The 71,618-nt window shown below is 39.3% G+C and overlaps 4 protein-coding genes across 4 annotated transcripts in view; 2 read left to right on the top strand and 2 right to left on the bottom strand.

Moving 5' to 3' along the window:
• LOC139711100 (ubiquitin-like modifier-activating enzyme 1) overlaps positions 1–27,334 on the top strand; it is a 29,438-nt gene extending 2,104 nt beyond the window's left edge. The window contains exons 2-24 of the mRNA XM_071623015.1: positions 4,236–4,340; positions 4,785–4,846; positions 5,270–5,438; positions 7,458–7,592; positions 8,313–8,510; positions 8,878–8,961; positions 9,402–9,548; positions 9,790–9,936; positions 11,116–11,292; positions 12,431–12,538; positions 13,375–13,455; positions 14,186–14,341; positions 15,186–15,351; positions 16,951–17,212; positions 17,763–17,811; positions 18,413–18,559; positions 19,319–19,393; positions 20,616–20,751; positions 23,182–23,330; positions 23,801–23,893; positions 24,632–24,823; positions 25,702–25,904; positions 27,199–27,334. Of these exons, the coding sequence (XP_071479116.1) occupies positions 4,236–4,340; positions 4,785–4,846; positions 5,270–5,438; positions 7,458–7,592; positions 8,313–8,510; positions 8,878–8,961; positions 9,402–9,548; positions 9,790–9,936; positions 11,116–11,292; positions 12,431–12,538; positions 13,375–13,455; positions 14,186–14,341; positions 15,186–15,351; positions 16,951–17,212; positions 17,763–17,811; positions 18,413–18,559; positions 19,319–19,393; positions 20,616–20,751; positions 23,182–23,330; positions 23,801–23,893; positions 24,632–24,823; positions 25,702–25,904; positions 27,199–27,334 (3,177 nt within the window). The remainder of the gene's footprint in view (positions 1–4,235; positions 4,341–4,784; positions 4,847–5,269; positions 5,439–7,457; positions 7,593–8,312; positions 8,511–8,877; positions 8,962–9,401; positions 9,549–9,789; positions 9,937–11,115; positions 11,293–12,430; positions 12,539–13,374; positions 13,456–14,185; positions 14,342–15,185; positions 15,352–16,950; positions 17,213–17,762; positions 17,812–18,412; positions 18,560–19,318; positions 19,394–20,615; positions 20,752–23,181; positions 23,331–23,800; positions 23,894–24,631; positions 24,824–25,701; positions 25,905–27,198) is intronic.
• Positions 27,335–40,998: 13,664 nt separating this feature from the next.
• LOC139711099 (HAUS augmin-like complex subunit 7) lies at positions 40,999–50,449 on the bottom strand. Its single transcript, XM_071623014.1, has 10 exons — positions 50,352–50,449; positions 49,328–49,434; positions 47,975–48,051; positions 46,145–46,206; positions 45,481–45,602; positions 44,665–44,838; positions 43,860–43,956; positions 42,897–43,106; positions 42,058–42,163; positions 40,999–41,552 (listed from the first exon to the last, which is right to left on the bottom strand). Exons 1-10 carry the CDS (start codon positions 50,418–50,420, stop codon positions 41,431–41,433), a joined length of 1,146 nt encoding a protein of 381 aa, XP_071479115.1. The 5' UTR covers positions 50,421–50,449; the 3' UTR covers positions 40,999–41,430.
• Positions 50,450–50,675: 226 nt separating this feature from the next.
• On the top strand, positions 50,676–54,433 carry LOC139711096 (NADH dehydrogenase [ubiquinone] 1 alpha subcomplex subunit 12-like). Its single transcript, XM_071623012.1, has 4 exons — positions 50,676–50,758; positions 52,488–52,570; positions 53,565–53,637; positions 54,184–54,433. The coding sequence occupies exons 1-4, from the start codon at positions 50,676–50,678 to the stop codon at positions 54,353–54,355; spliced, it is 411 nt and encodes a 136-aa protein (XP_071479113.1). The 3' UTR covers positions 54,356–54,433.
• A 5,927-nt stretch (positions 54,434–60,360) lies between these two features.
• On the bottom strand, positions 60,361–70,799 carry LOC139711101 (succinate--CoA ligase [GDP-forming] subunit beta, mitochondrial-like). Its single transcript, XM_071623017.1, has 11 exons — positions 70,673–70,799; positions 68,711–68,858; positions 68,021–68,120; positions 67,348–67,438; positions 66,723–66,875; positions 66,011–66,100; positions 64,726–64,822; positions 63,547–63,708; positions 62,995–63,137; positions 62,459–62,579; positions 60,361–61,710 (listed from the first exon to the last, which is right to left on the bottom strand). Exons 1-11 carry the CDS (start codon positions 70,736–70,738, stop codon positions 61,601–61,603), a joined length of 1,281 nt encoding a protein of 426 aa, XP_071479118.1. The 5' UTR covers positions 70,739–70,799; the 3' UTR covers positions 60,361–61,600.
• Positions 70,800–71,618: the final 819 nt, after the last annotated feature.

Genomic DNA, 71,618 nt, shown 5'->3' with positions numbered 1-71,618 from the left:
AGAAAACATTCTGTCTGTTTTTTGTTTTTTTCTTCAAAAATCCAGTTGGAAAAAAAAAACAATTTTTTCTTCTTTTCATCATGGATAGTGGACATGTTTGTGTACAAAAAATCAGCGTGTAAAGTTGCGACAATTCATACGTCAGATGTGAGATAAATAAAAAGTGAATGGGGGGCTTCTTGAGGCCCTCCCCGGGAGGCCTCATGAGGCGTACCAGGGGGCCTCATGAGGCGGGGCAGTGCTCGTACGGGGAGCAGTCCTTGTGAGCAGGTTTCCCGGACTGACCCCACCCCGGCCCCTGGACCCTGGTGCATTGTTGTACTGTAGTGTTGTGAACTTGTCTAACTTGCATTAGGCATCTACGATGTTGCAATTTTTGTGGACATGTGGCAAGAACTTGACCACAAGTGGCAACCTTGTTTACTCTAATACTGTACAATAGCAATGCCCTAAAGTATGAATGATGTTGCTACATCCATGATATCCATACCTTCATTAATAGATTTCAACAAGAATTCCATATGTCTAATTTTTGCCATACCACTCTACAGTCTACACTTCCCTACCCCAGAGACTCCAACTCTCCCGTTTTCGACGGGAGATCTCCCACCGAAAACGCATTTTTGCAAAATCTCCCGTTCTCCCACTTATGATTTAATTTCTCCCGCCCTGGCTCTGTGTCTCCCGCTGGAAAGGATTTCTTACCTATTGCTACAGTATATTGAAAAAATAAGCCTTAGACAGCACCAGAGAGCATCTAGAACCCTGGGAATTTGGCGCTTTGCACACATCAACTTGGAATCTCCCGTTTGCTAGGGGTTTCAGGCGGGAGAATCTCCAGATCAGAAGGTGCTTTGGGTTGGAGTCTCTGCTACCCTGGTCAGCTCAGCTTATTTGGGGGGGGGGGGGGGCATTCAATGTACAATTTATGGAAGTCTTATTACATTTCTACATACTGTGAAACCAGAAACATTCATGGCATGAAACTTTCATGAATTGGAGCTGATTGCCTTTTTGTTTGCATGAAACTTTCACAAATTGTCAAAGCTACAGGCATTTGCTGCATTGTGTAGACAAGCTCTGTCGTGGGCCTTTTCCTTTCACAATTCTTCGCCTGTCACAAAATTTGTGAAAGTTTTATGTACTTACAAAAATATTGTGTTTTATAGTATTCACCCAGTACCTCCTAGCTGGCACATGTACAGATATGATGTTAAGTCAAATGAAAACAGAGAAATTCCATACCTCATTAGCATTGTGCTTATTCTTGAAAAGAGGTGAACAGTGAAAATTACAAGTGTACAAATGTGTGTAAATCGCTCTGCTACTGAGTGAGATGGAATCACATCTCGTGTGAGAATTACTCGCAATCTTGTAGATTCTTTATTCATTCATTTCATTTTCATTTCAGTCTATATATTGTCCATATCATGGATATTTGGTTTGTTCACATGCCGTTTATAAAACAGAAAAATAAACAATACACAATTTCATGAACAACATTCACAAGACATATTAAACATAAGAGAGGCACCTTTTTGCCAACATTATAAAACAGAAAAACATATATCAACATCAATTTTCAAACATTCAACCTATTAATATCTCTTTATCTTTAACTATAACAAAAACTAATATGAATAATTTATTTCCGTATCTTTCTGGCACAATATACAAAATCCTGCAAATTATTCATCCATAATCACCGGATGGAATAGAATACACAAACAAAAAATTCCTACTCTAAATCAATCTCCTCTTCCTTCTCAATATATTTCATTAGTCATAAAATAATATTAAACATCAGCTACACTAATCCAAAACCTTCCATACAACCTCCAGCTCAATCTATACATCCCCCAAAACTTTCCTAAACCTTACCGCATTATCAATCAATCCAATCGAATCAATTCAAAAAATCCAATCAGTATCATTTTAAAAAAAAAATCATCTTCTATAACAAAGAATTCCATACATTCTCACCAACCTCATCATTACATCATTCCTTTTTAAACCCTATCAATCAAATTAATCAATTCAATAAATCACTATCATTATTTATTTTACCTACGTACTATACAAAATCCAAACCTTTCCACCAACATCATTTTTTACATCAATCCTATTTAAAACCCTATCAATCAAATTAATCAATTCAATAAATATTATCATATACCTACATACTTTGTATATCATATGTATACATATATCTATACAATACATTACATGCACATAAATAATATTCCAATGACATTAAAAAAATAAAATTCAACACATCTTTCATCATCATCAATAATCCATTAGCTTTATATCCTGCAGAGACCCGAATGTAGACTGTGAGTACAGCGTGTGATGATATTGGAACTGAACATGCAACACTGAATTGATGAGGGTTACTTATTTCCATGTCTTGGGGATACCATAATACAATACATATGAAATATTCTACAAATCATTTAATAACCGGAAGGAATAAGGCACAAAAGAGTTCAGGTAACGGGATGTTCTTACTCTGATTGATTTTAGTCTCCTTCCACTCCTCAACGTGCTGTATTGGTCATTGAGTGGATGGGTATAATCGGCTACAATGGATCGGGCTTATTTATTTACAGCCCTATCTTTTCAAACATTGTTTAAGTCAACTCTGGCTTCGGTTATTTTTCCTGCCTGTTTTACAACTCTGTGCACTTTCACCAAATCCTTTTGTTTCGCATTGTTAAACCACACAACACTGTCATGGGTAATTGTGCTCTGGATTACTGATGTGTAAAAAAGCCAGAGGATTTTTTTGATTCACATTCTCATGCCATGTTTTTCTTACAAACTATCAATTTACAGACAACTAAGATAAAAAGAAAGACAGGTACTGGTATACATGTATATTTAGAGGCATTTGAGTGTTTGTTCCACTTCAATAATTTGTCACTGTCGGGAAGTTGGTAATGGCCGCTGCTTGGTAAGCAGACGATGCCAGGGTCAAGTAACTGGCTGGTGGTTCATTCTTTTCTCACTTGATCTATCATAACACCATCTTACTCACTTAGTTCTACAGTGTAGAGATGTCGTGTCACAATGCACTTTGTCAATTGTAGTCCTGACCCCTGGGTACCGGGGATGGCCGGGAGCTGCATCTTACCCGGCCAAGTCCTGGTCAAGTCCCTGACAGGCTGGGCAATATTTGTGTGGAAATCTCCAGCCACGTCTCAGACGGGTCGGGCATTACAATGTAGTTGAGAACAAATCCTTGACCAACTCCCCAACAGGCAGGGCATCATTTGAGGCCCTCAAAAATATTCCTCAATAAAATTATTGTCCTCAAATCCTGGTATATTCCCAACCCAACCAGGCAAAATAAATTAACTTTCCCTGATAAAGACTGGTATATTCCCAGCCCGCCCTGGCAAAATAAGTGAATCTCCCCTGACAAACCTGTATTCTTGACTAACCTGGGGGGGGGGGGGGGGGGGGGGGAATCCCTGGCAAAGTTGGATGCAAGTCCCGACCATCCCTGGGTGCCCAGGGGTCGAGACTACAATGGACAAGTGCATAACTGGTGACAAAATTGTTTGGAAGGGTTGTCATTCAGTTGCATTAAACGTCACAGTCATATTCCACAGATTGTGTGTCAGCTTAGGGAAAGATACACGAGTGTATTTCACATGAAATTTTTATTTTTCAGTTTTGGGGATCAGTGGAGGTTAGAGGTCAAGGTGAAATATACAACATCTGTAGTACCGTACATGGAGAGAAGAAAAAATTCAGTTCAAAACATATTTGAGAGCAATAAATAAATTTTCAATTTGAGATGATTTGAAATAGGAATTGAATGCTGTAAAAGTGGACATTTTTGCAGTGTTGAAATTTTCACGGATTTCGCGCAACCAGAAGCTAGCTCGAAAATTAAAAGCACAAGAATATTTTTGCATGTTATATGTTCCAGTAGTTGATGTTTTGATTCCGCAGAATTAAAAATGCTCCAAGCTCTTCTCACCCCACCAAGCGCGAAAATATCCACTTTTACAGTATTACAGTACTTGCGGTGATTCCATGAGCCGACTGCATGCAAAATTTGTTTTTTTCCCTTGTCTTTTGTCTCTAATTACCACAGCCTGTTAAAGTGAAATGGTACATTTAGCATTTCATGTGCACTGTAGAATTAGTGTCTGCACACTGGAAAGGGATTATGAACTCAGTTTGCAAGTCTCTAACTTTTGCATCATCTCATTTTCTGTCAGATGTCTGCGAGTAATTCTGAAGACCGGACATCACCAGCTGCCAAGAAGCGGAGGCTCGAACAAGAGTCTAACAGTATCGACCAGAACTCAGTCAATTCTAACACAGTGAGTAACGTAAAAAAAAAAAAATGTTTTTACCTGTCTACTGATGAAGGTCAGCATCCATTGTGCAAAGTTATGATGAGTGATGCTGTGGAATGGATTTTTGTATGTTTGTGTTTATGTTTGTGTTTGTGTTTGTGTTTGTATGCTTCAAGCTAACGAAAATTTATCCAAGTGATGAAGTTAAATGCATATGTTAGGTTTTCATGAGACTTGTTGCATAAATGGTCCAGTTACAGAGCAGAATTTACCTGCTGAAGAGATATGCAATTTACTTTGTCATGAACTTGGGTACAACTTCTGTCAAGTGTGTTGATAATTATCATATTAGGAATTTCTGTGTGATAATTCAAAACTTGTGACATCCATTTTCTTGCAAAAATGTGCTGCATGATTCCCTTTAGAATGGAAAGTAAGATTTTATCTTTGATTTCTTGTCTGTTGTAGGGTGTCATGGCAAAGAATGGCGGGCAGAGTGAAATTGACGAGGGGCTGTACTCCAGACAGCTGTAAGTATCAAAGTCATTCCATTCCATTCCAGCAGGTCTAGACCTCACCGCGCATTGACTATTGCATTTGTATTCGGCAATAATTGAGATATGATTTTTTTCGTTGTATAGCACATTGTGGGGGAGGTAGAATTTCAGTTGCCCTATAGATGTACATGTACATTGTACTACTCGAAAGTTGATGCAAGTGGCAAAGGAATTTAAACTTCAGTAAAAGTTTTATATTTAATTCTTTTTTTACGTTATATGCATTATTTATGTCACAGTGTTTCAAATGAGAGAGAAGGAAAAAGGATCGAGAAAAGTTGAAAAGCTTAAAAGCACTTTCCTGTGGATTTATAGAGCGCCAGATTTCTGAATCTTGAATGTTAGTCATGATGCCTGCAAAGGCTGGATATAAGTCATGTACTGTTTCTTTGTTAGGTACGTGCTGGGCCATGAGGCCATGAAACGCATGGGCCAGTCCAACGTCCTGATCTCTGGTATGCGTGGTCTCGGAGTGGAGATCGCAAAGAACGTGGTCCTCAGCGGCGTGAAGTCGGTCACCATCCATGATGAGGACGATGTGGTCATTCAAGATCTCGCCTCTCAGGTCAGTCATGAACAGCATTCCGTGATGCACTTCATTTTGTTTTAGGTGTGGAGATACTCACAGGGACAGATTGTTTACAAAATCATGTATGCGTGTCATCCAAAGGCCACACACTCGTCTAAATTGTGACATTGTGAATGTGTACCCCACCTCCATTGCCGTAATAGCCTATTTATTCTCAAATGTTTATCCAAGCTATTGAACACTGTTAGTTACACAGTAAAAGGTTGAATATGCATTTTGTAACTTTTGACCCTTTTTTTTCTATCTGCGTGCCATTTGCACAACTTGTCTCCATTGTATAAGAGAATAGTAGGGCACAGAGACCATGTGACTTTCATTTGATTAGTGGATATCTGTCGTGTGTTACCACCTTTATTGGCTTATCACATGTTGTCTATTGCAGTGGGAATTTACGCATGGAGAGCTCAAGGAACAGATTTTCAATTACAAGTAGATCAAACTTAGATGTACAAGTGTATATGTATGCTTGTGCAATGAGGGGCATGATTTGCTAGAATATACTTGTGTGTTTTTATGCACTTTTTGCGTGAATCATTGATCATGAATGTCTCACTCGTGATCAAGCCTTGCTGCATCAAAGTGTGGACTGTGTTTTGACTTCCGTAGAATATGGTTAACACCATTGATGCAAAAACAAACTTCAATGTTCCTCGCATGCAGGCTGCTCTGTTAACGTGACCAGTCTGCCGTACAGGTTTCAAACATCTCTTGTGTGTGTCTGTCTGCCTTGTTGACATTTGTATGGAATACATGTCGCGATGCTACATTTATGAAGGTATAGGGTATAGATGTACAAATTACACATACCCTTTCATGCCGTGGAGAGTTGCACGCTTGGTCATGAGAGCCTAGCATGAATGTGCATCTCTAATGTCAGAAGGTTGTGATTATTACTTAAAGAAGAAAAAGTAAATATTAGTGAAGATTTGCTGCACCATCTTAATATTTTTCTTTATTTATGGGACTTGTTCCGTAAAAGAGACCTACACTGTAACTCTTATTGAAATTCAAGATGGGTCTTTAACTAAATGGTGTGCCACAAGTCAGTAGAAGTCGAGCCACTTTCTCACACCATTGAAACTTTCAGAGAATGGATAGAAATTTATGTTTGTGTCCTCGGAGGTGACACGACATTTGCTCCTGCGACAGTTGGTCCCGTCTTATTTGGATTAGGGTTAGGATTATGTTTGGCTTAGCGTGCAGAGATATCACGGGAGCAATTTTCGCAGGAGCAAATAGTGGACCATCCTCAGATGCATTGTATGCTAATGCATGATATCATCAGACCCACACCCCAAATGGGAGAAAAACATTTTATTTGACATTAAATTAAGGAGTTATCAGTCCTATACATGCCATTTATGTTGTAAAATAATGATGCTTTTTCAAGGCACTACAAGAGATATTTTTCCTATTTTACCAGAGTGGGCAAAGGAGCAAGGGTCCCATAATTTCAATGGGCAAGTGCCCATGGAGATTACTTGCCCAGTTTTGAGTTCTAGTTGCCACAATCAACAGACAGGGTGGCTTGTTTTCCATATTTAAAGCTCTTTGCTTTCATTCCCTCACAATGAATATAGGAATGAGGAATTTTAAGGAATAAATTTTTTGTACATTAATAGGATTACATGTGTCATAAAATTATCATATTTAATTTATGATAAGTGTAAGTTTTGAATGGCTGATTGCCATTTTCTCTCTCAAGAAGTTGTGTGAAAGCTGATGTATGCACTTGTTGGAAATGAGCAGACATAAATATTTCCAAAGAAGCTACAAGCGATACTGTGTCTCTGGTGGCAAAAGTGAATGGTCACTGAGTGTGCATGTGATGCAAAACATGTTAGGTTTTACATCAACTCAAGCAGAACGTCATTGTTCAACTCTGGATCGGATGTACCAGAAAAGTTGGGCTCCCCTTTCAACAAATCTTGTGAAAATTGAGAATATGCCCTTGATAACCAAGGTGGATTGTGATTGGTCTGTCTTCGTCTGCAGTTCTTCTTCAGAAAGGAGGATGTTGGCAAAAAGCGGGCAGAGGTAACAGAACCGAGGCTGGCCGAACTCAACAGCTATGTTCCCATCACGTCCAGCACAAGACCCCTGAATGAAGAATTCATCAGCAAATTTCAGGTAAGTCAAAGTCTACATTCTTTGTGTGATTGTTGAGTGCATCGATAAGATCTTGCTGTATTTGCACATTTATCATACTACAATGTTGTGACTAAGCTTCTAATCTGAGAGCCGGAGGGATTGTGTTTTATAGAGGGTCTCATCTTGCCTTTTTGTTCTCTCTCTCTGGCTTTGAGTAGATTGTCTTTGATCTGCGTCATGATATTACTTCAAACTTCATTCAAGATTGATCACTCTGGGGAAAAATTCTTCCAAAGTGATTATGCTAAATGCATAGGCATGAATATGTAAGGAAAGCTTAGTATGTGGGGTGTGTAGATTTTCATTGTAATGTCAATTTTTTCTTGTTTCCTTTCTAGGTATTCATTCTTTTGACCGATTTCCATAGTTTGTTTATGACACTCTCTCGCCATGCATGAACCAACCTTCAAACAACATCAACCAATTGTTAAAACTGTGTGACTTTGATATTGTGGAGTGAAACGTATGATAGGTCTGTTCACTTGGTTCTTGCCTTAGAATGCTCTTGTACATTTAATGTCACTGAGATTGAATTGTTGTGGATGCAGTCATTGATAGAAGACGTGTTAATTTGCTGAGAGGAGGGATGGCATGTGTACTAAGGTTAACAAGATGAGGTGCCTTGTTTGCAGCTTTTGAGGATGATCATGAAGATCATAGATGATGCAAACTGTCCCAACTCACCTGTTCCTTCTCCAGGTTGTGGTCCTCACAAGCAGCAGCCTCAAAGCTCAGCTGAATATCGGAGACTTCTGTCACTCCAAGGGCATCCATCTCATTGTCGCCGACACGAGGGGGCTCTTCGGGCAGATCTTCTGCGACTTTGGCGACGCCTTCACGGTGTACGACACAAATGGGGAGGAACCGCTGACCGTCATGGTTTCAGCCATCTCCAAGGTGAGCCCTGGTTTGAAGACAGTGAAAAATCATGTGTGCCAGAACACTCAGAGAGTATGTCACGATGTATCACACCATTGTATTGTTGAACTTTAGGACTGTATAGATTATCACCATTTACACCACTCAAAGGGGATGACTGTCAATCTGTAGTCATTTATTGTGGTAGTGACATATTTTCATCTATATTAGATTATCAAGCTTTTGTGTGGTTGTTTCTTTTTCATGTATGATTCTTTACTTGGGAGAAGGAAAAGAAATTTTGAAAATTATGAATTAGAAAGGAAACATGGGAAGTCCATTTGGCCTTCTGTAATGAGCATTCAATGAGATTATTTTGTGTGATTTACCGGATATCCTGTTACAGGAAGAGGATGCAGTGGTTACGTGTCTTGATGAAAGCCGCCATGGATTCGAGAGTGGGGATTACATCACCTTCTCGGAGGTTCAGGTGAGCGCTACGTTTGTTCCAATTCTGTTGGTAACTTGTGTGTTTTCTATGAAACTTATGCCTGCTTTAGGCACTCGAGTCATCAGTTATATACGCATACAGTTTGAAGAATAGTTAAAGGATGTGTCGCATGATAATGCATTCTTATCTCTCTCACACGAGATAGATGAGTGAAATTTTCTTTATGTCAGCACTGTATAAGGATTGCAACTGATTGAGAAATGCCCTTCATCAACTTAATAAGCACCAATTATTCAGTGTTTGGAATGATGGCCGTAATAAAAATCATAGGTATACATAGGTACTCCTGGAATTCAAAACCCAAACCTCCTAATTGCTGCACAGTCGTCACAAACAAAACAAAACTTGACGGAGGAATTATGAATTTGGGCGATGAAAATTATTGTCACAGTGCATGTCTCGATTCTCTCATGTTCCAGGGGATGACCGAACTGAACAACTGTGCGCCGAGGAAGATCAAGGTCTTGGGACCATACACCTTCAGCATTGGGGACACCAGCACTCTCTCCGACTACGTCAGGGGTGGCATTGTGACCCAAGTTAAGATGCCAGAGAAGGTTGCATTTGTAAGTGTCCCTAAACAAATCTCACATGATCCTTTTCTTGAAAGGATAATATTGATTAAATTTTTATGCGAGGAATTTTTCACCGCTGAAGTAACAAAGTTCCGGAAGATGCAACATTTTCAGTAAATTCTTAAAGTTATCTGTTATTTGTCATTCAAATTTGTGAAAGAAAATGGAAAGAGGATATGGAAGAAGTATACATATTACTTGTGGTTCTTGTTTTGTTTTTTTCTCCCCCCAGAAATCATTACGACAAGCCCTGGACGAGCCAGAGATGGTCATCACAGACTTTGCCAAGTTTGACCGACCTGGGCAGCTCCATCTTGGTTTCCAGGCTTTACACGAATTCAAGGCCAGTCGTGGCTCTCAACCCAGACCACAGAATGCTGTAAGTCACTAGACCAATCATTCATTGAATCACATTTCTATCACTCTTTCAATCTATCTATTGCTCTATCTCTCTATCACTCTATCTATCCATCTATCTATCAGTCTAGCTATCTTTTTATCTATCTATCTGTCTATCACTCTATCTATCTATCTTTCTATCTATCTTTCTATCTATCTGTCTGTCTATCTATCTATCTATCACTCTATCTATCTATCTATCTATCTATCTATCTATCTATCTATCTATCTATCTAGATCTATCTGTCTATTAATCCATCTGTTTATTCAAGACCAGTCATGGCTCTCAACCCAGACCACAAAATGCTGTAGTCTTTGGACCAATAATTCATTGAAATACATCACTCTCTCTCTCTCTCTCTCTTCCTTTCCCTCTTTCTCTACATCTTTCTCTCCTCTTTCCGTCTCTTCACCTCTCTTTCTTTCTCCCTACATATCTATCTTTCTATTTAAATATATCTTATCAATCTCTGTTTTCATACCATTTTGTCACACATTTCCAGTTTTGGCTTTATAACTTATCAAGGTAGTGTTTGGAATGGAGGACTGAATACCAGTGTGACCGCTGTGAACGAGTATAGCTATTTTGCAAGGCATACATGTGACAGGTTTAGTGCACGTGGAAAAGCCGGTAGTGAATCACGTTCTGCTGTTTGTGCATAAAAGTTGGTATCTTACTTCACCGCGTTTCCTTTTAGCTCTTGGCAATCTATAGACATTTCATACCCTCATGGAGAATTCTTGATACATCAATCAAATGCTTGCTTGATTCATTTTTGCGTGACAAGATTCTGCCATAAGGCAGTGATTATGACATGAACTTGTGCATGCACTCGCGTGTGTCAGTGAAAAGTATAAGACATAGGTGATATCCATGCCCAATTGTCAATAAAACTTAGACCTTTTGCTAGACTGTCCCTTCTTCATGGCAACTTCAGTCTTTTTCCCCACACTAGAATTGATTATTTCATCGTAGACGTCAACTTTTAAATCTCTTGCACTATTCTGTAATTGAATTATGTCCTGGTCTCTTTATCATGTAATCAATGAAAGTGACGGAAGAAAATGAGCAAACATATTCATACAAATGCTCAGACTATATAGTCCCATTTTATCCTCTGTGAATACTTTTTCCTCCATGATGATTCACCTTGTAAAGGATGATGCAGCTGCCTTGGTAGCCCTGGCCAAGGATATCAACAGCCGAGCCAAAGAGACGGCCAAGCAGGAAGCTGTGGATGAGAAGCTCCTCACGCAGCTGGCCTTCAATGCCCAGGGTGACCTTTGCCCCATGCAGGCTGTCATTGGAGGCATCACTGCCCAAGAGGTCATGAAGGTGAGGGGTCATTCTACCTTGGTCAATCTTTGTTGTTATTAAATTATATAATACTCTAATTCTTGTCATTTGATGGGTTGTTTGATGTTGATCATTTGTCCCATTTTACTCTTACATCATCATTCATGCAATTGTGGCTCCATTTACCATGCAATCTTGGATCCGTGCGATTCACTCCATTTGCATGCACATCAAGAACCGGCACACTGCGTACGTAAAATGCTTGCGTTTCCAGTGTGCATGCTATCATGTGATCAGGTAAATGGCATCATCCAGTATATATCTTGAACCACTATGCTTGCTGTTTACTACAAGAATTAAATTTTGGAGTAGTTCAATTTCAATTTCAGTTTAATTCACTTAATTATAATCATAAAACCAGAACTATATACAGTGTATAATGTGTCGGGGAGAAAGCCAAAGGCTTGAGACAAATGTGATCTCCTTTGTAGGGTTGAATACATAAAAATATACAAAATACAGATTCAGAGTTAGATTCCAACTACTCAGTGACAGCAACAGATAGTTGATCCCTGTCACTGAAAGACTTGCAGTAGATGATATGGAAGCATCGTTGTATAGTGGATATTTTTGCTATGGATTTGTGATCAGAATGTCAAAGATTAGAATCCTGCCCGTTACTTTCATCGTGGAACAAAATGTTTTACCTACAATATTCCTCATGACAGAGGTGTATAAATGGGTACCTGGCAACGCTGAGGTAATAGTAATGGCAGGTCCTACCAAGAGAGCAGTATTTACATGGAAGATGCTTCTCTGGGTAGATAGGACTACTGTAAAAGTGGATATTTTCTCGTGACTAATTTTTCGCACTTGTGCGGGTAAGAAGAGTTTCACGTGTTTTTAATTCCGCGGAATCAAGACATCCACCACTGGAACATATGGCATGCAAATAATTCGCGTGCTTTTATTTTCGCGCTAGCTTCTGGTTGCGCGAAATGCGCGAAAATTTCAACACTGGAAAATTTCCACTTTTACAGTATATTACTGTGATTATTGTTATATATCTAGGGCTCTGTTCTTGTCATGATATCAGTGTTACCCATCATATTCATCCAAAGCTCATCCATAGCTCTAGGCATGATGTTACTATACTACCCTTTTCCTCTCCGTGTAGGCGTGTAGCGGGAAGTTCCACCCCATCAAGCAGTGGCTCTACTTTGATGCCCTGGAGTGCCTCCCAGAGGATGAGGCTCTGGCACCCAAGGAAGCTGCCTGCCAACCAGTAAGTTTAATCCTTCTTCTGTCATTCTTAAACTTATGAAAAAACAAAACAAAACAACAACAACATTTAACTCGTTGAAGACGAGTCCCGAGAATACTCGGGCAGGTGTCTTTGGGAAATGCGTGTTGTAGCAAAATCAGTCCATACTTGCTGGGTAAAAGTGCCTTTCTTTCTTTTGTCTTTGACTCTGTGTTGTTAGAGATTGGTACAGGTTGAGTGTAGAGGTGCTTTGCCAGAGTTTAGCCGCTACATTAGATTAAAGAAAAAAAGAAGGAAAACAGACATTAAAACTGTGGTGCCATGCAATCTTATCTCCATTGTTGAATTATGCTATAGGAAGACACACTACCATAGAAAGCGTCTTGTCAAATAACCATGAAGATCACTTTCATATGCATGAGTGTCTAGGTTAATCCTCTACGAAAACTCTCTTATCATCTGGCAGAGTTTGTTAACCCTGATGAAGAATGAGAAGCCAAGGTGATTTGCACCAATAGGGTGTATTCAAGAAAAAAGAAAAACAAAACACACACACACAGTGTGGTCAATTTATAATTTGACTGTGCCATGCTGAGGGTTCTGATGTGTTTGTGTATGCTTACAGTGATGTTTCTGTACTGTGAAGCATGACTGAAAGCTGCTTTCAGTCAGATGTAAGAGCTATTTTTGTACCATCTCTCTATTCATATCAGTGAAAGTGATACTGATTGCAATTGCAATTGCCTTTCTATGTCTTGTAAGTTCTTGTGATATGTTTATATCAACTCTCTATGATCTTGAAGTTGATTATGAATTGATAGAATTAAAGGTCGTTTAATATCTGTGCTTTATTGCAGGTCAACAGCCGATACGACAGCCAGATAGCTGTCTTTGGCTCAGAATTCCAGCAAAGAATGATAGCACAAAAATACTTCATTGTGAGTATCAACGTAGTTCTATTGGTGCCTTTGCCATGTTTACAGTCCGATGAAACTACCCGTCAACTTTGTATCATAATCTCCAAGTAACATGCATAATGTAGAAAAAGCCACCTTGTGTATTTATAAGACATGCCTTCATATTGATAATTTACATGTAGAATGACAATTTCATAATGCTGCAGTCCTGCATTGCTACCTTTATAAAGAAAAAGAAATGTGTTCCAGCACTGTGTACCTCCTTGTTTACTATCAAGTGAAATGAAAATGCACTGTTTGCTAGTATGTGGGAAGCTTGCTCTCTCTCTCTGTCTAAGTTGCTTTTCTTTTAGTTTCTGTGTTCATGAAATACTGTATATATCAAATATTTGACGATGTTGTTATTTTCGCGAATTTTGTGAGTCGTTCCGATTCGCTATTTTAAAAACACACGATCCCATTATGAATGTGATCTGCACGCATACATTTCTGTGTTCAATACTGTACTCCACAATCGCGAATTCAACCAGTCATGACATTGTCGGGAAGTCCTGATTCGCGAAAATTTAGACTTACTAAATGTATGGTATATACACCGACAAGAGAAATATTCTGTTAGGGAATGTTCCAAGGTGTTCTGTGACAGTGATTAATCATAAAAACTTATTGTATCTTTGATTCTGTCTGCCTTTGAGGGAGTTAGTTGTAGCAAGGACTAACCATGGTCCTGTGTGACCTGCTTCTTCCTCAGGTCGGAGCAGGAGCCATCGGCTGTGAACTGCTGAAAAACTTTGCCATGCTCGGCCTCGGCAGTGGGCCGAACGGCAACATCTTTGTCACCGACATGGACATCATCGAAAAGTCAAACTTAAACAGACAGTTCCTCTTCAGACCACACGATGTACAGGTAAAGAGAAGCGCAGAGAGATACTTTTGATACATGTACTTCATTGTTCTCAGAGCAAACTTTGACAAATGCCATTTTGAATCTTAAGTGGGGATCTTGCTCATCTACATGTGGCGAACATTTGCAGTTTCATTTATGTGATGTTCTCTTTTGAGAAGGAGAAGTAGGACTTGATAGGAGGATGGAATTAATGAGTTTAGATTAACTTAAATTGACATAAGCAGAGAGAGCAGGTCCAAGGAGGGATTCCAGGTAACCAACCCAGCATGACGGGATGGATTTCTGATACAGTTGTAGCATGTTGTGTTGATTGTTGCAGTGTTGTGCTGTCCTATAGCACATCTCATTACAACAGTCCTGTCAATGTGCAGTACCAGCTTCACCTTGCATATGAAAGTCAAAAGAAGTATTTATGTACCTCAGTCATCAATTATTTCATATTATTTATCAAAAGGAGTAAAGAAAAATTAGAAATGTTGTTGCTATCAGAGTACATAAGCAATCATGACAGGATCATTACGAGGCAGGTTAGTTTTGAGCCATGCTTGTTGAAGATACGAAACTGAAATGTAAAGTGGACTTTCCTCTGTAGTCACAGAGGTAATCACTAGCAGAGAAGTCGTAAAAATGCTGTACCTTGAGGGGTAGCTTTGTCGGGCAAAAGTTTTGAGCAATGTAAGATACTCGAAATGTTTGTCATTTATGAAAACTTGTACAGAGGTCAAAAACTTCTTTCATTTCTGACTGTACTAGTGTGTTTTTGTTTTGTTTTAGTATAACCATAAACTGAAAGGTGAAAAATCATGGTTCATAAAACATATCGCTTCTTTTCACCTTGATGCAGAAACCCAAGTCAGAGACAGCTGCCAAGGCAGCCAAGGAAATGAACCCAGACCTGAACATCACCCATCATCTCAACAGAGTAGGACCAGAGACAGAAAACATCTATGATGACACCTTCTTTGAGGCACTGTCAGGGGTGGCCAATGCTCTGGACAATGTAGACGCACGTAAGTAGTCATGCTTTCGTATCTGCCATGGTGAGCCTGTCAACTTCCAGAAACTGCATTTTTGTGATTTGGTGAAGGTTTTTTTTTCTTCAGTTATTATCAGCTTTACTATTGTGTCTTTCATGTGAGATTTTCTTTTAATTTATGTGTAATCATTCATATTGGTTCCAAATTTCTGTAAGTCTCTTCAAGGCGAAACTTACAACTGATTCTTCTATTGGCAGCACAATTAAAGATTAAAGTTCCTGTTTCACTCTGAAATTAACAAATTCTTGAAGAATTTAATTACGAATTTATGCAGGTTTATAAAATTTAGCTAGTTCTATTTAATCGTGGGCAGTGAAAATCAGAGGTGCTAGGGTAAAGATGGCAAAATATTCATTTTTGCACCAGAATGTTTCCCCAAGAACTACAGCTTAAAGTAGGTAGGAAAGAAGAAACAGTTGGTAGATTTACACAAGAGTGTACTTTCTGTTTCATGGGCAAAAGAGATGAATATGAAGAAAATGTACCACAGCTAGATGTGAATTACATTGAGAAGATATTTCTATACATAAAGAAATGGAAATTTTCGTCATAATAATTAATTATGCTAATATATGCATAAAATCATACATTTTGCTCTATATCAGAAATTAAAGCTCCTAGAATCCTAATTTTTCGTTAAGACATTCTTTGTAACATTCCTAACAATGTACTTGAGAAAAAAATTTGGTATCAAAATCAATTTCTTATGCATTTTCTTGTTTTATGAATCTTGGGCAGTGAAAATCAGAGGTGCTAGGGTAAAGATGGCAAAATATTCATTTTTGCACCAGAATGTTTCCCCAAGAACTACAGCTTAAAGTAGGTAGGAAAGAAGAAACAGTTGGTAGATTTACACAAGAGTGTACTTTCTGTTTCATGGGCAAAAGAGATGAATATGAAGAAAATGTACCGCAGCTAGATGTGGCTTACATTGAGAAGATATGCCATCCTACACCAGTGATTACCAGTAGCTCTTTCTTGGTTTGCATTACAATGCTTGTTGAGGTGGCTGTGACAAGGCAATCTGGTTTTATATTTTGAGTTTCTAATGGACTCCCCAGAAATGCCAGCCAGGTTTTGGAGTGCATTTTGGAGCGATGTACATGTACATATTGTATGATTTGATACAGTGCACTCTTGTTTCAATTAACAGGGTTTTAAAACGATTCTCACTACAATTAAGCAAAAATTCAGGTCCCAAAGTTATCATCAATCTCCATATACTTCACTGTTTGACTATAACGAAATTTTGAAATAATGATTTTAAAAAAAAAAACCCTGCCAGTCCTGAGGACTTTGATGTATATAACAGGAACCAGTTATAATGGGAGTCACCTGTATATGTTTGCCTCAGTTTCTGTCCCAGCTAGGCTTGGATCCCAAGGCTGTCATTTTGAAACTAACCACCAGACGGCTACCTGACTTCCTGACCCCGAGTATCTCTTTCTCTTCATTTTCTCTATCCTCTTACCCGCCCATCCACTGTCAACCCCTCATCCTATCCTTCTCCTTCACCTCATACCCTTTATTTTAATGTTAAATCCTCCCCCCTCCCACCACCCTTTTCCACAGGTATGTACATGGACCGGCGCTGCGTCTACTACCGCAAATCCCTCCTGGAGTCGGGCACACTGGGCACCAAGGGTAACGTCCAGGTGGTCCTGCCCTTCCTCACAGAGTCCTACTCCTCCTCCCAGGACCCGCCCGAGAAGTCCATTCCCATCTGCACCCTCAAGAACTTCCCCAATGCCATCGAGCACACCATCCAGTGGGCCCGCGACATGTTCGAGGGGCTCTTCCGCAACCCCGCCGAGAACGTGGCGCAGTATGTCGGGTGAGTCGAAAGGGCGTGACAGTTGTTAACTGTTGGTGATGTCTTTTCCTCTGCGAGCTTTAAAGGGATCGTATAGTTTTGGTTGGAGACCTAACTTCGGGTTTCTGACCCTTTTTGGTGAAATAATGAGAAACCTCTCACAAAATATGAAAGAGCATGTAACTCCAAGATGAAAATTTGATGAAAATTGGTTTTGAAATTGCCGAGATATCCAAAACAAAGCAGTCTTAATAAAAATGTGGGACCCGCCTTATATTAGGATCGCTTTGTTTTACTTTGTTTTTGGATGTCTTGGCCATTCCAAAAACTGATTACATCTAATAAATTTGGAATTCCTCTTTGATTGGTATACTCTGTATTATTTCATAGGTGGTTTCTTGGTATTTCACAAAAATTTAAAAGCCCAGTCCTCATCTCCATCAATTCTACACCATCACTTTACAAAGCTAGTACTTTTTTTTGCGAAGTTTTGTATGTTAGTATGTTCTTGGACTTTCATATTCATTTCACTGACTTAACTTACTGTTTTTGTTTTTTGTTTTCTTTACAGAGACCCCAAATTCATGGAGAGAACTCTAAAGATGCCTGGTTGTCAGCCAGTAAGTAGAGTGGAATGTTGAAAATAGTGTGAGAATGCTTAAATGTGGCAGTATGCTTTCATATAAGTAATATCTACTTTATGAGCATTCTTGGCATATTTATCATGCTTTCATGATATTTCTAATGCATTTCATAGGCACACAACAACACTTGTTCATTGTAATATGTGTGCATTACATTTTCAGTAGATTTTTTTTCTTCATTTTATTGTATTTTGTCTGATTTAAGTATTGTATGTTGTGTCTTCTTTTTTTTTTTGGGGGGGGGGGGTTCGTAGTCATTCCTCTTTCATGTCTCATAATGTCTTTATTTCAATGTCCTTACTATTTACTCTATGCCTGCCTTCCAAATTTTTCAGTTGACTTTTATTTACCTGAAAAAGGTTGTAATTAGTACTGTATGTCTTCTCTTAGATCTTTTGTTTTGTAATTCTTAAATACACGTCTTTTGTTAGAGCATTCTGTTTTCTGGTATACTGTATAGTGTGTCCATATTTAATCCATTACTTACTGGAAATGAGTGTACCATTTATTATGTTTGTAGTAAATTACTGTCTTTTGGAGGCGAGAAGTAAATAAACTTTTTATGTGTATTCCACAGCTTGAGGTGATAGAGCTGCTAAAGCGAGCCTTGGTGGACGAGAGGCCCAAGAACCTCGATGAGTGTATATCATGGGCCAGGCATCACTTTGAGAGCCAGTACGTCAATCAAATCAAACAGCTTCTCTTCAACTTTCCCTCGGATCAGGTAAAGTCCAAATCTTCTACACATTTCCTCCCCATCTCACTCTGTTTTAACCTATTGTATGTTTGAGTGCCGGATTGTTACAGAAGTCATCGTAGCATCGTACACACCGTCCACAGTCCCTGGCACAAAAAGGGTTAAAAACAGGATATGCATGCTTCATTTGCATTTGTGTTTGCTTTTCTTCTGAATAAGGAGATAGTTGCTTAACTACTTATTGAGAAACAAATGTCTAGGACTACATTCTATGTGGTTCATTGGTATAAACTAGTCACAAATTTATCAATGAATGATATGGCAAATTTGTTAACTCTAATTCTTTTTGCTTGATTTATACAATTTATTCTGTTTTGATTGTATATACCTTTGTTACCACTGATCTTTTACTAGAATGAATAAACAAAACACTCACTAAAGAAACATACAATGCATATGTGTCTCTTCAAACTTGATTGCGTTCATTTGAAGTGTGGTGTGTAATCACTGTTCTGTGTGTATGTGTTTGTGTGTGTTCAATATCTGTAAGACTGTCGGCAAGAGATATTTATAGTTTGTCTGTCAATGTCCAATCCAAGTTCTCCTAATATCTATTCGCAACTTGTCTGACATGTGCTCATTCACAGTCTTCTGAATATTTCTAAAGAGCAGTCAGCAGTGACACAACGGTAGTCTATAAACTTTGTGTACCACATTATAGTGCATTCAAACCGATAATGCAATATTAATTGAGGACTGATGGACTTTTTTTGCACATTTCTGCAGACGACAAGTTCCGGCGCTCCCTTCTGGTCAGGCCCCAAAAGATGCCCACATCCGCTGGAGTTTGACCCCAATAATGTAAGTATTGAAAATGTGCGTGTGTCTCTTCTTCTATCTGGTATTGCTATTACGTCGTGGTGCTCTATTTTGTGGAAGCTGATGTGCATTAGTTGTCTCTTTGAAATATTTTCATGTTTGCTTTTTGTTATTGGACACTATACAATGGATGCTTTCTATTGATGTACATCCTAAACACACTGTTGAGCATTATGATGGCTCTATTTCAGGAATTTTCCAATTATGTCGACATTTTTGAGAATTCTGCTTCACTATTGAGAGCTGAGTATACAAATATCACCGAGCATATAAACTGTTTATTAGATCATGTATTCTAAAACTACTGCATATGGGAAATATCGTATGTATTGAGCCTGGTTACTCTCAGATGTTCATGTTTATGAAGCATTAAGTGTTCCTTTTCAATGCTAATTTTCAATAGCTTCACATTCACACAATAGAGACTCTGGTACTGTGTATCGCCGTGTATTGCTAAACAGAGCCTTTAAATATAAACTGGGAACAGTGTGTGGTATCCCAGCCTTCATCCTCAATATTTTTTACCCTTGAGTCAATTCCTGCAGAGTAGGTACATGTATGTTTGTGCTGTCAGAAGGTGCACACGGATGTCATTCTATTGTGGATCAAAGGAAACCTATGTATTACAGTGCACTCCTGTTATAACAAACTCAGTTATGAAATTCCAGTTACAGCGAAGTAAAATTCAGGACCCAAAATTACCATGTAGATATCTTTATACACTGTATTTATTCAAATATAATGCTCTGGACAATGTAGACGCACGTAAGTAGTCATGCTTTCATATCTGCTGTGATGAACCTGTCGAGTTCCAGAAACGACATTTTTGTGTTTTGGTGAAGTAGTTGTTTTGTTATTATTATTATTATTATTATTATTATTATACACTTTATTTATTCAAATATAATGAAATTTCAATTTAATGAAGGAAAACTGCCGTTCCTGAGGATTTTGTTATATCAGGAGTCACCTGTATTACCCGCAGAGACTCTTGAGGATACCAAAACCAAGCATAAGTAAAAGTCACCATGATTCATGATCCAAACTGCTGTGCTTTATTTCTACATGGCAGAACATGAAAAGAAAGGGGGGGGGGGGGGGGGAAAACATTGTGATCATAGATGTCTAGCCTCAAAGATGACATTTCATCAAAACAAAAACAAAAAAAAGGAAAATAAATGTTCTTTGACATGCTTATCCACAGGAAATGCATTTAAGCTATGTGCTAACAGCCAGTAACCTTCTAGCAGAGGTGTACGGAATTCCACAGTGCAGAGAGGAGAGTTACATCCGCAAAGTGTTGCAGACGATCCACGTTCCAGTATTCACACCCAAGGCTGGTGAGTACACTCAAACGTTGCCATGACAACAAGAAAGGTACCCGTCTTCCTAGGTGGGGAGGGGACATCCATCTTGCCTGATATAACCTAGTGTATTATACAAACATATTGAAAGACTTCTGAAATGGGACAAGAGGGAAGCGTTTTTAGCTCACCTGAGCCAAAGGCTCAAGTGAGCTATTGCGATCGCCCTTCGTCCGGCGTCCGTCGTGCGTCGTCCGTCGTCCGTCGTCCGTCGTCCGTCGTCCGTCGTCCGTCGTCCGTCGTCCGTCGTGCGTCGTGCGTAAACTTTTTACATTTTCATCTTCTTCTTGAAAACCCCAAGACCGATTTTCATCAAACTTGGCAGGTAGCATCCCTAGGGGGTTAGGAACTCAATTTGTTAAAATGGGCACCATGCCCCACCCAGGGGGCCCCCAGGGGGGCCCAAACCCCCCAAAATTAAGGAATCTGTAAAAATCTTCTTCTCTAGAACCAGAAGTGATAGAGCTAAGTTAATACTATGAGTTAGTACATTGATGACTGTAGTTTCAAGTTTGTTCATGGCAAAATTAGGGGTGCCCCCCTTGGGACCCAGGGGAGGGGGGTGGGGAGGGGTTCTAATGGGGCCTAAATTGTACATTTTCATCTTCTTCTTGAGAACCCCATTACCCATTTTCACCAAACTTGGCAGGTAGCATCCCTAGGGGGTTAGGAACTCAATTTGTTAAAATGGGCACCATGCCCCACCCAGTGGGCCCGCAGGGGGCCCAAACGCCCCAAACTTAAGGAATCTGTAAAAATCTTCTTCTCCAGAACCAGAAGTGATAGAGCTAAGTTAATACTATGAGTTTGTACATTGATGACTGTAGTTTCAAGTTTGTTCATGGCAGAATCAGGGGTGCCCCCCTTGGGACCCAGGGGAGGGGGGTGAGGAGGGGTCCTAATGGGGCCTAAATTGTACATTTTTATCTTCTTCTTGAGAACCCCATGACCCATTTTCACCAAACTTGGCAGGTAGCATCCCTAGGGAGTTAGGATTTCAATTTCTTAAAATGGGCACCATTCCCCACCCAGGGGGCCCCCAGGGGGGCCCCAAACCCCCAAAATGAAGGAATCTTTAAAAATCTTCTCTAGAATCAGAAGTTATAGAGGTAAGATAATACTATGAGTGAGTACATTAATGACTGTATTTTCAAGTTTGTTCATAGGAGATCAAGGGGTGCCCCTCTTGGGGACAGGGGGGGGGGGGGGGGGGGGTTGGTTGGGAAGGTCCAAATGGGGACCTGAATTGTACATTTTCATCTTCTTCCTGAAAACCTCATGATGTATTTTCATCAAACTTGGCAGGTAGCATCCCTAGGGGGTCAGGATCTCAATATATAAAAATGGGCACCATGCCCCACCCAGAGGGCCCCAGGGGGCCCCAATCCCCCCCCCCCCAAATTAAGGAATCTTAAAAAATTTGGGCCCTTATTGTACAGTTTCATCTTCTACTTGAGAATGCCTGGTCAAATTTTGGTAGAGCTGTGAATAATTTAGATTAGTGACTGCGTGAAAGGTGAACTTGCGATACTCAGGTGAGCGCTAGACCCGCGGGTCTCTTGTTATATGTGTACCAATTTTTCAAGTTATCAAACTACCTTTTCGCATAACATCAGCAGTCATTGATCAAAACATTTCACAGTGCCAGCCCCCAATTCATGACCTCAAGAGAAAGTGCACATATATTGCTGTGCATAGGTTTGACTTGAAGTGATAAGTTAATGTTGACAGAAATTACTTTACACAGCTTCTTAACCCTAATCAGGCCGGGCTTTTTTTGCTATGTTAAAGTCGGATGATCGTAGCCCCTAATGGTACGTTATTTCGTAAACTCCCGAACGAGCGAAGTTTGTGCATGCAATTGCGCAATGCCAGACTACAGTGCTACATCCATAAACGTGTGGGGCAATGCTGCCACTGAGACACGTGTGTGTGTGTGTACGCATCATACACAAACATTGTGACCGCGAGCTGCGTTGATTGGAGGAGAGAGGCCAGAAGACGCGTGGCTCTTTTGGCCTCTCTTCATGTGCATGCGCACTGTGAGTGTGCGTCCATTCGGAAGCTCGCGTGGCTCGGAGAGCCATTTTAGGTCAGGTGATTTTGAGATCCAGTGTTGTTCGCTGACCCATTGAGCCAACGCTATTCTCATTCGGTGTCACGATATTAATCTAGAAGGGGGGAGGCAGCGTGTTGCGTTCGTCTCCATGCCGCACAAGCCACTCGCCACAATTGTAAGGCTTTAAAACCGGAGGGGGGCGGATTCCGCCCCCATCCCCGTCCCCGTCCCCCATCTTTACAATACATGCAACAAAGTGATGGTCATATTGTGCAGATGGACACTGAATGACTCCTTCGAGCTTGCCCCCTCATAGCTGTTCATGTTTCTCGTCCTCCATCTTTTAGGTGTGAAGATTGCAGTAACCGATGCGGAGGCCCAGGCAGCGTCTGATTCGCAGGCTGATGAGACGCGTCTCAACGACATCCTGGCCACTCTCCCCTCGCCCGAACAGCTAAAGCAGGGGGTCAACATCACACCACTAGACTTTGAAAAGGTGTGTTTTTTGTTTGCGTGTGTTGGTAATCTTAACATTTCGTAGGCGCCAAGGCACATTTTTTCATCTGTATGCAGTAATTCATCAAAAATAGATTAGCAAGCTCACTTGGGGGTTTGCAATGTGCCTCAGTCCTACAAGATAATCTCTATTCATGGCCAATTAGTTTCCACACATCCATGCCAATTGGCTAAAAAAGCACTTAGGTGTGTGTGTCAATTAGCATACAAAACACAGTAAAATTTAACAAATTATAAGAGGGTTTCCTGAATGTTATTGGATTTTTATTTTTCCTGAGAAGTCTTTGCCAACAAAAGAACAGTTACAAAACAGAAGTATATATTTTTCTTGGTGATAGCAGAAGTATTGTTATCAGTTAAAAGTCTTATTAATAATGAAGTATTTGTCTAAAATTGTTGATAACTTGCATCGGTTGTGATGACTTTGCCTTTGGCTGCCGTCTCCCTCAGGATGACGACACAAACCTCCACATGGACTTCATCGTGGCAGCGTCCAACTTGCGGGCGGAGAACTACGAGATCCCTCCTGCCGACAAGCACAAGGTGAGAGCGCCATCTACTGGCAGTGTTCAGTGTTATCACAAGGAGCAAAGTTTTCTGTCAGGATTGGGGGGGCATGTTAAGGCATTGTGAAAATATAGGACGAGTCGATTTTATTTTTGTCAAGACACGTTTTCAGAGACATTGATGAACTGATATGGTGAATATATTTGTGAAGATGAACATGAACATCGCACGGATCTTGGGTGTCACCACTGTCTCCCATTGGTGTAGTCGTTCCAAGTGTTCTGTGCAAGATCAAGTTTTGGAGACTTTGCTGAGGGGGCATCTCTGCCTGTAGCCTTCTCTCCATTCCCTTCAAGACATTTTTTGTTGTGTATTTTGTAATGAGTACTGGCTTCGTGATGTTGTTATTTTCATGTCTGTGCATAGGCTTGCTATTCCTGGTTGTACAAGTTCATTCAAAACTCTAGTTCTGTAGAGAATTAGTCTCACTGCAGTCTTTTAGTGTGACACTCACTTCTTGTAATATGATATGATATGAAAGAAAAAATGCGTTTGGAGTTATATGGCTCTTGTGGAAAATGGAAGAAACAAAATGTGAGTATAAGAAGCACCTATTTTCAAATCAAGCTTGTAAGCAGTACTATTAGAGATATTAAATTCCCATTGCAGTACAAAGTTAAGAATGACAAAGTAGAAATCAAAGCTACATATTGTATTCATTATGGTGCATGTCATTGCTCAAGTATGATTTGCTTACATTGTCCTACCCACCAGACTAAGAAGATTGCTGGTAAGATCATCCCAGCCATCGCCACGACAACCTCTGTGGTCGCTGGCCTGGTGTGTCTGGAGCTCATCAAGATGGTGAACGGCAACAAGAAGATCGAGTCGTACAAGAATGGCTTCGTCAACCTCGCCCTTCCCTTTTTCGGCTTCTCGGAACCACTCCCACCATCCAAGCAAAAAGTGAGTTGGCTTGTTCAAATTTGCCCTCTTCTAGACCATAGTTACATGGATATTTGCAGTGAACATGCCTAGTGAAAAAGCAAAGAAAAATTATTTGAATTCAGAATGCACATCAGGATCGATCATTGAGAAACCTCACATTTCACTTTAAGTAGACAAATAAATTGGAAAATTAAGCCCACAGCTAGATAATTCACTATGCAGTATTGATTCCTAATTCTTTTTCATCTTCATAGAATGTCGTCATTTTTTTCCTTGTGTCTTGTATAACACCAAAAAATGTAGAAGGCATGCTTATGAGACGATGCGCCCAGAAGTGAATGACTGTTTATGTAATATGTCACATAATTTTTGTCATATGTCAGGGAAAGCTCATATCGGATTTTCTGTGCAATCTTGATACCACTAAACCTCACCAAGAAGAATTCCCATCATAACTTCATCCTCAATCCTTGCATGAGTATGACCACCCAAGGTTAAAGAATGCTAGTACCTCACCTAATTAGTGGTCAGATTATAAGATTTTGAAGTCAGTTGCAGTGCTCTTAAATTGCCGTAGGCAATGAATAGAACATTGACCTTAGTGACAGAGGAAGAGTAAAATTCTACCTGTGTTTGAACGTTTCATCTCTGCTGTCTCTCAGATGTTGATTTTAGATCAATGTCTGTGTCTGCCCCACTGCGTACGAATCTCGTCTGCTGTCGATTTCCAAGATTATGATTACAGCTCACTACACCAAAATGTGGTATAGTCAGAAGAAGTTTGGTTCGTAACAAGACGGATCAATTTCCAGTTGCTCCTGTTTTCCGTGTGCACTCGCAGTACTCCAACGCAATTTCCATAATGTTCCCATTCTTACCCCCACACACTCGCGCAGTACTACGACACGGAGTTCTCGCTGTGGGACCGCTTCGAGGTCAACATGGCGGACAACGGCGGCAATGAGATGTCCCTGAGCGAGTTCCTGAGCCACTTCAAGAACAACCACAAGCTGGAGATCACCATGCTGTCCCAGGGTGTCTGCATGCTCTACTCGTTCTTCATGCCGCAGACCAAGCTCAAGGAAAGAATGCCACTCAAGTAAGCTGCTCCATCTTCCACTCGTAGTTCTTGGTCTCTCTATTTTTAGCTCACCTGAGCTTAAAGGGATAGTATTGTTTTGGTTGAGAATCTCTGGTATCAGGGTTCTAACTTTTTGGTGGGATATTGAGAAAGCTCTTATGAGATATAAAAGAGCATGTAATTCTGCGAGGAATTCAACATTTATTTGATGAAAATTGGTTTGAAAATGGCCAAAAATTGCTGGTATATGGTGAGAACTTACACTCACGATTTTCCAAAATGGCCAAGATATCCCAAGCTCTGTAACATTCCATAAGTGGTTTCTTGGTATCTAGCAAAAACTCAAAAGCTCAATCTTCATCCCCACCAATACTATACAATGCCATCCCTTTAAAGCCACTATTTACCATTTGCAGATGAAAACAAAAAATGCAGCTTTAGTGCTCAACACATTCTAAAATATGAGTCAGGGATAGAAACAAATCAATGTAAAAATATTAATCAGTGTGATCAGTGTTAAGTATTGTTAATTATACAAAATATGAACAATAGTTGTATGAAAATCCTTTCTAGAATAACTGTCAACAGTTAGGGTTTATTTAGAAAATTGCAGTGATATCTACCTATATTTGTGGCTTTATTGCAATATTGTTATATAGTAGGGTGTTTTGTGATACAACTGAAATGTACATAGGCATCAGGTGTGATAACTCGAACATTGTTGCAATCACTGCTCCCAATGGTAAACAGTGGCTTTAACACTCAAGTGGCGTTTGTCATGCACCATCCATCATTTGTCTTGCGTTAACTTTTTATATTTTGAGCTTCTTGAAAACCGCTTGACCAGTTTTCACCAAACTTGGCAGGTAGCATCCATAGGGGCATAGGATCTTGATACGTTCAAATGGGCACCCTGCCCATATTTGTCGCCAGACTTGGCAGGCATTATCACTAGATTTTATTTTCACATCAAGTTCTAAAATATCGGCACATTGCTATTACTTGAACCACTATGTTCGCCAAGATACGCTGCAGACCAGTCCTGCTACTTATTGCAAACATGGATATGTGAAACCGGGGCAAGAGATTTTTTTCGTTCTTTTTTCTTTTTGATCATTGAAATACATTAATTTTGCTTCAACCACCAGCGACCCATGAAAGTATGAGGAAGATTGGTTAGAGATAACAGAGGAGAACTGTTGCTGTCTTTTGAAACCATAAACTCTGGCTCTCCTACATTGTGAGAAATGACTAACATGTCACTCCACTCAGTCACTAACATTCCGCCATATTTGCTTCTTTCGTCCTGCAGGATGTCGGAGGTCGTCACCAAGGTGTCGAAAAAGAAAATCCCCAAGCATGTCAAGAGTCTGGTCTTCGAGCTGTGCTGTAACGATGACAAGGAGGAGGATGTCGAGGTTCCCTACGTGCGCTACACCTTCCGCTGAATCCCCCCCTCTCCCCCTCCCCAGTACCCTCCCCTTGTCCCTTTCCCATTACCCTCCCCTTGTCCCCTTCCCATTACCCTCCCCTTGTCCCCTTCCCATTACCCTCCCCTTGTCCCCTTCCCATTACCCTCCCCTTGTCCCCTTCCCCCTTTCCTTTTGGCCACCACCATCCTTACTGAGCACTCTTAAGGAATGTATGTCAATGTAGATAGATGTATGTGCTAATGTAAGGCTGTAAATTTTTTCCTGATCAACAAGTTGCATCAGTTAACGAGTGCTTTGTATGATATAATGCAGTTGTCTAAATGTATTGCATGTCATGACAGGAAGCCAAGCAATTGCTTTTGTGGAGCTTCACAAAAGACCAAGCTGAAAATTTCAAGGCTTTTTTCCTTCTTCTTCTTCTTCTTCTTCTTCATTAAACTTTAAGCTATTTAATATACAGTTGTCAGTTATTCTTCCTTCTAATCCATAAGCTAATTTGTGTCCTGAAAAGATGACGGTCTTTTCCATGATGACATTAATAAATGGCATACAATTTTGGTAGCACTGATGCAGTTTATCATTGATAACTGATGTGATCATAAGTGAAAGAGGGCAGAACCGTACTTATTCATCTGTTAAGTCTTGCATTGTGAACAAGCCACATGTGGTGTGCTGTTTCACTGGTATGAACTGACATATTGAATGTCTATTCATTTACTATTATTTATGTGCTTTCCAATGTCCTTTGTATGAAAATCATCTGTCCGTACAGCTCTCCATTGCTAAGAATAACAAAGTTGTTCAAATTCAACTAATTTTTATATCTATAAGCAAGGGGTATGCTTTTCTCACTCACTCTCCTCAAACACAACTGTTTGTTGTTGTTTTTTGCGCAAAAGGAATTTGTCATTGAATATCGGGTATATTCTGTCAACTAAAGAGCTGAAACTGCAATACATGTATGCCTGGTGAAAGTTTGTTGATGTTTTGCTAACAAGCTCTAATCAACTAGAGGTAATATTTTCAGGTCTAACATGGAAATGGGTCCTCTGCCATTCACTCAAGAGGAGACCGAAAAATGGCCTATTCAAGACTGGAGCCGATTTATCATAAATCAGTAAAGATTTACTCGGTGAATGTTGTCCTGTTGTCGACTAATAGTAAATTTTTGTTGTGTCCATTGGATATCGTCCGTTGGTGTTTGTGAAAAATTGTGTGTGTGGCAGATTGAATGCTTGTCAGTTCTTGAAAATTTACTTTAAAGATTTGTGAAAAGACTCTCGTCTCCTAGTCGATGAAAACATTGGTTGTAAGTTCACTGCAGTTTCCCCTACCAGACCATATCACTTAAAGGGCAGGATCACAAAGTTTACATGCATATTCTTACATGGTCATCCGAGAAGTAGAGAGATTAAGCATCCAAGAAAGTATGTAGATCTGACATATGTGAAGCATTTGCCACAGTCAAGCCACAGTAATATTGTGGGGGATTTCGACATGTTCTTGGTTTTAATGAATTGAGGAAAATGATGTTTTTGAAACAGTGGCAGATCCAAGCGTAGGTGCACCACCCACCCCCTAAAACAACAGAAATAAAAAAGGAAAAAATGGGGGCACTTGCCCCCCTTTAATTTTGTAAAGGCGCCTCCCCTTTACGGATTTCCTGGATCCCCCCCCCCCCCCCCCCCTGTTGAGATGAGAGCATATACATTCTTGTTTCTTTGCAATTGTGGACTCTCCAAGAAAGAGATTTAAAGCAAGCTTAACAGCTGTGGTGTATTTGTAGAACACACAACCGTGAATATGCTTGGGCGTTCTGTTACCACCGTGTTCGTTAAACCACATGAGTAATCATTCTGGCCATGTCTCCTTACTGTACTGTTATGGAGCATTATTCTTGTCACAGTTCAGTGTTGGAAAAATTTACATGTGATCACATGGTTGATCAGGTGACAGATGTCCTCTTGGGTGAAACATGCTTATGTTGATAGACTAACCTAAACAAATGGCACTGTAGTTACGCATTATTACTTCTAGCGCTAGTGGTCTTTTGGCATTCAAGGAATTGTGCCCCCATTAATATTCAGTAGTCCATCCCTTATTGGTGTTCAGTAGTCTACCTGTGAGGCTCTATGGCTAACAGAATCCTGTATGCATATTGGAATGTCTTGCAGAAAAATTTGGTGAACTTGCTGATGCAAATCACAAAGTCGAGGCCTTGTTGAATAAACAACTAGGAGTTGAATGCCTACAAATAAAGATGTGGAGATTCGTATGTGGTGCATACAATTTCTGTTTGTAGTTATCGCAGCTATGTCTGATACTTGAAGCAAAGGAAAATAAAGAATGCTCTTTTGGTACATGTGCAAAATGAGTCCTATTTGCATGACCATCCTTTGACTTGTCTCTCATGATGATGTCATAATCAGTTTGTAAATGTGAAGCCTTGCTCCGAGCAAAGTGTTTTGTGACTGTGCATTATAGGATTGTATGTGCCGGCCATATCATTTCATAGTGATCATTTGATCGTGTGGCAGTGATTTGAGCTGTGTGTGGTGCTGGGCCATGTCATGTACCAGTATATATATTGCTCTGTTGCCCTTAATTAGCTGTGGTGGTTACTTTGTAGAACAAGAGCTTTTTCAACCAGAAGCATGTATCTTTGGCTGGCCAGTGGGGTTCCCTCGTCGGAGTGTGTGGTCCTGTGTATTTCACAGGAAGTATGCATGGGGTTAAATCTCTTTTACCTGCAAATGATGACATTGCTCCACTAGCAATGAAATGCTTAGCATGCACGGTGGTGGGTCCTTTTGATGTCTTCAGTTGAGCCAGATTTTCCCCAAGACATATATGTCAAACTTGGCTATTGCAGCTTGTTACCAGAACTTTGTCATGCAATGATTAAACCAGCATTCAATATTTGTATGAATCTGTAATCATTCTTGATACTGATTATCACAGGAATTTGTCTATTTGTCATTGATGTCATTAACTGAATGTGCTTGTGCCATCCTTGTTTTTGCACTAACATTTTGTACCAGTATATTTACCATCTGTGTACAATTGTATATCAGATGGCAGCAAAATGCCCATAGGCTGTTGCTGTCCTTGCTGTTCATTTATCTTTATCATTTACAGTGGAAGTGCACACAATTTGTGCACCCTTTGACACTGTAGACATATAATCAGCCATGAACTGAAAATGGCTTCATTTTGGGTAGCATATTAAATGAGTGAAGTTCAAATACAGTTCTTGAGATCATCATTTCATTGTATTGGTTTAATAACTTGTTCCCAGCATACCCATAATCCAATATCCGTATTAGTAATTTGAGTAAGGAATGTAAGTGTTCGGTAAGAGCAGGGGGTGACAAAGAGAAACACATCTTCTTGTTACAAAAGAACCGTTTGTTTACTTTGGTTTTTCTTGGTCGTGGCAGGTCACATACGTTGTAATTTGTCAGCTCCTTGTGCAGTACTGAGGCATTTATTCTGATGTGGGATGAGCTGGTCAAGTGGAAAAAGCAAACCTATTATAATTTTCCCCAAGATAAGTCGAGACCCTTTGAGAAGGTAGAATTTACCCTTTACCAAGGTCTATACCCTTAATTGCACAAGAAAGCCTGGTGTGTAGGCTACCAGTAGTGGATCAATGTTGCCTGGTATTTGTATGTTTTGGAAGCATGTTTGTGTATTTCATTATGAACTAAAAGTGAATTCGTAAAAGTAAAATAAACGATGAATCCAGCAAGACGGAGTACCAGAAATAAAGATCGAGGAAACAGACCTCAGACATTGATAATTACTGTAATTGTGGAAGATATTTTTGCGGCATGAAATTTTTGTGAATTGGAGCCAACGGCCTTTTTCGCAGCCTGAAATTTTCGCGAGTTGCCTCTAACATTCAATGCATATAGTGTAGACAAGAACTTTCATGTGCATTTTAATTTCACAAATCTTGGCTCTCGTGAAATTTGTGAAATTAAAATGTATGCAAACATTCCTTGTTTTACAGTACATTGTAGTTATAAATCTGGCACGGGGTAGTTGTGAGTTGCCCATGAAGTGCAATGTTGCTAATTTAGACATGCAGATTTCGATGACCTACCCTTAGGTTTCTTGGCTGACTTCCCTCAAGAAATGTTGTGCAACTATTCTTTTCTCTTTCATTCTCTGTACATCATGGTGGGTCCTATATAGCTGTAATAACATGGAGGGGAATTTGTAGTAAAACTCGGCATTGTACACTTGTATTAACCCTCTGCGTACATTGTAATAGCAATGTCAGAATGCAGTCAACATGCATGTAAACATTTTTTTCGATGCTAATGAAGGAGTTACAGATTTTCTCGCCTGAAAATCAGTTGCGAGACGTAAATTCTAGAATCTGATGGATTTAAGTCCTGTTTCTTTGTGATATTTATGTCTGTTGTATAGCAACCCCTAGACGCATCAAGGCCATGGAATATACAACCAGTACCTTTAGACTTGTCTGCACTGTGTGAATAGGTGGATCCAAACACGACATTCTGTTTTGACTGTTCAAAACCTCTGACATATTGCAATATTCTAATTGCTGTACACGAGATGAGATGTCAGCAGCCACCTCCAATGTATTGATAAACCAAACTTCATCGTTCCCGTTAGTGAGGATTCAACCCACTTTAGTGCTTGTGTGTGTATGTAAATATGTGCCTTAAAAGCTGCTGCTGAATGAATTCTGTCTCTCTCTCTTCCCTGCTCTCGACGTCATCAAATTGTTCTCAGCTTCCCACGACTTTGGACAGTCCCGAAGTCTTGACGAAAGTAATTGCAAAACCGTACAAGGACCTGCTGATTGTGATTGTTAATGCTGTGCATGTAAGTCTTAACAGGAAAAAAAAAAAAAGACTCCTCCACACCAAAAGACAATTATACCCTATTGTTTATTTGTGTCTTGAATGTTGTAAGTGTTGAAAGTAAATCACTCCATGGTATGGTAATACAGTATTGGTACGAGTGCCATTGTGTCAGTTGTCTGTCCACTTGCACTGTCCTGCCGAAAGTTGACCTCTTCGTGATGTGCTCCTTCTGTTCCTGTACTGTAAAGCAAGAAATTTTTAGAATTTTGTGCGAATTGGAGCCGACAGCCCTTTTTTGCGGCATGAAATTTCCACGAATTGCCACTGGCATTCAATGCACTTAGTGTAGACAAGAACTTTCTCATGCATTTTGATTTCACAAATCTTGGCTCTCGCAAAATTTGGGCAATTGAAATGCATGCAAAAATTTCTGGTTTTACAAGTCATTTTTCCGCAACTTCCACATCTCTCTTTTGAAAAGGTCACCATTGTGAGTGTGTGTGTGTGTGTATGTGTGTGTGTGTATGTGTGTGTGTGTGTGTGTGTTGAGGAGGGCAGAACCATGTGATGTGGTTATGTTCCCCCCCCCCCCCCCCGAAAAAAAATTAAAATAACGAAACATAATGGGCTCACATGGCTCAGGGAAATGGCCAAGTATCGTGGTGAATGTTTGAAGTGCTAATCTGAGTGAGGATGCAAGTATTCTGCAAGAGATTTCTTTTGAATCTTCTTAAGTCTTTGTTACTCTTTGCAAGGGCCTGTGTTAATTTTTTCTTGCATGACTCATTTTATACATGTACCTTGGCTCAAAGGATTTATGATGCTTGTAGATAAGAACAAGTACAGATGCACAATATTCTTTTAACTGTTGCAATTCTGTTTGATAAGCAGTAATTACAGCGTACATGTAATTGCTCTGGTGGGCAAAACTTCACTTTGCACATTCATGAGTTAATTGAAACAAAAATACCAAGTAGAGTGTGATGAAATGCTTCAATCTTTTAAAGATTATTTGAACACAGAGGAAAGCTTTTTGTTTTCTTTTTTTTTTTTGCATGAATTTGCATAGTCTTTGTTTTCACTATCATTGGGACTATGAACATTTCAAACATACATGGACACACACACACACACACACACACACACACACACCACACACACACACACAAACACATACACACTTTTCCTTAGAAATGGTCATGTGATTATTTAACTTCAAATTTGTTGATTAACTCACAAACATCACACCAATAACACAAAAAAAAACTGTAAACTTAAAACTTTTCGTTCAAGTGTCCATATGATATTAAAAACCATATCATTGAGGTGTTGCTGACTATTGCCAGTCTAACAGTGGGCAAAATATGGGAGAAATAACGACAATCTTCAAAACAAGTTGTGTGCTCAGATAGTGAACACATTGTATATTCATTTATTTATACAGATTTCCATGAAACTTCCATGAAATGCTGAATCAATTTTAAATGCAACTGCAAAACAGGTCTGTTGTACATCAGCTTCAGTGACTCCTACTTGTGCAAAATTTCTCTTTATTTTACTGTGTGCACGAAGCCCTCTTTACTTTCCTTCATCCAGCCATTAAAAAAGACATTTTAGCAGGAAGGGGACACTCGTGGTCATTCTTATAGTCCATACAGGAAGACATTCCATAAAGCACTTCGGCTCTTTTCCATAATCTACGTACCTGTATGCCTTTCATCAATATCATTCCACTACACGTCTGTATTGCAGAGGAAACACATGTATTGACAACCAGCAAACACTGAGCCTTTACGTTGGTCCTCACTTATGTTCGCAATATGTGCCATCTCAATCTTGGCCTAGGATTACAAATATAGTCTTAATTAATACCAAACAACTGAGGTTCTTCACACATTACACAACAAATCAAGCACAGTAAACTTCTAGGCCAGTTAAAAGCTTGCAAAGAAAGAGTGATATTTTACAAACAATGAAGATTCGATCAAAGTCACAAATATTATGGAAGTTATGAAATTGTGAAGTTCTGCTACGGTAAAAGTGGTTTCTTTCGCGGTGGTTTTATTTTCGCGCTTTGAGGTTGAACCACGAATTTAACGTCACGCGTAAATGTTTTGAACTCGCCGCTTGTTACAACACTATTGCGCACATGCACACACGAAGATTCCGCGCATTGAGTGTATTGATGGTCAACACACACACACACAGCGATACCGCACAATGTAGGAACAAGCATGTTATAAAGTACTCGAGAGATGGGATTTCAGGTCAGCCTGCATTCAATTTTGATTTCTATTTAATAAATAAAAGAATAATTGGACTATAGTTTGGATTTTCATGTGCCAAATAAAACAGTTTTTGCCGACTGTGAATTCACAGATTTTGCCGACCGCGAATTTAAACAAACGCGAAAAAGTCGGCGCCGATGGAAACCGCGAAAGTATCTGTACGCGAAAGAAACCACTTTTACAGTAATCTTTTCAAACCAGTTCTCAAACAATTCTCGCTATCGCCAATGACGTAAAAAGTTCCCGGATGTGGCTTTTTCGTAAAGATTTAGTGCACTTGGTAGCAAGGGCACTTCCGGCGCGGGGCATAATTTGCACAATGCTAGCGTGCGCGTACTTGTACCCTACCTATAGTGCAACGCCGACCACGGATACTAGTACAGTAGGCCGCTGTACCTCCCGAGCCAGCGAGTGGCGTGGCCAGGCCTGTCATACTCGTACACTGTAGTCCTCGCCGGCGGCCGGCCTTGCATTAGCATGCATCACGAGCACTGCACGCAGCGCATAAGCTAACACATACCAGTACAGCGTACTGCTTGATCATGCGATCGATGTGCACATTGCAGATCAGTCATCTCTGCATACGCTGAAATATGCTGGAAAATATTCACCCACCTGGATATACAGTATATCGTCATGGAATGCCCATTTTTTTTTTATTTGTTCCCTGTCGAAATGTCGCGAACTCAATCGGGAACGAACAGTGATCTCGAACTTCTCCTGTCTCCGAAGCAATTTCTTCCAAGTAAGTACGTACAATGTACGTAGGCACTAGGCCTACTACCTATTGCTACTACCACTACTAGTAAGTCGGATCGCGCGTGCACGTACTGCGCTGTGGAATCACCCGCAAACTTCACCCACCGCGGCTGCCACATAACGTCTCGCATGCAAGGGTCCTATTTCTGCAGATTTTTTTCATTTATTGTCGTACGAACAACACATGGCAGCTTCGCAGCAACAACCAATAGTCGTATTAACAGCAATTTCTTAAGAATGGAGAAATTTCAAATCATATTAAAGCTGTAATTCAAGTCGAGAAAACCGGAAGTACACGTAGAATACAGTCGGTTGTGTGTGTTAATAGCATTAGTCACGTATCACGCGCGTACGAACGGAAGTGACTTTGCTACCGGACTATCCCATAATGCACCGTAAATGACACTTAAATCAACATCCGGGTACTTTTTACGTCATTGGCGATAGCGAGAATTGATATGATTATGCAATGCCCAATTTCCATTGACTGTGTACAAAAGAAAAACAACACACAAAAGGATGCAGACATTTAAGATGGAATACTCTACTGAATGTCCAGTTTTAAAGCAAAGTAGAATACGTAGGTCAACACCATGTCTTACATGCGTCTTACATTGTAGATTACCATTAAGGTAGACAATGTCTTATGTGTAAATGCGATTATCCACCCATGTTTATTAATAATAATACTGTAAAACATGATATATTCGCGGCATGAAATTTTCGCGAATTGGAGCTGACAGCCTTTTTCGCGGCATGAAATTTTCGCGAATTGCCACTGGCGTTCAATGCATGTAGTGTAGACAAAAAATTTCGCGTGCATTTTAATTTCGCGAATTTTGGCGCTCGCGAAATTCGCGAAATTAAAATGCACGCGAAAATTTCTCGTTTTACAGTAATCAGGAAAGTTGATCCTGCAAAGTTCCTAGTAAACAAGAAACAGCTTGACAGCATTTTGATCAAACTGAAATCCAAGCAACTGACAGCTAAAGGGCTTGCTAGGAAGAAACGGATAGTTGAACGGCTCTTCAACTAGCGTCAGCTTATGCATGCATGTATGAACCTGTACTGTAGTGTCTTACCTATGTTCAAGAGCTTTGTGCTAACATTTGAGAAGAAGGAACCTATGGTGCATAAAGTGCATGATGAACTCACGGAGCTCTTTCGAAGTTTCCTAGCATGTTTCCTGAAACATGAGACATAGTGTGATTTGTCAGCTAGACAGTTATCTGACTTAGTCATCAATGATGGTAATCTTCTGAAATGTTCAAAGATGTTTGTAGGTACAAGATGTGAACATGCACTCCTTCAAATGAAGCCTCAAGAGTTTCAAACATTCCTCAACAAAGTAAGGAATGCATATAAGAGTGCTGGGATCTATCTGCAAGAAAAGCTTCATCTAAAAAAACAAGCTGCTCCAGATGTTGTCAGCCATTGACCCCAAAGCACAAGGACATGCAGTTACTTGTTCCTACCTCCAAGGCCTGCCAAAGGAAATGAAAGTAAAACTATCTCCAACAGAGAAAGATCAGTACAATCTGCAGGCATCAAATCTTTAGCTTGACAGATCTCTGCCTCCAGTAGAAGACAGACTTGATAAATGGTGGGCAGTGACATTGAAGAAGTATCCAGCACTGAAACCAGTCATTGTACCAGCACTGACCATCTTCACTGGCCCAAGAATAGAGCAGTCCTTCAGTATCATGAACATTCAATGCAATACAAACTGTAAAGTTTGATCTGCTTTCCACAAATGAATCTTCAATTCAAAGGTATCATAGGAAAGATAAGTTTACCTCACCAGTTGATCAGTCAGTGGCATATCATGTGAGAACAGCATATAGCAGACACAAGAGAAAAGTGGCAGAATCCCACACTTCATCTACCAGTTCATCTACCAGCCAACCTCCATCAAAAATGAAGAAAGTCATCCACAAATCAAAGGCAACATCAAGTGTACACAGTGAAGTTGCCAAAATAAAAACCAAAGTTTTCCTGCAACAGAGACTGAATGTGCAACAGACCAAGAGAAAACGCTAGGTGAGTACATGTATAAAAATTGAAAATGTGTATGTTTTAATTTTTATTTATTTTTATATTAACATCAAAATGACCCCAAATTAGGGGATTAGATTGGAGGGAAGAAGAGTCCTCAGAAATGCTCAGATTGCACCAGAGAGCATCTAAGAACCCCAGAGCTTCCTGGGCCCTTGAGCGAGCCCTGGACCCCGGCCAAAGGGACTTCGCGCTTCGCGCTCGTGATGTGCGTTTTGCGCACATCAGTTTCATTCACAAAAAAAAATTTCAGGCCCAAGAGCAATTTGTCACTGGCATCCCTGTATTATATTACCATCACAATGTATTACACATAGTATTATTCTGATTACAATGCATTTCATTTGTAGTTAGAACTCCTGAGCAAATCTGTTAATATAGACTGTCAAGCTCAGTGACGTGGTCAACATAATAGGTCTTTTTCATTCAAATGTGGGTCATCAAGAATCCTAAACATTTTTTTTTTCTTTTTAAATATTATGGAGCCGGAGTTCAGGGACCTGTTTAATCTTTGATGAGAATTTGTTTGAGCTTTTGGAGATTTTTTCTTTTCTTTTTCTTAACGCCTAGCAAAGCTGTCAGTTAAAATTACACTTTTTAAAAAAAAAGTTTTATTACATCCATAAGTACAGCATATATTGGTGAATATTAAAGGTGGTGGCGGTCAATTATCCAAATTAAGTCAGTGTCATTCAGTTTCCTGAAATATTACTAGGGGATGCAGGAAGGTTGCCACTTCCAGTCATTACCTTGATTATGTGGATTTTTCTTTTCAAAACATTCCTTCCCTCTTAACGTCATGTTAATGAAGCAAATTATCAATCTATCATAACGCAATGGCGACTTGCACATGGGAGGAAATGATGAAGAATTCTAATCTTTATTATTATTTCAATAGGTCAAACTAAAGCCCCCTGCCATGGGAAAAACAAAAATACAGACATTGTTAGAAATGTTTTGAAGTCCTAGACTCGTAGGGTGCTGGGTAAGGAAGAGAAATGTGAACAAAGAACACTCAAAACTGGGAATCAGCCGAGTGACTCGCCAGTGAAAATGATTAAAAATCCATTGGCACCCCCAGAAGACAAGCCAGCTTTGGATGACAAGGTGGAGGCAGAATCAAATCCACCATCAACACCCAACCAACCATTCAACTTTAAGTACCCCATTGACCCGTTAAGGACGAGTCCCGAGTATACTCGGGCAGGTGTCAATGGGAAATGCATGTTGTAGCATAATCAGTCTGTCCTCAACGGGTTAAAAGAGAATACAAGCCACTCGAACAGTCATTTCAACCATCATTGTACAAAGAGTTTCAATGAGTACACTATAAGTCTTCAGATATATAGTACTCTGCCACATGCTTACAGGCTGAGAAATAACAGAAGTTGAAGGCAAAATACAAGGACATGTCTTTCCTTTGAGACGGCTTTTCAAATTGGAAGAAGGCAGAAGAGAAATTTCGGGAACACCAAATATCGCAGTGCCATAAATCGCAAGCACATGTCTTGATGTTTCTTCCAAAGACATGTCCTGACATTGGTGAAATGCTTGACAAGACCTTAAGCCCACAGAAGGAGAAATCTAGAAGGAACGTGGCAAATATCATCAAAAACATACAGTTCTTAGCTAAACAAGGTCTGGCTTTTCAAGGCCATGAGGACGAGGAATAGAACTTCATACGACTCTTATCATCTTTGAGCCAAAGACAATCCTAAAACGCTAGAGTGGCTTAAGAAAAAAAAAAATCAACAGGTATGTTTCACATGATGTCCAAGATGAAATTCTAGAGGCAATGACATTGCAGGTAAGCATGTATTGCGAGATGTTGCGTCTTATTGTGTTTGTGAATAATATTGTGTATTACGTGAACTGCTGACTGAAACTGCTGATCACTCCACAAACTATATCCCTATCATCTTTCTTCCTTCATCTCTTTCCTCAATCCCTTCTCACGTTCCATAGCCTAAAGTCAGCCACCCAGACACATCTTACGACCTGTGATATAAACACAGTCTGGTCGGTAATCCTATCACTTCCTTTCCTGTATTCCTGTTGATTGCATCCTGGTGATAAGATTGAATGATCTGTCAATGAAGATCAACGAGCAGGAAGAGAAAATAATCTCCCTAGAAATAGATGTTGAAAACGTGCAAAAAAGAGCTGATGAGCCCCAAGGAGGAGAACTCATCCTTGAGAATTGCAGTATAGATGACCTAGAGAACCGGTCAAGAGGACAAAATCTGGTCTTCCATGAAATTCCAGATGGAGGAAAAGGGGAAGAATGTAAGTGGATTGTGGACACTATCCTGCAAGATTTTGTTGGTTTGTCACCACAAACATACACAATGGAAAGAGTGCATTGTACTCCTACCACCATGCAGCAAGCCCTGTGCCAGGTTTAACAGCTCCAGCAGGTAACACTAAGCCACGGACGATTTGCATATGCTTCTCGACTTGCAAGTCAGAAAGAGAAGGTGAAGACTTAATGTTTGAAGAAGTTAAAGGCAGAGGAGTGCAACAAGCGTAAGTTATACATTGCTGAGGATCTCAGCAAGCTGGATGAAAACCTAAGGAGGGGCAGAATGGAGGACTTCAAACAGTTTTGCCTGAAAGGAAAGAAACCTTTCTTTATTTACCCGGCCAAGCTAGCTCATAAGCTTGGTCAGTTAAGAGAAAACGATGGAGCTGTGAAGTACAGCAATGCCATGAAGGGAGTGTTTGTGATCTCACACACATGTAGCAATGCAGACTGTGAAAGGGTTTTTCCCTTGTGAGAAATAACTGAACAGATTTAAGGCCACATTTGGGTGATCAGACCTTGAAGAGAATTTTGATTGTGAAGGCAAACTACAAAGGAAAATGCTATGACCAGAACCTACCAAGTGAAGTGCTGGGGCGGATCAAAGGAGTAATTTACAGAGCTCTCAATACTGTACAGCAAGATATTTTCGCGGCATGAAATTTTCATGAACTACAGCCGACAGCCTTTTTTTCCAGCATGGAATTTTTGCGAACTGTCACTGGCATTCAAACGTTTAATGCATAAAGAGTAGACAAGAACTTTTACATGCATTTTGATTTCGCGAATCTTGGCTATTGTGAAATTCACGAAAATAAAATGCAAGCGGACATTCCTTGCTTTACAGTGCCTAATGAAGACTGGTATACTGCCACTGATATGGAGGAAAGCTATTTTGTTCATTAGCTGGTGTTTATTCTTCAGTATTCACAAAAGACTTCGGAAGCTGAAAGGAAAATCATAAACATTGGGAATGCAGTAACCTAGAGGCTCATCAATGTGGGTCATCAATGAGGATATGAGTGTTTACAGAAACATTTCTTTTCCTGCAGAATCTTGAAGCTGGTCAAACTAAGTTAGAATGGTTGGTTTAAAATTTAAAAAATAGGTGTTTGAAAGACACCCATTTGTTACTGACAATTTCGGCAAATGTTCCTGCAAACCATCCTTTATTGGTGGTATACCCTGTATCTGCAGCTGTGGGGATATCTATGCTCTTTAGTGTTTTCCTAGCCTTATATTTAGATATTTTACATCAGTAAATAAGCTGTATAATGCACATATATCATTGATTGTTCATAACTTTGTCTGTTATTGACTCATTTTCATGAGCAAGTTTCTATTCTTCAGCTTGTAACTAAGCTTTTACATGGCGCTTAGACAGTTGCAAATCTTTTAATTTTTGCTAAAAAATATATCAGTATATTGCTTTGATGCAACTACACTCTCATGGACTATCATGCAATCCATGATCAGGACTTTGGAATAGCATCAACTCAAGACAGTTTTTGACTTACTTGTAAGTTTTGAATGGAACATTTTACCTCAGTGCACTGCTTTCGTCCCCTGAAAATAGTTTTCCATTCTTCAACGACAGAGACACTACTGCAGAAACAACAGACTTTAATGCACACACTGCACGCAAAAGCCTCGAGTCAGTGATAGTGCGCTCCTATGGCTGCTTGGGATGCCATCTTACTTTGCATTGCTTATTTCAGGTGCAACGCAGTAAAAGTCGTGTACAGTGCGTCTCCGGCACAACGCACAGAAACAGTTTTGACATGATCATTGCATTGTTCCATTGTAGATCTAGGCAACTGAATAATCAGGACGCCCGTCCAGCTGATCCCAGTCGGTTCTGGAACTTCATCGGAACGACTGACTGAGGAGCGTACTTTCCGACCACGTTTCGTGATTTCGCGATATCGACTCCTCCATGACGCTGATGAACTCCCCGTAGGACTTCAGGGCAGCCTGGGAAACAGATGCTGATAAAAGGGAGAGCCAGAAGGTCATAAAGGTGGAATGATTAAGGAACTAACGATAATGGTAATAATGTGGAGAGTGATCAGAATTATGAAAATCATAATGAATTTGCAAATAGCACACATATACTCTCTTGGAAATGAAGTGCAATAAATTCCCAGATTAAAAGCACATGGATGTCAAAATTGAAGTACCAAATAAGCTGCATTTGTTAAAGCATATCAGTTATCAAATGGTGTAACAAGAAAATACTATAAAACTAATGTGCATTGTTCTCTGAAATGCAAGACATTCTCTATGTGCCAAACAGTAATAGCTGATACTCCCATTTCTTGTTTGAAAAATAGATTGTCTGCTAATGGAAAATAATGCCTTCAAAATTAATAGCATGATGGAGTCACATAATGAGAATCACTACAATAGATGAAATAAGTTTGTTCGTTTGTTTGTTTGTTTGTTTTTTAAGTTAACAACAAAGTAGTAGAACAAGAATAAGAATGTTCTTACCAAGCATATCGGCTCCCTCTATGGCCTCCTTTCCTTCATGTGGAGCCAGCTTTGTGTTGACAATGCCGTCATATGAAGCATGCATGGAACGCAAGCTTGACAAGAGCTGTGTTTACACGGGGGAAAAAAATGTAATGATCACAGTTTAAGCATGGTTGTCTATTGTCTTGGTGTTGTGCAGTCCATCTTTCTGTGCACACCACTCAAAGGACAACATACTCAAAGACAATTTGTTGACTGACAAGTTGCTACCAAATGGACTTGAGATGACCTGCCTTAGGTTGAAACACCTGCAGAAGCAAACAGTAGGTGACTGATCCTCTGTAACCATGCACAAATATCAGCAGTTACTATGAATGACATTCATTACATTTCAGGGGTGATGATATTGGAAAGAAACAAAAACAAACAAATATGTTAGATGGTTTTTTTAAGTCCAGGATCAGGAAAGGAAACTTCCAAGTCTTCATCATTTAAGCTGAAGTACTAAAGACATGACACACTTCTATAACAGTTTGTAATGGAATGTAGAAAACTAATCACATTCTGTTATTCAATTTACTCAAGTGCCCTTGATGAGTGAATTGGTATGGAACTGTCTGAGGTCTTTGCAGGTCCTGTCATAGAATTTAGCATACATCTTCGGGAAATTTGGCATCAGCTTCCTTTTGTAACCTAGTGAAAATCCCCATTTCTTTAATTCCTGCAAGCAAACTTTGGCTTTACGAAAGAGTAGATCCACTATTTAAAAAAAAAAAAATGGTTAACTGCTAAAATATGTATTTGGCAGTGAGATTAATTCTGTTCTGGCCACACGTGGCTACATATAATTCACTCACCGAGGTGAATTGCTGCAGGAGGGTGTGCACCCTCTTCACGGCCGGTCCCAGCTGGGTGAGCCGCGGGGGTGCTTTGTCGCACCACTGCCTCATCTCGCTCTCGAAGGAGAAGGTGAAGTTGGTGACCAGCTGGACCAGTTCGGTCAGGATGAGCTTCATGGTCTGCCTCACCTTGTCCGCCGCCTTTGGATTCTTCTCTGGAATAGGGTACTGACGAGATTGGTCAAGGAAACATCATAACATCACGCCAATAACAACAGATAATATTGTTGTTGTTTTTTTTTTTTTCAGAATTACTGAAAACTTTTTCACTGTACCACAGCCCTAATAATGATTCTACACCATCATCACTTTTACATCAGAACACTTCATTTCATGGCTTGATCTACTCTTGGGGCTTCTTTCACTGATATAAATATCCACTTATATTACCCGGAAGAGAGCTAGTTCATTTCTTTGTGACAACACAAAATCTATTTTCAAAAATCATTATCATAGAGATTGATATGACTTCCAAAATGTCTTGGGAAAAAATGGTCAAAAGCCAAAACATGCTTATAATCAACATTTGTAAGTCCATGGGTAATCATTCTAACAGTATCCACATTTCATAACTCACCTAACTTCGGTCATATTCAGCAAACCTTGATTACACAATACAGTGCACTCTCGTTTTTACGAACATGGTTAAAACAAAATTCCATTTACAACAAAGAAAAGATTCAGGCCGCAACATCATTCGTTCTCTGTTTTTGTATTATTTATTTGTTCAGTTCAAATGAAATTTCGATATAAAGAAAGAAAACTGCCGGTCCCGAGGACTTCGTTGTAACGGGAGTTCCACTGTATTGCCATTGGTGTCCAGAGGATAACTGAAATGTACTTGATATTTTACCCAAAAAAAACACACCCTCTGATTTACCCTAACCAAGGATGGATTTTGAGGGAATGACTTTCACTCACAGCTTCCTTGAGCTCTGTGAGATGTTGGTTTGCTTGGATGAGTTCCATGGACAGACGTGTAGACATCTCAAGCAGAGCGTCCATATTGGGTGGTGACCTACACAAGCACACGATGAAAAAGAAAAAATTAGAAACAGGGTCAACTGTGCAACTTTTTTTTTCTTTTTTTTTTCTTTTCCTTTTTTTCACCTTTTCCCATGAACTCCCTCATGAAAACATTTTATTAGCATAAGTTTAAATGATAGCAACATTTGATCTGCTCATTATATTGCTTGCTTTGGTCTCGGTATTGTCTGGGGCAAATAATTTTCTAGAGGGCCCTTTACTTTTGGCTAATGTGAATTCTACAACGCGCAAAAATATCTTCACCATTTTTCATGCAAATTTTGAATGGGTTGGATTGTGCTTCCATTACCTGATAAACACTACTATAGCAGTGTGTGTGTGTTTACAAGTTGGTCTGTGTATGTGTCCTAGTATCCATTTCAGAATGTGTGCATAAGCTAGTAACTGTCTGTGCAGGCCACACATGGATTGTTTGTGTGTATACTGTAATTAAATGTGTACACTCGTGTAATGTGTAACATACAGTACTTGTTGTATAGAGTGAGGCAAATAGAACATTGATTTTCACACATGGAAATGTCAAATCAAATTCTGTCCTCTTTTGTAAATTGGATGAAAACTTGTGAGTACAAAATTGCCCAGCCTTAATTTAAGAACCTATGAATATGTTTTTGAGCAGCTCAGCATGAAAATAAAGACATTTACAGTACGGCAAAAACTTTGGAGTCGCATCACCCACTTCTGTTCTCCGCCTTGCTCCTCAGCCGCGGCCCGCTTGGCAAGGGTGCGAGTGATATCCGGTGGAAAGAGGCTCTGCTTGGTGGACAGCGCCTCCTGGAGGTCACGACCATGGGCCAAGGATGATATGAAGTGACAGTCGGAGCTGAACTGATCCCACAGGGGTAGACTCTCACTGATTGTGGGGGTCGTTGCAAAAAGGGAAGGAATGCACTTTAATGGTAGATGTCATACATAGCAACCATTTAAATGTGATGAGAAAGAAAGAGGGTGACAGAGAGTGAAGCGAGAGAGCAACGAAGAGGAAGCTATACGGGTAGTCTGCCTATAAACCACATGAACTACCACATGGAACTATCACAAAAGGACAGACTGAATCGTTTATGTCAAATACATCAAACTCCTTTTATGCTGACAAGGCATTACAGAGAAAGAGATAGAGAGGGGAAAAAAACGTTTCATTGTGCAGAAAGCTTGTCCCATGTCATGCACAATTTAAGTGGCAGCAAAGAACCAACAGATACAAATAGACAAAGCCCCAGATCAAAGGATATACTACACTACATTAAAAGCAAAATGTAACAAGAGATGTATACAGTAACATTTTCAAGACACAGCTGTAAAGATCTTCTAATGCAATATTAATAAAAGGTCAATCAAAATTTGACATACTCTACGCCACTACCAGATGTCCTCTCCACACAAATTTTGATGGACATCATGATAATGAAATGCTTCTCGCTATTAAATACTCATTATAGCTATCAATTACTGGATTCTCTGTACACTGTAGGTACAACAGGGGCCTAAATCTCACCTCACTACGCCATGGCTTGATACGCCGAGGGCCCTGGACTCATCACACATGTCACTGATGTACACAATGTCCAGGAGTTTGTCCCAGAATGCTGCCTGACTGGAGTGCGAGGTGGACACACCCTGTTGGACAACAACCATGAAACCAAACAGATGGTTCAATACAGTTTCAGACACAAGATATGTACCGGTAAATATTTCAAACCACTCTCAAGACATAGCAAAAGGGTTATTTTAGATATCTTTCTATGCATCCTTGCACATGCACAAAAACTCCACAAGCAAACAAAGAAAATTTGACAGATGAAATCGTCCAGCAGTACATTACAATACACAGTACATACATATTTGTCCGGCAGTACATTCATGACTTTTTGCATGCTATGACACTTGATGTTCTTAATGGATACTGCAATTTGCTCACATAGGCTTTGTGATAGCAAATTACTGAAACCTAGTTTGTTTTCTTTTAATAACTGAGAATTTTACTGTGTGATAAAAGAGAGGCTACTACTCTGCAGTTTTCTGGCACACAAGCAGTTGCCATAACAGTATTTGTGAAGTACTCTATGAAATGATTTGTTAAAATATACCAGGTATTACTTGTGTGCAGTCGCACTGATCATGTAAGTATAAACTGTGTTACAAGTAAGACAAAAACTTACCCTAACAAGATCAATATCTCCTGGTCGACATATTCCTAGGTACGCACAGACCTCAGTTATAACTGTAAACAAAATATGAAAGTTTTCAAAAACATGACTCAACAATGAAGATGATAACATTTTGTGAAAACAACCAAAAAAATAAGAAATGCAGTTATGCACTCCCTTTGAGAGTGTATCATGCAAAGCAGTCCAAATTCAAATGAAACAAGGAAAAGTAGAAATTACGCGGTGCGTAACATATGTCCCCGCCAGAAGTAGCATTTAGTGGCAAAATGTACAATATAGGTAAAAAATCAAGGTCAAAGAAGTCAAAGGTCAAAATTCTGCGTAGAAAGTTTGAAGCCCTCACCTAGTGCCATCACATAAAGCAAACGGAATCGAAATCGGGTTGGAAATGGCGAAGGAGTAGCATTTTGTAGCCAATGTACAATATAGGTCAAAAATCAAGGTCAAAGGTCAAAGAAGTCAACGGTCAAAATTCTGTGTACAAGTTTTGAAGCCCTCACCTAGTGCCATCACATAAAGCAAACGGAATCGAAATCGGGTTAGAAATGGCGAAGGAGTAGCATTTTGAAGCAAAATGTACAATATAGGTCAAAGGTCAAGGTCAAAGGTCACAACTGAAATTTTGTGTAGAAGTTTCAAAGCTCCCATGTAGTGCTATCATATAAAGCAAACAGAATCAAAATTGGCTCATAAATGACAGAGAAGTAGCAAATTGAACATTTTGATCACACACGGACGCACAGACGGACGGACGGACGGACGGACGGACGGACGGACGGAAGACCTTACAGTGATATACTTGTGTGTCTACCCCTTTGTTCTCCCTTTTGTTAAAATAGACACACAAGCAAAAATTTTAGCCACACAAGCCTGACGGAATAAAGGCCATCTATTGTGCACTATTGTTCTCCTAGCCACACAAGCATACTCTCGTTAGCACGCACAGACGGACGGACGGACACACGGACACACACACATACGGAGCCCGTTTCATAGTCCACTGCTCGAACTCGTTCGGCGGGGACAACAAACTGTAGAAGAAAGGAGATTTGTGTCTACTGGTATATCTAATTCCCCAGTGTTTCCGAGACAGTGTCAACAGAAGGAAATTGAGGAAACAGTTTGCTCTTCCCTGATATATCATGTCCATGTGTATCTAGAATTTAGCCAAACATATGAAAGTGTGTTTTATCGTAGGTGGGTCTTGCATCAGATACATTGGTGTTTAATTTCACAAGTTTCAGATTTCACAGAGTTTGGCAGGCAGCAGTAAATTTTCACTCAATTCTGCAAATTTTCAAGAGTCTATTTGACTATTTTTAAACTAAAAAATCCTACACCATGAATTGTTTGTACAGTTCAATTGTATATATCAATCATTGACTGACAATTCATAATATATTGCTTACAAAACACCAATATATATTCTGTGTCATAACTTCCCTTGGTAAATATTACAACTTGCAAACAACATGTCAGAGAAAGTGACACTGTACAAGTGCATCTTGGTTGTGCATTCAATGAATCCACAGCTCAGAACACCAAACAAGAAAATATCACTGTGGCAAAATATTTTCAATACAAATGCATTCATGGAAAACTGAAACTTCATTCATTCAATCATGAAAGAAAATATGGAACACTGAAAATAATACAAACAGCCAGAAAATAAAAGTTACAGACATGCATGAACAGCTGAAGGCCTTGATTCAATGACAGCGAAGTGTGTTCAAATGTTTGAATATCAGCAACTGAAGTGACACCGTGAGTATTGATCTATGATTTAGGCAATTAATTCAATGACAAGACCTACAGGCTCACCTTGAAGTCTGGCATCCATCTTGGATTCACTGGTCCAATACTGGCTGTCAAACATCTCTGCTAACTTGGAATCATACCTGCAATGCAATGGAACACGATGTACATTGAAAATGTGAATTGTAATGTCTAAAGATACATTGAAATAAAACGTCTGTCTATGAATGTGTGGTTTTTCTCCTGTAATAGCTGTTTGAGAGATTCGGTGCTCTCAGCTCTGTGACGTAATTTGCTTTGAAATGTTCAAATCAAAATGACCAAAGTTCAAAGAACGAAAAAGAAATGTCCCACACAAATTGCACAAAACTTTTTATAACAGTGCAAGTTACACTTTGCGATGTGAGATATTTGCAAAGACAGCATTGGTTTAGAAGTCAAATACAACCACAATTGCTTCAACATCTCATGGATATGTCTATCTGAGAATGACAACAAAGTTAATTGAAAATGATGAAATGATTTCAAGATATAGAGGCTTTAAACATCTCAGATAGCTTTATACTTCCTTTGTCAGTTCTTACAAGGAAACAACAGAAAAGTACATTAGTAATTGACAATTTTAGAAAAGATTTTTGTTTAAAGGAACTGTACATTACTGGTTGGGGTGGGGATTCAAGTTTTGAACATTCCTAAGTGAGATAATGAGAAACCTCTTATGAAATATGAAAGAGCATTAATTTTAAGAAGGATTCATTGTTAATTTGATGAAAATTGGTTTTCAAATGGCTGGGATATCCATAAAAGTGATACTAATAAAAGGCGACAGGCCACGCCTTTTATTAGGATCTCTTTGTTTCACCATGTTTTTGGATATCTCAGCCATTTCAAAAGCGATCTTTATCAAATAAACTTTTGATACCCCGTAGAATTGCATGCTCTTTGACATCTTATGGAGTGGTTTCTGAATATCTCACAAAACGTTAAAAGCTAAATCTTCACCTCGACCAGAACTGTACACACCCTTTAAGAGAAGAAACTAAAAAAAGGCAAAAAAAAAATGATATTATTATCATCTTCAAGCAATGCCCAGCTGGTAAAAAATTCCTTGGAATACAATCTAAATTAGTTGTTTTATGTTATTACATAAATTCTGTACAACTTCTCTTCTGACTGCATACATCAGCAGTACAGTGTACTCCTGTTAAAATGAACATGGTTATAATTATTCATAAAGAAATTCTTATTACAACGAATTATAGTTTGGTCTAAAAATCATCATATCAATATCTTTATATACTTAACTGTTCTGTTAATGAAATTTTGATTTGTAAAGCAAAAGAAAACTGTCAGTCCTGAGCTGAGGACTTGATTATTTGACGACGGGAATCCACTGTCTGTTCTGAAAATACATTATACCTTGAGAGGAGCCATTGGAGAAGTCTTATCCTGGCCTCTCCTGGCTGGTAAAGAAGCTCAGCTATCCAGGATTCATCCACTCCATCCACAAAGGGACAGTCCAAAGCCTGTCAAGAATGGACAAATACAAGAATACAAGAATTCTTTTATCTGCAGTTTAATCTCTGCACAGCATTTTTATAGATCTAATTGATAGTATTTATTATCGATATATTTAATTATTTGGATAAATTCACGAGGCAAAAAATTAGTTTGTTTTGAGCTACAAGTTAACGACCACGACAACCTGAAAGTCGATGGTCAAACATTGCATTGATAATAAGATTTTAAAATGCTTCCAAACAATTAAATTCACAAGTATTTTTAGATATAGATCTTTAACTGGAAATAGAATATCAAGTAAATACAGGCACCCGCACCAAGCCAAAAGGTTTCACCATGCGCAAAAGCATACGATTCTAACAATGTTTAATAGGCCTAACGTTAGATTTTAACATGTGGCAGGCGGTCGAATTTTATTTTTGGATGGCGTTTAACTTGTTGTTTGTTGTCAAATTATAATTATATTTATGCATTATGGGCAACTTGCCAAATCAAATGCATCGAACTCGTCCTGATCTGAGAAACCCTGAGCTGAGAAGGATTTCGGTGTTACAGTTTGGTTCCGTAGAATTCGAGATAGACTCTATAGATACTAACGTTAGTATCATACATTTACTGGATACGAAAGCAGAGTTACCGGCGAAAACTATACGTACGCGCTACGCTTCAAAGTACACTTTTAATTCTCAAGGTGCATCATCGGTGACTGTGAACCGTCGACCGCGCGACCGTCCGTATGTATAAGTTGGTGAAGAATAGAACGCAAAATTAAACGCATGGGACTACATGTGCACTGCACTTGTCACCATCTCGGACACAGTCGAGAGCTCAGAGCAGAGCGACTGTCCTAAGAAGAATAGCAAAATACAGAGATCTATCCTTATCATCATAAATATATTTGCTATATATCAGTTTTACTCACGTCAAATCGTTGCTTGAAGGATCGCGATAATTTTTCTTGAGATGTCTTACTCTTACTTTGACGTGACATTTTTGCAAGAATTGCTTGAAGTAAATCAATTTACGAGCCACAGAACCATATCCTCGATCAAAACAAGCTCGATTGGTAAAGATAGAATGCAATATATTCCGCAATACTAGTTCTTGCAGTATTACATATTTATTTTTATGTATTAATTTGTTTTATACTTTTATTATTTTGATATTTTCATTAATCAAATTGATCAATAACTTTTAGTATTTAGATACTTGTAGTTCAAACTAACAAACAGTAAGCCAGCAAAAGATGGCTTCTTCTATGACAGGACGATTCTTCCAAACCCTCCGAGAAAGTGGGGGATTGAGAGGCTCATTCTGGAAGTTACTACGGTAAGTTATAGATAAATGTAATGTTTAATGTATTTTTCACGTCAAGAATTTCGTAGAATGATTGTTTATTATTGCATTACGCACTTTCCAAGGTTGTCTTTAAGCAGTGACACCTCCATGAACGAATAGGGTAGAAGAGTGGCTATAGTCCCATGTATAGTTTTCCATGTGTGTTTCTTCCGTAACAATTGTGCTGTGCAGTATCGCTAACCTACTTTAAGCTACACTATTTGAGTTTACATAGGCCTAGAGAGCATATTAAATTTACTTAGTAATGGAGTATGTTGTAATTTACAGTGATGAATAAAGGAAAAATGAAGTACTCTAACTCGACTTGTACATGCAGTAATTTAAATAAATGGCGCTAGTGTAGTTTTGCACCTCCTTGTCGACTGATCTCATGCTTCTCACTCCTTTGTAAAATTTACTTTGGTTCTAACGTTAGACGAAAAGTTACTGTTGTTGAGGACAAACGAAGTGTAGACTCTAGACTCTAGCAGTTCTACCTGTTGGTTTTTTTTGTAAGTTGAAGAAGAAGAAGATCTCAAAAAACATGCACGGACTTACTCTGCCTAATCTGGACAGGTTTCTACTATTCAGTCAACAACTAAACTTTTTGCCTCTGTCTCTGAGTCTGACTAACAATGAGTGAGATCCAAGTCTAGTGTAGCAGATACGAAATATTCTCCGTTTTGACATATATAACAGTCAATCACAGCTAGATCACCCTGCGCTAACTACGTTGCACGGAAGCAGACACTGTGTGGCGGGTGTAGGCCTGCACGAAACATATTTTCATGGCAAGGCAGCGAGCATTGCGATTGATCTGAATGTAGCAATCTCAAACAGCTACAGCATGTTCTATGGTATCGTTAAGAAGAATTATATTTGTTTTTACACGTTTCCCTCAGGCCCTTGCACCGAGTCTTGCGGTATAGCGATTGAGCAATCTTTGGAGTTGATTGTGTTGTGTGTGGTGTATGCGTGCATGCGTGTGTGTGTGTGTGTGTGTGTGTGTGTGTGAGGTTTTGTATATGAATATAATAGGATGATGAAATGTGAGATTATATAAAAACAAAGAATATCAAGAGAAAGGATGGGAAAAGTGGGAAATGAATGAACTGAAATGGCTAACCTTGGAAAAATTGAAAAAATACAAAATAGAAAAAGAAAATAAAAAAGCAAAGAGAAAGACTGAATTTGAAAAAAAAAATGAAAATGGTACTTGTAGATTAGTGAAATGAGAGATGAATCAAATCTAGATGAAAGGGAAGATGAAAAAGAAAGTTATAAACAAAGAGTCATAAAGTTTAGGGGAAAAAAGGAAATAAAGAAAAACGTACATCAAAAGGGACATGAGAAAAAGATACTAGTGTGGAAAGAAAGGAAAGTTGATCGAGGGAAGCATAACCAGAAGGAAACAAAGAACAGATACAGGAAGAAAATGGGATGGGAAATCAAGAAAAGTCATTCAAGAGGACTCCCACAAAGAAAGGAAGGAAAGGGGGAAAAAAGGAATACATGAAACTGAAATGAAATGGAAACAAAGAAAGAAGAGAAAGATACCAAGGGATGCACCCACATACTTTGTCACAGGTGTTAAGAAATTGAAAGAAATGTGTGCATTCACAAACACAACATTTTCGTGACAACTACAGAACTGTTGTGGGATGAAAGGAATTGTGTTTGTACACTTCTTTATTCTCAAGATTATTTGTTTCATTTGCAGAGGAGAGGACCTGAAGATTGGAGTTCTAGTTGGGGAGGACAAATATGGCAACAAGTATTATGAAAACGACAGATTTTTTCTAGGTGAGTATATTTTAGTTATGAAGACGTCATGAAGGCTCCTTGCCAATACAAATGCAGTCCACCTTGCTTAAGTCGACCTCACATAAGTCAAGTAATCGCCCAAGTCAATGGTCTTTTCAAGTCCTCTTCTCATTAAATTCTATTGATTTTAATCCCTTGTAAGTCAGTTTTGCCTCCAAGTCAAAGGCCAAGCTATTTCTTCTGTCCAAATGTATTTGATTTTGGCAAGGTTGACTGTACCATTATGTGCATATTCATTTTCCTGCTTGTGTCATGAAATTGTTGATTTAATCCATGTACAGTACAATGAGTTTTCCGTTCGTGATTTTAGCCTTATCACTTCAGAATCTACAATTATAAACCTACCTTTAATTAACTGTCTGATGGCAATGGTGTGATTGCCCAATTGTAGACAAGTTACTGTCTCTAAGCTGTACATGAGATACAGTCAACCTTGCTTAAGTTATGTCAAATAATTGCCTTCAAAGTCAAAGGTCTTTTCAAGTCCTCTTCTCTTTATATTCTATTGATTTTAATCCCTCATAAGTCCATTTTTTTTTTCTAAATGAAAGCTGTTTCTTCAGTCCAACTAGATTTGATTTAGGCAAGGTTGACTGTACCTAGGATTATGTAGGTAAATTTTCATTGGATAATACTATGGTAGTAGCATTTGGAGAGGAAATTTGCTATTGTACACCTGGGGAGTGTTTCATAAAGCTGTTCTTAAAGTTGCAAACGACTTACAAACAACTGGTGATCAGTTCTTGTGCTGAATTATTGAAATTCTTATAAGTATAGCCAGCACATCAGAACTGATCACCACTCGTTTGTAAGTCTTTCGTAACTTTACGAACAGCTTCATGAAACAGGGCCCAGTTCCGAATATCCCAGGCTAATGGCAGTAAACATTTTATGATGCCCCAATATGTCAGTGTTTATGTGCAGCCACCACTTCTTTTGTGATGCATATTCCTGTTATGCTTACTGTGTGCAGCAAGAAACAGGTGGGTGGAGTACCGCCAGGATCGTTACTGGAACTATGATGCAAGCCTTGTCCCTCCTGAATGGTAAGTGTTATAGCATTTTCCGTGTTCTACATGCTTGGAGTAAAATCATAAGTAACTGCATACTCATATGTTCAAGATTCACAATTTCATATAAGCATGAGGGGGAAAAAAATAAAATAAAAGGTGTGGTACAAGATTTGTGCATGCTGGCATTCTTACACATGAATGACAATTTCAATTCATCATGAATTTTCGACATCACATACAATTTCTCTTTAACAGTCCAATGATAACGAGCTTTTGTACGCTTCAGTGATTCTTTTGTGTATACCAAAAGCAAAATAGTTTTGATATGTGTGCTGCTGTGTATTGAATGTAAATTCTCCTTTCCATCCAATGACCTGTCATCATAATGTCTTCATGTATTTTGTGATAGTATTTTGTAATAACACTCGAGGAGATACATGTAATCTTTTTGAAGTTCATGATTTGTTGCTAATTCTGTTTTATTCTTCTGTAAGGCCATATGTGTGCATCTCGTACATGTACAAGGTAGATTCTCTCACCAGCTACGTCATTTCATTTTCCTTCACACTACTTCTTCAGGCACAGGTGGCTGCACAACATCACAGATGACCCGCCAACCAAGGTCCCTCCAGTGCCCCGCAAGTTCATCATGGAGGAACACCTCGAGAACTTCTCAGGAACCAAGAAGGAGTACGTGCCCTACTCCACCACCCCCAAGAAGATTCACGAGTGGGTCCCGCCCAAGAACTAGCACCTTCCCAGGGACACAAGGATATTGAAACCCCTTCTGCTACAGCACTTAAGTGTATACTTTGTTGTGTCATGACACTCTGCCAGATGAATACCTGTGATGACACACAGAAGATTTTCTGGATTGCAAGTCTGTTTGAGAGTTGTAGGCAGCCTTACTTTAATGCTTTAAAAAAGTGGAATGGAATGAGTGGTACTTGTCGTTCATGATACACTTTTGTGCTGATAGTGTGAAGTTGAGTGTATTGTCCTTGCCTCATCTGTGGCTGCTAAACATCTGGCAATACAGTGTATACCTTTGTCATATGCTGCACTGAGAACAGCATAATGTCATACAATGAGAGCAGTTGGCATTTGTCGTGGAGAATATTGCAACATGACTTTCAGGCGATATGAAACACAAGAAGAGAATTTGGAAGATTAGATCCTGAAAATTTGCCCCCCTGGCAGCAACATCACTTACACAAATCAAAAAATTCTGAACGGTAAGACATTTTAAGTGGGAAACTGAAAGGAATATTTCATTAGGTGGCCTGCTCAGGCAGTCATTACATACAGTTCCAAGGAAATGGAACCAGTAAAGAGCAAGAATGCATATGACATTGGTAAAGAACAACCAAGAACAAATGTTAATGTGGACATTGTCCAATATATGAACTGCTGTATATAAATTATTGAAAAAATAAAGTTTTAAACATGCATATAGCAAGTGTATGTTCTGGTGTTTACTTTTATTGTCATTGTGCTACATGTACTGTGAACACTGTTGAAATGAGCGTATAATGGGTTTTACTTTATCACATGCATTTATTATTTTATAAATGGTTTTATATATCTAGGCTCTATATATAAAACCATTATAAATTGAGTATATGAATATAAGAACGACCCAAGTCCATGGAAGACCATTTCGAGTAAACTAAAAAAAACTTCATATCTTTTTTGTTTGTCCAATAATATTCTATTTAACTGTGATGGGAAGGCAACATTGTATATACAAATTAGAACATATATCATTATGACAATTAACATTAACATTAATTGTGGAGACGCCATTTTGTGTGATGGACTTGGGTCGTTCTTTGATTCATATGGACTTGGGTCGTTCTTTGATTCATATACAGTAAACCTCGCTTAAGTCGACATCTCATAAGTCGACAACTCGCTGAAGTCGACACGATAAAAAAGTCCCGATTTTTGCCTTTGTTATTCCTTGAAAATTTCTTCGTCTTAGTCGACATTTATAAGTCGACAACTCGCGTAAGTCGACCTGATTTTTGAGTGCCAGCTGAGCTGAAATACGTGTTAATTCCCTCGTCTAAGTCGACATAATTTTTTCGTTCAAAATCTTATCGCCATTCTCTGAAAAAGAATTGTTTTCCCGCTCCGATTCGCAGCATTTCTACTCGGTAATTCGCTAGTGTACGACGCGGTAGCGATCGCGCCATGCGTCCATTGTCTTGTACGCCAGAATAGAAAGGACATACACTCATTTACATTGGAGAATTACATGTAGTACCCAAAGCAGTTCACTTTCCATCTTTTCTCCTTCTCGTTATTCTCTAAACGCGCACACATTTTGTACACCTATAGGTCCTAGTAGAGAATCATTATCAGAACATGAAATAGGTGTTTCCGTTTATCCGAATATTCTATCAAACGTTAATTATTCCGAAGCGGAAATAGAAATCTGGGCCCGTTTAAATTGATTAAAATGCAACTGTTTTATGTAAATAAATGCAACTAAAAATTTAATGCAGATGTATCAAATCAACTTTGCTCATAAACGCAAGTGCGTTGCTGAAAAGGCTTGCGTTTGATAATCATATGAAACTAGAAAATACTTATACGAACCTGAAACTCAATTGCGTTTAAACGCAACTCTAAAAATCAAATGAAGTCCATCAAATCACGCGCAACGCTGTATTCAAAAGCGTTGCAGAGAAGACTTTCGGTTTTCGTAACAAACTAGAAACTGCGTTTAAAGGCATCTCTTAACATCTACGGAGGTGCGTTATTGTTGAAAAGTCTTGTATTACTTTTTATTTCGTACGCAAAATTAGAAATTAAACGCAACTCCGAAAATCAAATGCAATTGCAAGTCCATCATCTCACACGGAACGCTGAAAAGACTTGCGTTTGATAATCATATACGAAACTAGAAAATTGTAGGGAACTTTTTTTCAAACTCAATTGCGTTTAAGCGCGATTCTAAAAATCAAATGCAAGTCCATCAAATCACACGCAACGCTATATTTAAACGCAAGAGCGTTGCAGAGAAGACTTGCAGTTTTTGTACGAAACTGTAAGAAACTGCGTTTAAACGCATCTCCAAACATCTTCGGAAGTGCGTTATCGTTGAAAAGACTTGCATTATTTTTCATTTCGTACGCAAAATTAGAAATTAAACGCAACCTTGAAAATCAAATGCCAGTCCATCAAATCACACGGAACGCTGATAAGACTTGCGTTTGATAATCATCCGAAACTAGAAAATTGTAAGAAACTTAAACTCAGTTGCGTTTAAACGCAATTCTAAAAATCCAAAGCAAGTCCATCAAATCACAAGCAACGCTGTATTCAAAACGCAAGACCGTTGCAGACAAGACTTGCGGTTTTTGTACGAAACTAGAAACTGCATTTAAACGCATAAAAAAATCTATACGGAAGTGTGTTATTGTTGAAAAGACTTGCATTATTTTTTATTTCATAACGGAACTTTCGCCGTGACCGAACTTAGTCTGCACTAGCAGGGGAAAGACATCGCAACATTTACACGTTTCAAACTACCGAAATTACTTGTTGCAGTTCGCTATGCCGAAGGTTTAAATCTCAGTCCAATGTTAAATTAGTCCGACGATGGAAAGAGATTTGTTTTTACGAAGGTTAGTAATCCGAAAGATACTGTTTTCGGATTTACAAACTTTTCTTCTTCTTTTTATTTCAGACTGGCCCGCGCCGTACAGAGCGGTAATTGTTGCGAATCGGAGCGCGATCCGAGAACAATTCATTGTCAGAGTATGGCATTAGAAATTTAAACAAAACAAATATGGCGAATTAGGGAAGGAAAATAACACATCCTATTTCAACTCAGTCGGCACTGAAAAATTGTCTCGACAGAATCATACGAATTCACACGCATATCTTCGCAGCAGCGCACTTGAATTTAAATCGCAAAGTTGCATGCAATTTGGGGAATATGCGTTTGATTTTTCAAATCAAATTTAAAACGTACAGTGTCCAGAAACGGGCCCAGGTTTCCAATCCCGCTCTCTCAAAATCTCTCTAGAGATTTGGGAATTGCGCGTTGCCGTTACTAATCCGCGCGAGATTTATGCATGAACTAAAACATAATTGTTGCTAATTCAGTAGGTATGTTTTGGCAGCAAAAGGAGTAAGATTTGGGTAGCGATTCGCATCGTGATCTTACTCTGTATAGGGGAAATTAGTTTTTATTTATAAGTCGACAAAATGTCGACTTACGCGTAAGTCGACTTTCGCGTAAGTCGACGTGTTTTTCTCAGTCCCGATAATGTCGACTTACGCGAGGTTGACTGTACATGAAATTCTGCTGTAGAGGTGAGAGAAGGACGAGAGAGGGCGCTATAATATGAATGTAAGAATGACCCAAGTCCTTCATTCTTACATTCATATAAGATTTAACTCATTTATTTCAGGCACTTCCGGGGGTAATTAGGATTTATCATTTATACACAAGATGAGTCCATGCATAAGCTACAATTTCCCATGTCAAACTGAATTTGGCCAAAAATTGAACTTGGGTCGTTCTTATATTCATATACTCAATTAATAAATGATGAAATAAACCCCATTATACACTCATTTACAATGAGGTATCGCTTGTAACCGAATGAATTTGGCAGTCCCGATTTTCCATTAGTGTATTTAGCTTGTCTCTTTTTAGTACGTTTATGAGGTACCCATGTTAACAAGGTAAAATTGGCAGTCCTGGTGACTGTTTTCCTATTAACATACATGTATATACTGTACATCTATAGAATGTGAAGACGGCCATTTCCTTACTGTAAGAAACTTGACAATTACTCTAGTTCTGTCAAAAAAACAAAAAATCAAGGCAGTTTCGGAATGAAACATATTGTTGGTGAGTTAGCAAACGTAACGTATTTATCTGCACAAATGTGATTAGCAAAAAGTAATCAGTCACATTAACACATTATAAAGACTTACATGAAGAGTTTGTCTCGATTTTTTATACATAAATATCTTCTGCATAAATGCAATCAGCAACACGTATTCAGTCCATTATCACAACATGTTAAAAAGACATGCTTTATAATTGTCTCCATGTTTTATACATAAATATCTTTTATTCGCTTCATTTCAGGATCAAACGCACTTTATATTTTACAAATCAAAGGAATGATTTGTTGGGGCTTGCATTGAAAAAGAAATGCAAACAAAATAACCAGGAGATTATATGTAACAACACTTTTACAAGAATAATAGGGCAACTGTGCAATGGTTCACACAGCTTGAGAACACAAGATTTTCTATTAGATTCAGTAAATCATATCTGGCCAGATATGCCCATTTATCTTTTAGTGATGGTGAATTCTGTAATCTCATTGGTCAATCAACCACTGAATATATCCCGTATTCCGTGATATGACGTCATGATTCTATATTACACGGCCAGCTTTAAAACAACCTGTCAGCTACCAACTGCCTTGTTATGCAACCCACGATCTTTGAATAATAAGGTTGATGAACTTGAACTTGTCGTGAAACATAACGACATTGATATCGCAGCTATTTCTGAGACGTGGTTCTCTCCTGAGGAGGGACCCCCTGACCATTTCAGCATCCATGGCTACAAACTCTACTCCAAGCCAAGGGCATGTCACACAGGAGGCGGCATAGCAACCTACGTCCGAGCTAGCTTACCATCAAAACTGGCTGAGGAAATAATAGTGCCTGAAGATGTCGAAGCTATGTGGATTAAAGTCAGACCAACGCGGTTGCCACGGGCGATCAGCACCATTTTCGTTTGCTCACTCTACTACCCCCACGGAGTCCCGTAGCACCAACTCTACTTGAGCACCTCAGCTCGACAATCGACCACATCCTCTCCCATCAACCCGATAGCGGCATCCTTGTCATGGGAGACTTCAATCGACTCGATCTTACCCCGTTGCTCTCAGATGACATAAGCCAGATTGCGTATTGCGCACATAACCTGAGACCACTAGACGCTTGATAAACAACAGCAACTTATCTGGCTACTGCACTGCAGTATCTTATATGGCTTGTACGTGTACAGTATGCGCGCATCGCATGCAGTAATCAGCTCGCTCGCGAGACGTAGGCCTATAAAGACAACATGGTCATGGCTGACAGCCGGCGATTTCAACATCATTCACAAGAGGAAATCAGTAAGAAGAAGGTTAGCACTTACACTAAAAGATAAAATTGTTACCCCCTGCTTGTTCTTACGAAATACGGGAAATATCTACGGTCTGGTGCCATATTCCATTCGGCCTTCGGCCTCATGGAATATGGCACCAGACCGTAGATATTTGCCCATATTTCGTGAACAAGCAGGGGATAACTAATAGTATCTGTGTTGCCACATGCAATACACATTTTTTGATGCATTCCTGAAATTTGCTACATCATCCCCCTCAACCCCCCCCCCCTCCAAAAAAAAGACAGTGTCCAGGTACTTTCAAATCTTTACCCGATTTTTGGGGTTTTGGTTCCATTCAATAGCAGTAGCTTTTAAGACACTGCACACACACACCATACATACAAGGTAATTTCCAGTGCAGTAGGACTAAATACTGTGTGTACATTTAGTACAGCACTTTCCTCCAGTGGAATGAGAAAGGGGGTCTGCTTAAAGCTCAGTAATATCACCCCCCCCCCCCAAAAAAAAATAAAAAATAAAAAATAAAAAATAATAATAGTAATAAATAATAATGCAAGATAAATTAAATATCCCACAAAATGGAAGCAGTACTCGGCAATACAGCAATAACATGCAAACACGGCTGATATGAGTAGCATAATATGCAAAGAAGCGACTACCAGACTGGCTTCAAAACTTGAGAAGCAGAAGAACATTTTTTACTACACAATGTCAGAGGCATATTTCCTGTATTATTCTAAAATGGCAAAATACAGTTTCAAGCCACACCTTCCAATTTTCTTACCCCTGTTCATACCTGAAAATTAGTCGAAGTGACCAGTGGCGGGCATTGCGTGTAAAGACTGTCTAGGTTATATGAACTACGCGGGGGCTCTCCATTGATCTGCCATCATAAATACAGGGTTCACAACAGACATTCAATGCTTCATTATGATGAATTGAATACCATCAACAAAAGTGTGCACAGCAGAACACAAATTCTACCATGGCCCTGTAGCAAAATGTAAAATGTACATCACCCTTGTGAGAGCAAACAAAGCTTTGAAATGAATTAAGTTCCAGCATTTGGAAGCCTTTGATTTTAAATCTGCATCAATACTCCTTCAATGCAACATGTATCAGGAAAGAAATTATAAATACAAACAGTCTTGCAAATGGAGCAACATTATCCTGACAGGGATAATACATGTCCTCTATGATACCCTCCCTTTCAAAAGGCAAAGGTAATGATGATATGTAAAACTACACGTATTGGCTTACTCAGTATCCCAGAGTATGGTTTTGGCAACATTTTTTCCCCAACTTGAGCATTGTCGCAATCTGTTCTAAAAGTCATTACACATAGTACAAGAATCCTTGTGCTTGTGGACTGGCTACATCAAGATGAGATCATACACTTGATGGAAATCATGTGAGCTGCAAATCGATAACAAAGACTTAAGCATGTGGGTCTATCAAGATTTCCATATAGAAATGACAAGAAAAAGAAAAGACAAATAAAAACACTGTAATTGGATTGTCCCATCTTTGGTTTTGGGCCAGTGTCATGCTTTAACCTGATTTGCATTCTTGTACCACAAATCTTTCTTTCATGCAATCATGGAAGCTGAAAAGTTCAGCAAACTTTTATCTTGTGGTTTTCCACAAGCATACGGGGGTTTCAAGTCAATAAGAAGAGTTCGAGATTTCTCCATGATTTGAAACTCTCTCAAAGCTCATCCAAGAGCTCATATTTTGAAGTATATCTATATTTATCTAAAATCTCTTTTTATGACACAATCATCATGCATTCTGTGGCCGTCATTTCACCACATATGCAGGTCAAACTTGAAAGGATTAATTCAGGCAAGCCACAGCTTTAATGGCAGCATCCTCTAGATCCTCTGCTGTCGTTATAGGAAGGCCACTCTCCTTTAGGATGTTCCTCGCTTTGTCCACATTAAATCCTGAAAAGGGAACAAATATGAGAAATCAAAGAAAAACACGTCAACATTGAAATGAAAAGTGGAGCATCTTCTAAACTGACAATTTTGATAACATGCCAGTACCATGTTACACTGAACAGAATGGCACTACACAGAATACACACTTCACATGACGCATTCATAATTTCTGAAATGAACAAATACAAAGCTACATGTAACATTTTCTTTTGAGGAGTGTTGACTGTCTCTTTCATATCATTTTTTCCAGTGAAAATTTATTGAATAAATATGTAGACAAAAGACTAAATATGAATAGACGAGGATTCATTCCAACCTTCATTTTACAACTTGTAGCAGCAACATGGGAAAATATGAAAGTTGCATTACTCGTTGAGATAAAAAGGGTAAACTCGATATCATAGTAGTGGTCTTTTCAGAAATATATCTCTTGTGATACAAAAATCTGGGTCAATGAGTTGCATGTTTGCATATTTAGTCCTACTGGAATATTTTGATAAAAGCAACCATTACATATAATTTTCAATGGAAATGCAAGACAATGAAAGCATTTAAAGTTTTAAGAAAATTCCTTTGTGTTCACAGCTGCTGTGATAATGGTAATTTGAGCTATATATTACACATGCTATTTAAAAAAAAAAAAAAAAATCAAGTTCAGATTAACTTTGGTGGAAGTTGAAGGGGTGTAAAAGATTACTACTAGACTTTAAGAGAAGCAAAGGCAATGTTTTGGTACATGCACTTCCCTGACCTGCTAATCTGACCACCAGGGGCACCTGCAGGTCCATTCCTCGACAGGCAGCGGTGATCCCATTGGCGATGGTGGAGCAGTCAACAATGCCGCCAAAGACATTGACGAGGATGGCCTTTACCTAACGGAGGCAAACAGACAATAAAAGACATACAGTTGACTGATTGTGAGGAGGATGTAATAAACAGGTATTTCTCCCACATTCATGGAGAGATAAGCTTGAAGAGCATATTTTGCACCAAAGGGATGCAGTTCTCCTCCCCACAAGGATGTCCAATCTCCACAGCTTATCCAAGAGAAAGGACACTTCAGCTCTTGAAAGACAAGAAGGACACAAAAACACACCGCAACACTTCACATCACAAAGTTTGTCTGGTAACATTCCAGTCAACATTACATTGAATGAGGCATTAACAGTATCCACTGAGCCAATGCTAACTGGTATTGCCTAACACTGTAAAAGATTCTAAAGAGATTGTTTGCTAGTTGTGAGATATGCCATCTACATGTTGCTGACCTAACCGATCCATTCTCACCTTATCATCCGAACTGATGAGTTTAAATGCCTCAAACACCTGTTTCTCCCCGACACCACCACCAACATCCAGGAAGTTGGCTGGCTCTCCTCCATGAAGCTTGATGATGTCCATGGTTGCCATGGCAAGACCAGCACCATTGACTGAAGGAGATTTATTGCAGGGAGATAATGATTATGACATGACTAGAGATGGCAAGTTCTAAATTTGGGGGATTTATTGGTATGTTGTGTTACAAGAGGATATAAATGCAAACTAGATAAAGTATACTCTTGTTATAAATCCTGTTATAAGTCCTTTAGATTGGCAATTTTCTTTTGATATAATGAAATTTTGTTACAACCAAACAGAACACTGTGTAAAGACATATGAATTATAATTTTGGAACCTCAATTTTGATTTTGTTCTAACAAGAATTCCGTTTTAACAGTGTTTGTTGTAACGGGAGTGCACTGTACATCAATATTCATTAACCACTGCAGTCACATGATTGCAAGATGTCTTTGGAAAATGAAAGTGAAACAGAATTGTAAAAGCAGCTTCTCCACAAACCTAAGCATCCTATATTGCCGTCCATGCTGATGTAGTTGAGATTGTGTAAAGCCGCTTGGACCTCCTTGGGGTCGGCTTCGGTTTGGTCATCCATGGCGAAGACTTCCTTCTGTCGAAACTCGGCATTGTCATCAAAGTTGATCTTGGCATCAAAACATACAACTGGAATGAAATATGAAAGGAATGAAATATGATATAATCATGTTGTGCCATCCCTTCTTACGAGCAGCCAATCTCAGCTCACCAGTGAAAAATTCTGCAAACCACCAGCAAATAACACACATTTTTCAGAACTGCAACCATATTTCATTTGCTTCAGGAAATGTCAAAAAGTGATCATAAAATAAATATTTTTTACCAGATTTTATGCCATTATTCTAAAGACCATTGAGACACACAGATCATGCATTATTTGGTAACCCTCTGCATATTGCACATGCCTGTAGTTTCTCACATACCTAGTAATTGCAGAGTGAATGTAATCACACTTATATTTAAAATTTCAATTATTCTATGCTTAAACACAGCTGAAATAAGGTTTAATAGGTAGCACTTTACACATCCGACCAAAAACAAACAAACAAACATACTAATGTTCATTCACTTTTTCTTATAACTCTGTATCTGTCAATGTGTACCTGTTCAGCTGCATCTGATTATGCCAAGAATGTTTTACATCAAAACAACTACAATAGACAAGAAGTCTCTCTTAGATGGCATGACATGTACAAATTCTCCATGAGCCCGTAATGCAACACTGCACACTGGCACTGGCCAAAATAATGGTCCCTCACCAGTCAAAGACACTGTCGGATCAGTAACTTTTTCAGGAATAGACCAGTGAAAACTGGAAAAACTGGGTACCTACTGGTCCGATAGAGAGGTCGGACCAGCAGAAAAAAATGTGTTAGTGTGCAGCCCTGCTTAATGATACAAATACAACATATGAAGACTAACACACAATCAAGCACAGAAATAAAATCTCAACAGTGATACATGTATATCAATGCTCAGTCTTTTGGCTAAGACAATGTAGTATCAAGTGTGCAGTTCATATTCAGTCTGTTGGCTTCTTGTTGATATTACTCAAGATTACCACACAAAATCACTTTATCCACTGTTATTAACTTCCATGGAAGTTAAAAGAACACGAGAGTGTGGGTTCTCAATCACTCTTACCTCGTCCATCTGGTGTCTCCCCAAATGGATTGACCTCTACTTGTGTAGCGTCCACTCCAAGGAAGAGCTTGTACAGATTCTTGATTTGGTCAGCTGCCTGTGGGTGGCATCAGCAAAGAATACTTCTTGACCACTGAGAACAATGGATTTCTACAGAAGCAAAAATAACTTGCATTCTCAAAAGGGGATAGGATTCTGCAGAACCCGAGTTCCCTCTCCACTTTTCTTGCTTAAACCACGTTGCGTAAGTTAACTCAATAAAACCTACCTCCATTATGCTTGCATTCATCTAAAACATTGAAGCCCACAGGGTAAAGTGATATCAAAATAAGTTTTTGAGGCTCTCAGAACCTGCATGTGAGTATGCCCTCAACGAAATAGTGCCATATCTATGGACAGCATTTTCTGCAAGTGGCACACCCAATCGGGTTAAACAAGTTTTATAACACTGGATTCTTGATGGTACAAAAGATATACGGGGGAGAACTTGTTTTTTCTTCAAGTCTTCCTTTCTTCTCATTACATTTACTTCCATGGATGACACATGGCAAATGTATCCATTTGTGGCTAAGTGATATCTTGACCTACCTGACAAGATTGAAATATTCCTTTGCTTTCTTTTCTTTTGTTATCAATACGTTAATGATGTTCATAATGTATCACTACCCTTCTGGTGAAAATCCTTAATTGGTTATTTTAAAATGTCTTTACATTGTAATACATCATAGTAATCATCACAATGCTTTGATCAGTCAATTCGCAGGTAATAAAAGAAATTCACCTACCAAATTTGATTATTTTAATAAATCAAGTTTTTGGTGCAGAAGTGAAATTTCAGAACCTGACCTTAACCGTTGACAGACACATCGGGAGAAATCTTGCAGCATAACTTTTCAACTTACCAAAGAACATCAAAGAACATCACAGTTTACTTATCTATACAGATTTGCAATCAGAATATTGTAAATGATTCCAAACTTTATACATATATATATATATATAGATATTCAAATTGCTTATAATTGCTCCTTACGGCAAGATTGTTGATGATCCTGTTGCGAACTCATTTTCAAGAGACAGCACTGCATAACACCTTGGTTGCAACTTACAAAGCAATAAACAAGTGAGTGGAAGCATTTCAATCTACTATAATGTCCCCTTAACCCGTTGAGGACAAGTCCCGAGTAACCTCAGGCAAGTGTCTACAAGAAATGCGTGTTGTAACAAAATCAGCCCGTCCTCAACAAGTTAAAGGTGCTGTACTGTCAAATACATGAATACCTACCACTGTAATTAGATCTCCCTTAAACTCCAAATTCTCTGCCATTCTCAACGCTTGTTCATCTGTGACACCTATATTGATGTCAACAGGTTCCTAGGGTCACACAATCAAAAACAACAATAAGATATAAAAGAGGAAAAAGAATGAGAGGAATAGACAGAGGATGAAGAAATACATTGTACATAAAAAGAAAGAGGCAAATGAAAGAAAAAAAATGGTATCATGTAAAGTATGAGTTGAAGGGTACACAGCAATGTAATGATTTAAGGTATGCCGTTATAGATTTGCCATTCTGATTTTTAACCATCATTTTATGGGTTTGAGTCCTCATTAGCACATAGTTATGTGAGCTAACTTCCACATAATAATCAATAAAGCAAACATATTGCATGATCAATTGTACACAATTCAGCACATTCTACTTTTTACACTAGAGTACTAAAACCTGTGAAATGCTGCAGGTTATGGAAAAGCCAGAGTGCACAATTATCATATTTGGGAACTGAAAAAAACAACCAACCAACAAACAACCAAGACACAAAACAAAATAAAACAAAATAAAACAAAACATATTCAAGACATATGGCATTACAAGTCAAATGTATACTTTTGAAAATCCAAGCTTACTTTACTTCTTTTGGATCAGTCTCCTGATTCATTTGTCAGAAAAACTACTAAAAACCTACAGAATTTGGAAAAACTTTTTGAGCCTCACTTTGAAGATGAGTTCGGGTGTCTTCTCCGCAACGTCCTCAATGTCCACACCACCTGCTGGACTACCAATGATGACTGGTCCCATCATCCCCCTGTCCATCAAGATGGCCAGGTAAGTCTCACGCTCAATGTCCAGTGCCTCTGCAACCATCACCTATACATGTAACACAGTTCGGATTTCTCACTTGTTCTCTTCTTTAAATTCAAAAAATATTCAAACGTTGATATCACATCAAATCAAATGAATTCAAAGCAACACTTACCTACATGACCTGCTTATACTGTACTTGCGATTCATATCATCTATGAATCAATTCACATATGATATATGTTAATCACCTCATGGAACTAAGGTCAAAAAGTAGATTACAGTTTTGATCATTCATTAATCACTTTGGAGTAAACATTATCTAATAAATCCGGGCCACTTGTCACTTCTCAAATTCTTCCGTTTTCTCTGTCGATTGACTCATGAATGTACACATAATTCAAACGAAAAACTACATGTTCTTCCTGTAGTACACTTGTGTGTATAATGTAAGCATTGCATGCAGGTACTTATGTGAACTTAGCAAAGATTTTGCAAAAGTCTTGCACATAAAGATATAATCATAAGTCGAAAGTACCTTTTTTACAAGAACTCCATCTTTTGTGGTTTGCTTTGTCACCAGCTTGGATCCAATCATCTGCTCCACAAGTGGTCCCAAATCATCAGGGCTGTCAAACAGTCAAGAACACACACACACCACACATGTATATCAAGCAATTTCACACAATGCATGTTATGCAGTCTTGAGGACGTAGGATGAACAAGGATCATTGACTTTGACCTCTAACCTTTGATTCACTGATGGTAATGAATACTCAATCTTCTACACAATTTTCCATTGTATGGTCACACAAACTTAAATCAACTCTCAATATGATGCCCCAAGCCCAACCTGTTGTGGTAAAAGAAGAAAAAAGACAGAAAAAGTTACGCATAATGCGAAATTGAGACTTACAAACAATGTGACAAATGCTGCCCGCTGTGCTGCCTACAGCACGACTATGAGGATAAGGCATCAAGAATAAAAGACTCTGAAGGCTTCCGTGGTGGTAGAACGTTGGGTGGTAGAAGGCTTCACGGTGCACCACGTATTCTTTCTGGAGTAAGTGAGTGGCCCTGAAAAGGGCCTACCCAATCCCCAATCCCCAGGGATTGGGTAGGCCCTTTTCAGGGCCACTCACTTACTCCAGAAAGAATACGTGGTGCACCGTGAAGCCTTCTACCACCCAATAAAAGACTCTTTAACTTACTTCTTTGTTAAGTGCACTCCACCTTTCAGACCACTGGAAAATGTTCCTTTGCCTCGACCTCCAGCCAGAATCTGAGCCTTCAGTACAATCTCATGGACATCTGTATGAAGTCGTGAGGATTGAGAACATGACTGCAGAGCAACCTAATACAATGGATATGTGAATGTAGCCTTTGGGATACTCTAAACCAAATGTAAAACATCTATTCAATTTCTTCTCCACATTACATCTAATCAAATGGGATGGACACACAAGCTATGTCAATTCCATTTAACTACAATGCAAGTTCATCATTAAGAATCATTGGCTCTAAAATTTATCACAATTTGCAAGAACATATGAACTTGACTATTGACATAGCACTCTTATATTGTACTAAATGGTAATGACTTTAACAGACACTGAGAAAATGAAAACTTCACACATTTATTCTGCTCAAAATCTAACCCAGCTCATGCTTTTCATCTGCCAGCTGCTACAAAAGAATATTTTATGCCAAGTAACTGGCCCTGTAGTGTAGCAACTTGTTTGTTGAGATGGAAAAGGACACAGCTGCTGAATCTATACATTTGTAATCACAAAATGTGCACAAAACAGTTGGACAACAAGAAATAATTGACTGTTGATAGTTTGAAACAGCTCGCCATGGGGCCAGACCACAACCATGAGACAAATAAAACCAAGCATTACCAAGTTCCTTGCCCTGTTGAACAGCTTGCTGGGCCTCATCAGCCACCCTGAATTTCTGGACTGTCACATCATACTGCTGCATCAGCTTCTTGCTCTGGTACTCTTGCAAATTCAGGTGCCTCACTGGTGCTACACTAGCAACAGCAACCTTCCAGAAAGTTAAGAACAATGAGAATTTTGGAGTTAGATCTGGATATAAAAGAATTAACTTAATGAATAGGAACCACTCTTTCATCTGCCAGAGATCAGTGAACTCTTAGAACAGTCTTTTTGCTAGCTGCTGATACTGTTGAGACATCATCAGTTAATGCCCTCTTTTTTTTTTTTTCAAGTCTTGGTATTAAACTCCATGACCACTGAAAACGGATATACAGTAAACCTCGGATAAGTCGACGTCGAGTGAGTCGAAAATCACTTAACTCGAAGCAAAATAAAAGTCCCGATTTTTCCCTACGTATTTTCTCTAAGAAATATTTGGATAAGCCGAAGTACGAGAGTCGAATTTCGGCTGTGTCGAAGTAAAACAGTCAGTCCCTTTTGTACAAAATACACGTAGTTTACATCACTTGAGCCGAAGAAGATTTGTCTGGCATTCTCATTACATTTAGAGGAGAACAAAAAAATCGGCATGTCGCAGAACCCCGTCCCTGGCCTGCTGCAGGTAAGCATGCACACTCACCGTACCGCTCTGCACGCATGTCGAATACATACACATGTATACATGTATACACACAGCACATCGATCCATATACTTTATCCATACACACAGCACATCCATACTTTATCCATGTCAAGCCAGAACTCCTTGGTCAACCAATCGCTGCTTTAATATTTTAGTGACAGGCCAAGTGGGTGGAGCTTGTTTGTGCGCGCCCGGCTGGCTGTATAGTTTTGTTCAATGGGAGGTAGGATGGGCCTGGGAGAGTGTTTGTCTCAGGGTAGGTTGGCAGAGATGGCTACCTATGTTGCACCATAGACATAGCACATGCACATTGCCACATTAGCGCAGACATTCTCAGAACTACGTTTAACTACTAGTATTGATACAAATTCCATGTTCAATTTAGAACAAAATAAGAACATTATCTTCAAGAACAGACAAATTTGAATGCAAACACACACAAGCACGCACACACACACACACACACACACACATGCATGTAAATGTACTATAATACATGTACATAACTGTGAGTCGAAAAAAAAATCGACTCTCGCGAGAGTCGAATTTCACTTAAGTCGACGCATTTTTGTCAGTCCCGAGAGCTTCGACTCATGCGAGGTTTACTGTATATACATATACATATACATTAAAACACACGTGTTTTAATGGGCGCTCTGCATCGGTTGATTAAAACTCGATTTTTGAAAAAAAAAACAGATAGGCCTAGGATTTTTTCTTCTTTTCATCATGGATAGTGGACATGTGTGTGTAACAAAAAATCAACGTGCAAAGTTGCGACAATTTATACGCAGATGTGAGATGAGTAGAAGTGAATAGGGGGGCCTCATGAGGCGTTCCCCCCGGGCCTCATGAGGCATGGGGGCGGTCCTCATGAGGCGTGGGGGCGGTCCTCATGAGGCGGGGAAGTCCTCGTACGCGCGAGCGGTCCTCATGAGCGGGTTTCCCGGACTGATCTACAAGTCAAGTATTATAGGCATAAGTACTTAGACTCGTCTAGCTAGCTTATACGTAGTCCTACTACTAGACTCTAGATCTTCAGTAAATATAGGCCTCACGTTAGACTTGAGAATGAAATAGTCTAGACCCCCTGCCTAGGGAGGGCCCTCTAACGACGTAACGTTAAATGAGTGGCCGATTTACCGCACTGACTTGATACCATACATCACAATAAATTAGTGGGACCACACCACTGCCACCTTTCTGTAACCAACACATACACTGCAATTTGGGAAGAATATTGCGGCAACCGCCGAAAGACAAGACACTTGAAAACTCACATTAGCTTGCAGCAATGTCTTTAAACTATTCCTGCACCTCACAAAAGCTCTCGTAACGTTAGCCATCTTGGTTTGAGGGAGTTCGAGTTGCCGATTCCGTATCGGATGTCAAAGCGATGACCTCGTAGCCTAGACCACGACGTACCACGAGTGCACGACGCGACGCGACGAAAGAGCTGTTGAGGACCGACTCACACTGTGCGATCAGGCGATTTTACATTGTGCGATGTCGCATCGCCAGAAATCGCACGGTATGAGTCGGCCCCACTGGTCGGCCCTGAGGCACACGTACGATAACAATACAATCCGATACGATCAAGTGGATACGATGCATGCCGTATTGTTGCATTAGATGGCGCTAGACCTCCTTACTCCACAATGTACCAAGAACATGCTGGCGCTCGGAGCTCCACAACTGGCCGGGAGGCGTTTTTTTAAGACGGCACAGATTGGGGCATGGCGCGTGTTAAACCTATGGGAAAAACGTTGGGTTAGGGGTTTTGGTTATGGTTATGGTTAGGGTTAGGGTTAGGGTTAGGGTTGGGGTTAGGGTTAGGGTTAGGGTTAGGGTTAGGGTTTGATGGTTAGGGTTAGGATTAGGATTAGGGTTAGGTTTAGGGATAGGGTCCCCGATAGATTTTTAGTTTCCCCAATCTGTGCCGTCTAAAAAAAACACTCGGCCGGGAAGGGGGGGGGGGGCGTGTTTTTTTTTAGACGGCACAGATTGGGGACCCTAACCCTAACCCTTAAACCCTAAACCCTAATAGGTTTAATACGCGCCATGCTCCAATCTGTGCCGTCTAAAAAAAAACGCGGTCGGGGGAAGCAGGCTCCTAATGCGGGGGCGGGTCTGGGGTTCTGCGGACCCCCTCCCCTCCCCGTTTGCCAGCAGCCCCCCCCCCCCCCCCCCAAAAAAAAAAAAAATAATAATAAATAAATAAAAAAT

Source organism: Diadema antillarum, unplaced genomic scaffold (assembly GCF_040938485.1).
Source record: "Diadema antillarum isolate AM-2024a unplaced genomic scaffold, OU_Dant_1.0 seq00001609_RagTag, whole genome shotgun sequence".
Taxonomy (NCBI): Eukaryota; Metazoa; Echinodermata; class Echinoidea; order Diadematoida; family Diadematidae; genus Diadema; species Diadema antillarum.
Note: the sequence above shows the minus strand (reverse complement) of the source record. Positions and strands in the feature narration are given on the sequence as shown.

Bases quoted from the DNA above. Each gene is read 5' to 3' on its own strand.
- LOC139711101 (XM_071623017.1), bottom strand. From the start codon at position 70,738: ATGGCTAACGTTACGAGAGCTTTTGTGAGGTGCAGGAATAGTTTAAAG. The intron at 67,439-68,020 runs GTAAGTTAAAGA...ACTGTTTGACAG, and splicing joins GGAGTGCACTTAACAAAGAA to CCCTGATGATTTGGGACCAC. The intron at 64,823-66,010 runs GTAGGTATTCAT...TGCCACCCACAG, and splicing joins AGGGAGATCTAATTACAGTG to GCAGCTGACCAAATCAAGAA.
- LOC139711099 (XM_071623014.1), bottom strand. From the start codon at position 50,420: ATGTCACGTCAAAGTAAGAGTAAGACATCTCAAGAAAAATTATCGCGA. The intron at 45,603-46,144 runs GTAAGTTTTTGT...GTTGTCCAACAG, and splicing joins GAGATATTGATCTTGTTAGG to GGTGTGTCCACCTCGCACTC. The intron at 43,107-43,859 runs GTGAGTGAAAGT...CAATCTCGTCAG, and splicing joins TCACAGAGCTCAAGGAAGCT to TACCCTATTCCAGAGAAGAA.
- LOC139711096 (XM_071623012.1), top strand. From the start codon at position 50,676: ATGGCTTCTTCTATGACAGGACGATTCTTCCAAACCCTCCGAGAAAGT. The intron at 52,571-53,564 runs GTGAGTATATTT...TACTGTGTGCAG, and splicing joins AAACGACAGATTTTTTCTAG to CAAGAAACAGGTGGGTGGAG. The intron at 53,638-54,183 runs GTAAGTGTTATA...CTACTTCTTCAG, and splicing joins AGCCTTGTCCCTCCTGAATG to GCACAGGTGGCTGCACAACA.